Source organism: Orussus abietinus, unplaced genomic scaffold, assembly GCF_000612105.2.
Source record: "Orussus abietinus isolate OABI.00-Male unplaced genomic scaffold, Oabi_2.0 scaffold196, whole genome shotgun sequence".
Lineage (NCBI taxonomy): Eukaryota > Metazoa > Arthropoda > Insecta > Hymenoptera > Orussidae > Orussus > Orussus abietinus.
In genome coordinates, this window is record NW_019394398.1 from 1 (window position 1) to 57,396 (window position 57,396).

The 57,396-nt window shown below is 50.2% G+C and overlaps 2 protein-coding genes across 2 annotated transcripts; both read left to right on the plus strand.

The window, feature by feature from the left end:
- Positions 1–291: 291 nt before the first annotated feature.
- On the plus strand, positions 292–1,820 carry LOC105700090 (protein DPCD). The gene is made up of 4 exons (XM_012425675.2): positions 292–471; positions 652–857; positions 932–1,165; positions 1,243–1,820. The coding sequence occupies exons 1-4, from the start codon at positions 408–410 to the stop codon at positions 1,345–1,347; spliced, it is 609 nt and encodes a 202-aa protein (XP_012281098.1). The 5' UTR covers positions 292–407; the 3' UTR covers positions 1,348–1,820.
- Positions 1,821–2,085: 265 nt separating this feature from the next.
- On the plus strand, positions 2,086–46,339 carry LOC105700088 (arp2/3 complex-activating protein rickA). Its single transcript, XM_012425673.1, has 9 exons — positions 2,086–2,214; positions 2,978–3,053; positions 22,466–22,497; positions 23,118–23,205; positions 25,308–25,387; positions 39,154–39,197; positions 44,200–44,260; positions 44,434–44,480; positions 45,270–46,339. The coding sequence occupies exons 1-9, from the start codon at positions 2,192–2,194 to the stop codon at positions 46,091–46,093; spliced, it is 1,275 nt and encodes a 424-aa protein (XP_012281096.1). The 5' UTR covers positions 2,086–2,191; the 3' UTR covers positions 46,094–46,339.
- The last annotated feature ends 11,057 nt before the right edge of the window (positions 46,340–57,396 follow it).

Genomic DNA, 57,396 nt, shown 5'->3' on the forward strand with positions numbered 1-57,396 from the left:
GTAACAGGTGGCAAGTGCATTAGCCGTCTGCATCCTCCACCGGTGGTAGAACAGGACGCGGTCGCTCGATCCTTCCCGTGAATCTCTCAACTCATCTCTGATTTGGCAGAGATGAGTTAGGAGATTGCCATAATGGTAAGCTACCACCGTCACCTGCTGCGTGGTATTACCATCACGAATACGTGAGCCGCCAACGGCAACTGGTAGATGGCACAGCCATCGTGATTGCGCGAGCCCCTACCAGAAATTCGTTGCGCCGCCCTTGGGGGCAAAAAACGGTGAAAGCTAACGTACGAAATCAGAGGGCAGCACACGGTGCGATCGCGCGACCCTGCACGTGAGCAATCTCCCAACTCATCTCTGGTGTGTACACCTCGTTGCTGAGGATGAAGTAACTTTATTTACAAATGGCGGCCGAACAGTGGATGGAGGTTATTAAGGATGCTAAAAAGACAGTACTCGTTCAAGATGGTACGTTGATCGACTTGGTTTAATTATTTCTTCAGCTTGAAGTGACCTTTGTCTTTGAATTATTCTATTTGTCAAATGACACTTTTTTGGTGATATTTAACTTTGTCACGCGACACGTTAACCTGCAATGCTTGATCGATACCATCGACTGCTGTAAAATAGTTTGCATATAATTAACAGGTAAAAAGAAAGTCCATTATTTATTGGAGGATGGGAGGGAAATGGTTGAAGAATATCTTTTAGACACAATGGTATTGACAAAAAGAGCATGGAAGGAGAAGGGAAAGCTGGGACAAGATATAGGATGGTCGGTCGAAGTTGGAGATCCTGAATTGAAACAGCCGGACAATCTGGAAATTAGTGGGATCAGGGAAAGCTCAAACGCGGTAAGAATTACGATCGCATCTGAACGTTTCAAGCTCGAGATAAACCCTGAGACTAAAGTATGAATTTTATCCAGCCCTTTATTACTAGAAGAAACACAAAGACTGCCTTAGAATGGAGAATTAGAAATCTACCATATCCGGAAAATGTGTACTCGGTAACGACTGAAGACGACGGTGCAATAGTTGTGCGGACTAGTAACAAGAAATATTTCAAAAGGATAAGAGTACCGGATTTGGAACGTGTTGGTTTAAAGCCAGATCAAGGACGCCTTTCTTTCACGCATAAATACAATACGCTTGTTATAACGGTATGTCTATCTGCTTACAAAACAATAACGAAAACCAAGCAATCGATACCACTAACGAAATGCTTAAATTATTCCAGTACAAAAAGCCACCCGTACTTCTAGATTTTGAAAAAAAGGTTCTCGACGAATTATCAAAATTGAAGCCTATGAAAGAAGGAGACGTTCAGTGCCCTACAAATTAATAAAACCATTTCGTCAACCTTTTAACCTGACATTCTTAATTTTTGACTCTACAGTTCGTGTTTATTATCATGCTTGGCATTAATCAGTCTAAAGAATACGACTCGTACAATTCAACTTCCTATTTATTTGATCTCATTCGTTACTGACATTCGGACATTGAAATAAAAACAACTACATCGTCGAGTCAATTGTACAACATTCGAGAAGTCTACTTCCATCGAGGAATAAAATTTCAAATCGGAGAATCTAACCGGTCGATTCCAGAAGATCCAGCCAACGGTGGCCATTCCCTAACCTTATTCCAGGGATCGAGTCGAGCACATTCCATTTATTTATAGTTTTCCTACAGGCGTATACAAATTTATGTGAAACCTTTGTGCCTGATAACCTCAAACTATTTTCAATCTGCCACGTACCTTTTCATTCTGGAGCCGAGACATTTCAGATGTTTGAAATATATATTCGTGACCTATTGGGGATTGTTTTCCGTTCTTGACTTCTCGCGCTATTTAGGCAGAAGCCGCTTCGATTATTTTTCCGCGGCATTTCTGAAGCTCGGAGAGAGGTTTTAAGAGAGGTTAGAAGCCGCAGGTGGCTCGCTTAGCGTTCGGCTTGATGCGCGCGAAAATCGAGAGATCGATCGATCGTTCCGCGTTACAGGTCGCAGCCCGGCGGAAGGAAGGCAGGGAGCGCGTCCCGCGCGTCACGACTTAGTGTGGGTGTCGTCCATGTGAACGCGCGTCTATAACCCGCGTGTAGTGTGTGCCGGACTGTTGGTGGTAGTGTTGCGACTCGGTGTTATGCTTTCGGCTTCGAGCGGGATCTGAATGTGAAACGGGAGAAATGGCGAAATCCGTGCCGGACAGGTGAGTGGTAAGAAGGTGCGATGCGCGCCGAGAGGCCGCCACGACGCCCGGGCCGCTCGCCGCTTGTTTACAGCGAGAAAATGGAGGTCACATTGCGTGGAGGTTATGTCGCCCCTAGTGTCCGACCGCGTCCGAATTCTAGCCTCCGGCTTTCACAACTCGTCGAGGGTTTGGGAACGGACGGCTTGTCATGATTCGTCGGCCGAGTGTCAAGGAATTGTGTTTTTAAGTGCATTTATCGGATATCCTCGCATTCATGTAATCGGCGTATGCCGCCATGAGGCCCGCTCCTCGCTTGGCGTTTTTTCCGTCGCGCGCAGTGTGGATCGTCGACCGGGTTCGCCGCGTGTCGCACAGATGGCGCCTCGGGAAACTTCGCGTCGAGATTGAACAGTGGAAATTGAGGGTTTACAGTGGATAACTCGCATTTAGAATTACAGTGCGCCGGAAGAGTCCTTGTTATTACATTTAATTGTGATTGGGGTTTCGAATTATATATCTTGCGAGGGAGGCGTAGTCGATTCGAGTTCACGGCTCCTCCTACCGATGGCGCCACGGCGGCGTTTGCGTCGCGTCTTGGTGTTTTCATAAATTTCTATTCTTTTTCCGTAATAGTATCCCAGTAGTTCGGTAATTAAGCATATTTTGGGAGTAGTTGCGTGTTTTGGTGAGTCTATTGTAGTTGGATGAGGTTATTTGAGCGATAAGGTCACTCAATGTTGTTCATTATCCGGTGTGGTATTAACCTCAAATCTTGTTGCAGGTGGTTGGAGTACAAAGCGTTTGGCAAGGTGATCAAAGGCACGAAGATAGTGGCGTTCAAAGTACCCCTGAAGGAGGTTAGTGTCGACTATAAATAAATAAATAATGCCATTACGATGCCAAAAATATGCCAGCCAGTCGGAAGGGAACGCTCTTGCTCGTCGATTCACCGGTCCGAGGCGGCTTCTTTCACTCGGGGCCCCCGCGGTGAGGCGCGCCAGCCCACGATTTGACCAATCGTAAACTGAAAACTGCATTAACGTTGTCACGTGCATGAAAATTTACACGGTCCCTATTAGAGAGACCGTCTCCTCTCTTTCCGCCTCTTTCTTAAAGGCATTCATCTTTAGGCCGAGGTGAGACGAATTTTGACACCATCCTAGCATGCAGATCTTTCCCTCCTGCGACGAACCTGACTTCTCGACTCGTCCTTACCAGGGGAAGGGCTCGGGGCTCTCGGAGGTCCCAGGATTTCCGATGTGGCACCGAAAATGCAATAACGGCCTCGATACGAGCGCACTGCGTTACGCCTGGCGAAGGTAGTCAAGAGGAGCTAGAGTGATTTATGCGAACATAAATCAGCAGTTTGGCGGCAGTGCTGACAGCACGTACCGTGGCCGTCTCGCCGATTCCCGACTAACTACTTCGCCACCAGGTTCTCCGGCCATCTCTCCTCTATGTCTTATCGTTTCGAGAGAACCGACAGGGAGAATGAGGAATAAGAAAAATTAAAGGGTACTCCCACTCCGAGGGGGCTCCATGGGAAAGAGGCTGGCCCGTGCCTGCGATGGCCCGAGGCGTTTTTAACCTCTTTGGGCGAAAACTAATGCTCGGAACACTGTAAGCGGTATCGTGTAAATTAGGCAAATATTTCAACATTTGTTGGGACAACGTCCTAGGGACCCCACGCACGCGGGGAACCAAATGTAAACGAGGCGATTCAAGTGCTTTCCGAGCGCCGAGCTTTTATATACGGGGTGGCGGGATTTATCGGGATTTCGCGTGCACGGGTCTCGAGGGGGGAACCCGGGAGAGGTGCCGAGTCCCGTGGGAGAACCTGGGTAAAGGACGCCGCGAGCGGGAGGGTGCATTAGCATAGACACAATGCGACTCGCGTGCATATTTTCGCGCGATTCGCAGACACCCATATTCCCCTCTCGGTACATTCGAAGCGCGGCATCGATAACGTCGATGTGAATATTAAGGCGCCGAGAAATTATTAATCGACGCCGATAAAAATGATATTCATCTACCCTCCTCTCGGGATGTGACGTCGTCTTGGATCTTCAAGGGATAACGTAAACTGGCCGTGTTACCGCAATATATACGTACGTCGATGTCATTTCCCCTCTATATCGAGAATTATACGAAACTAGGTATTCCATTTGTCATTTCGGTGTAATGATTATGTAGAGATCGAGAATATTTTCATATTTAATGTTTTGCTTTCGCTCGTGACGCCGCTACAAATTCATTTGCTATTTTTCTTTTCTTTTGCGTGTATATATATGTGCCCATAATTATGAAAGTGGCCTGAGTCATATATTTTTTGTTTCGAAATTACATTGAGTTAATTTCGTTTGAAATAATATGGCGTAGAATAACTGATAAACTCATTTTTTTTTTTAATTTTGACTTAGACCACTTTCATAATTATGGGCACATATATGAGCCGCTCAGTGCACACATTGATTAACCCCATAAAACAAAAAGTTGAGAAATGCGATGAAGTAATGTAGATTCTTTTTTAAAATTCCTATTATAATATAACCTCAAATATATAATGTAGAATACATAAATACAGTTATAGTTTTCATCTAACGGTATATAAAATTAATAAGAAAGAATAGCCAAAAAATAATCGTCTGCATTTTATATCGACAAATGTTTTTGCAGGTGTTAAATTTCCTCCCCTATTCCTGTATGCCAAACCTTTTGTTCCGTTATGCTTTTGTAAATTTCGTGCCCATTTATCAGGATTACGACTTCTTTTCCTCCCAATCGATGGGTTTCTTAGGGAATTTGTACCGTTGCAATCGGATGAATCCGAGAAACACGATAAACGTCTTCTAGCCCCAGACTTTCTGCTGATAAATCGTATCGAAGAATCATCCCTGCTTTCCACATCCACATTGTTATTAGTTTCACTCATCTCGATTATAACGGTATAATATTTAGTTCTTTAAAAACAATCAGGGAGTAATGTTGAAAAGACGAAAAAATATGTATTCCGTGTAATATTGGTGAAGTATACGGTAACATTCAGCGTGAGAGATCACCGTTATACCAAATACCGTCTGCATTGCGCTTCTTTCTATCCGTTTGCTGATGCGATTTTATTCCTCATATTGTTGAAAGGGGGAAAGCATCTTCGGCTGTTTAAAAAAAAAAAAAAAGCGTCGATGTACGGCCGCAACAGATAATCCAAAAATACTATACTGCCAGGTATTCGTCTACGATTTACATTAGAGTATGGAGTCAATCAAAATGGCTTCTGAAATAAATTACTTATTATTCAATGCCCAAAAAAATGTTGCCGTTCAATGGTGTTAATCTCTATTAATCAGGAAAGATATTATAAATATAAAAAGTTATGACTATACCAAGTGCTTTGACCCCTAAATTTAAGATTTTTCAAAAAGTGGAGTTAGTCGATGTGTGCACTGAGCGGCTCATATATTAATTATACCCCGTTAATTATACCTTTGTAAATGACTAGAGTATACTTTAGTAAGTATTCCCGGCGTTGTTGGGATTATTCCTCGCATTAAGAGGGAAACGTTATCCGCGCGATGGGGTCCTTTGCCGAAAGTGGAAATATCTTTTTCTCCTTTATCGCGGGTGGTGGATGGCCCTCCTGCACGCGTGCGTATATTTTTAGAGGCGCACGCGCGTCCGTATAGGGCCCTATGCCGGGGCCTTACACCAGGCCCCTCCTTGGAACCGTAAAAGCGGCTCTCCACGGAGAAACGAGCTTGTAGTCCCGGACGGGAGATCTGGTATCGGCGAGAGCAACCGGCCAAATTGCTGTATTGTTGCGGGAGGTGCTCCCTCCGCCTTTAAGGCGGATATAAACAAGCTTGATATATGCGCGCTCCTCCGCCGACAATGACCGGCGTGCAGCCCCGGATGGCACCGGGGCCCGATTGGGCCCCGCTCCGCGGAACGGGCCCCGCGCACCCACTGATCTATGGATCTACGGATCTACGTGGATACCGCGGGGCCCATGCTGCGAGGCCCCCGGGCCTTTATTGAAAACGAAGAAACGGGGCCCAAGACTCGATGGAGGAAGTCGGGCCCCCGACGCTTCGGGGATACCGCGATCATAATGGGCCCGTAACTCGAGACGGTCGGTTTCTTTGTTAGCGCCGTGACGCAACCGGGAACGATTTTAATAAATAAGGCCCCGGCAGCGCGGGGAGGAAAGGGCCCCGGGTCGAAGGACCGAAATTCCGGTTGGTTTTAACTGGACCGGATCGTGACTCGAGCTCGAGGAGGTGTTTCTCTTAATCGTTATCGCCGCGTGAAAATGGGACCCACCGGGCCCAAGGCCCGGGGTCACTCTTAGCCAGAAGTGTATTTAGGATGCGATGGGCACATTCGCTGGCGAAGAGGGTACCGCGAGTCGAATTTAGGAGGGAAAGAAACTCGAGTTCGTTCGGCCGGCTTTGAATATGTTGATGTCGGGGCCTCTGCGGGGCCCTAATTGATGGGACCGCGGCGTCGAGTTTCGCGGGGCATAAACCATTTTTCTCTCTCTTTTCTTTTCTTTTTTTCTTTTCTTCTTCTCTCCCCGGTTTGCTCGTTTTTCCTCCTCCTCCCTACCTTCTTGCCTTCGCGCCGCGGATGGCGCTCGCCTCGTTAAAATTCCCATTCATGCCTACTAATTGTGAGCGCGAAAAGACGACTTGTCCGTCCGCGTTGGCCTTCCTCTCACATCGGTAAATTGCATTCCTTTCTTTTCTTCGGGCCCGAGGTCTCCTGCCGGGCCTCATCCCCTCTTTCTCTTCCTCCTCTCTCTCTCTCTCTCTCTCTCTCTCTCTCTCTCCGTCTATTCCGAAGTCATTGGCTAGGTCTAAAACCGTCTCGATAGGAGAGAAATGGAAATTAATTCCACCTTGAGATGCACTTCCTTCGATCCAGGATCAAAGATCGATCGTTTGCTCTTCCTCTTTTTTTTCTTTATTTTTATTCCTTTTTACGAGCAGTCGACGTCGCGACTCACTTTTGGGACCGTGTCTTAAGTTTCGATGCGATTTACAAGGTTTTCAGCGAAACTCTTCTCCGGGGGGAATTTCTGCGGTTGATTCCAAGATCGAAGCCGGTGCACGGGGCCCCGAGGTCGGGCCCGAAACTGGTACCGGGGCCCAGCATGCCCCGGGTCGGGCCCGCCGCCGCAGCGACGGGGGTCCCACGTTAATAAGGCCCTGAAAGGTCCTCGTGCCACCGGCCATTCTTGCCTCTGGGAAACCGAGGCGATACCTTTCTTCCACTAATATTCCACTAAATGGCCCCGAAAAGGGGCCCAATTTGTACGGAAGTCGGGCACTTTGGGACCGACTTTTCTCCCTGGGAGAATTAAGAAGTCGAGAGATTCCGTGGAAGGATTCCTCCTCGATCGCGGGTCCGTTCGGCCGGTTCGATGGCGAGGATCGGGCCCCGACTCTCTAATCCGGCGATTTGTCAGTTTCCTAACGAGGATTATGATAATAATCAATTCGATCCACGCCGACCATTCGTCTTCGGCGTTTCGTGAACCGTAGGGGTTTCTGGGGAAGAATAAGAAGAAAAAAAAAGGGAAAACGGAGAGATGTCGTTTACATCTCGTCACGGTCCTCGTATCGAATTGGGCCCGGACGCGTTAGTTTCCTTTCCGTGGGGACCTTTCTGGGACTATTGGCGGGACACTTCCAGGACGCTAACGCCGATTTCGCGTTTTCCCACGAGGATGCGCATGCCCGTCGATGTGGGACTCTTTGGGCCCGGAGGGGAGGGGCGGTCCCCGAGAGGGCCCGACATGCCTCGCGTGCCGTGGGCCTCTTCGGGCTCGTAACTCGCCGTTTAATTAATAACGAGAACGGTGATGATAAGTCTTTATCGGCATTAAAGCGCCGCGTACATGGGGGGTGGAGGCGCCGTTATGGCGAAACCATGAACGAGGGCCCGTCCGGACATAATTTCTCCGACGATCGGGGGGACCCCTTTCCGAGAAGTCGGGCCCAAATCCGAATCCCTCAGGACTGAGGACCAACCTCCTCTATCGGGCCCTTATTAACGCGATGGGAATGGCGTCGAGGAGTCGCATCGACGTCGGTAAATGAGAAGTCCCACGTGTCGTTGACGTTCGCATAATCGAAACGACGCGCCAAATTATATCGATATTTATTAAGCGATACATTCTTTCACTCTGTCAATTGTGGTAATTTCCTTCGTTAGAATGTTTTTTTTGGTCCTTTGTTATTTGTTAACCAAAACGACGCGCCAAATTATCGATATTTATCAAGCGATACATTCTTTCACTCTGTCAATTGTGGTAATTTCCTTCGTTAGTATGTTTTTTTTGGTCCTTTGTTATTTTTTGTTTTTTGTTAACCGAAACGACGCGCCAAATTATTGATATTTATCAAGCGATACATTCTTTCACTCTATCAATTGTAGTAATTTCCTTCGTTAAAATGTTTTTTTTGGTCCTTTGTTATTTTTTGTTTTTTGTTAACCGAAACGACGCGCCAAATTATCGATATTTATCAAGCGATACATTCTTTCACTCTGTATCAATTGTGGTAATTTCCTTAGAATGTTTTTTTTTGGTCCTTTGTTATTTTTTGTTTTTTGTTAACCGAAACGACGCGCCAAATTATCGATATTTATCAAGCGATACATTCTTTCACTCTGTCAATTGTGGTAATTTCCTTCGTTAGAATGTTTTTTTGGTCCTTTGTTATTTTTTCTTTTTTTTTTCTTTTTGGATAGCGTTGTCGAAGAGTCCTTTAAGCTCTTGCGTTTTTCCGCAGTCGCGTGGCAGAGGCTAGTCGGGCAAGTAGCCAGCTTCAATTACGAGCTTGGAGGAAACTCGGGGGGTTTTCCCACCCCGAGTCGCGTTTTTCCTCCCGAAGGAGTTTCCATGTTCTTGGGACACCCTCGTTGCCCGGGCCCTCATTTTAATTATACACCTCCGGTCGAGCCGAATTGAATTATTCGATGAAAATCGTCGATTTCAATTGAAAAGTAAGGATTACGATTAAAAACGTCGATTTCAATTGAAAAGTAAGGATTACGATTAAAATCGTTGATTTCAATTGAAAAGTAAGGATTACGATTAAAATCGATTTCAATTGTAAAGTAAGGATTACGATTAAAATCGTCGATTTCAATTGAAAAGTAAGGATTACGGTTAAAATCATCGTTTTTAATTATGCGGTAAAAGTTGTGGTTGTTTTAGGGGGTGACCAAGTTTTTATTTCTTTTCCCCAAAGAAATCATGATTTTCATCAGTCCCGATTGGACGTATCGGTCGATAAATCATAGTGGCGCGGATGTTGCGGGGGTACGAGCAAAGGGCGACCTGTCGAATAGGGCCCAGGGGGGTCCTGGCCGGTAATTATACCTCCGAGGACGCAGGGCAGGGCCCGGCGTTGCGCCCTTGCCATTAAATCGCGAGTAAGGACCCCGGGGACTTATCTTAAGGGGTTACACCACTTTGACCCACCCGAAAATTACGGTTTATCAAGAATTTTTTTTCAAGAATTAAAACGTTTTTATCCAAATTGAAGTACAGTAAGGTATTATATTACTATTAAACAATAAAATATTTTGTTGTATTTTTTTTATTTACAAAAATGGCGGCGTGAAAGGCGATTTACCGGAGCGCTGCGAAAATCGATGATCGTGCGGTGGGCACGATAACTCAGTCCAGGTTTAAGTTAGAACAATAAACGAAAGAGAATTAGTTTCCGTAGCCCAAAAGCTAGCGAAATACGTGGCCGTTTTCAAAAATATGCATTCTTCACAAAATGGCATCGATTTGAAAGGAACGATACGTATTTTGCCCTAAATCTCGTTAATTAATGTTGCATAAAAAAACGCGAATATCAATACATTGGAAAAAAAAACCATACGCATCTCGCTAGATAATCATATCACGAATAAAATAATAAAAAAAAAAAGAATCAGTGAAAATTGGCGGAGCTAGAGTGCCCACCGATTTTTAAAATGCAGTTTTAAGAAAAACGCGTTTAAAGTATAAACGCGTAAAATGAAGGCGTAAACATTTTTGGGATTTTTTGACAATCTCAAAGTGGTATATAACCACTTAAGGGCTCACGTGGGAGCAAAGCCCGAGTGTCGGACTTCTCCTTTGCGGGGGAGTTGATAAAGATCCCGACTCCTCGGAGAGAATAGGAAACGGCTGATTGGAAAGATCGCCGATTTTCCCTTAATATCTCAATTATTCGAATGCGCTCCTCGTTCGAAGGGCAAGGTTAAATCGAGAATTTTTCTGCCAAAAAATTCTCTGCCATAATTTTTTCACACAATGCGAGAACATACGAGTGGCGATTCGATGATCGTCCTCATTGTGCGTCACATCGTCCGCAGAGAAGTACAGAGAATTGTTATCCTCGTGTCGAGTCGTTCGTGAAATTATTCAGGTACGTCAAGCTAGCACGGCAACATCCCAATTCACGATTTCTGAATACAGAGGAATTATGTGCTGAATTAATTAATTTTGTACCCCCGCCATTTTTCCGAAATTTGACATTTCAGTGTGGCCGTGCTAGCTTGACGTCAAGCCAGCACGTTCCCATCTCAAACAAGACAGAAGGTTAAAAACAAGTACACCAAATTGAAGGGGAAATTATGCGCTAATTTTGTGCTATAATCGTTTTTTCTTTACACCGACCATTTCATCCAAAAACTCGATTTTCGTTCCGAGCATGATGGCTCGGCGTCAAGCTAGCACGTTCCCTCCTTAAACATTATAAAACGTTAAAAAAAAAATGCACCAAATTGAAGGGGAAATTATGTGCTAATTCAAAAATCGTGAATTGGGATGTTGCCGTGCTAGCTTGACGCACCTAAATTATTCTGGATTATTCCAAGTCGTCTCAAATTTGCCCATAATTATGAGTGGTCTAAGTCAAAATTAAAAAAAAAAAATGAGTTTATCAGCTATTTCACGCCACATTATTTTAAACTAAATTAATTCAATGTAATTTCGAAACAAAAAATATATGACTTAGACCACTTTCATAATTATGGGCACAAATCGTGTAAAGGTTTTTCTCGTCATTTTCACCGAACGGCTTTAAGTCTTCGGACCGTGTATTACTCCGGTGGAAAACAAATCCTTGCAATTTTCAACGGGGGGGAGAGGTAATCGAGCGGAGGTTATCGGATTAGCCGTTCCTTTCTTCCCGCTTCGAGGGTCCGGGAGGGGGAGGGTGAAAAAGGGAAGATAAAGGAGGGTAAGGAATTAATTCCCTCGGCGGAGTCTCCCGTTTCTGCACGGTGTGAATATTAATGCGAGGGGGAGGTCCATACACCATGCCACCCCGTAATGGATCGCCCTCTACGTGGGTGACATCTGTATCTCAGACCCCGTGAAAAGCCCCGACACCTCGTGATCCTTATCGCCCCCTGAACCACCCCCTCCGACCTCTCGGGGAGGGTGTCAAAAATAAAGTAAAGTCGTCCCTAACCGGGAAAGGTGTCCACCCTTCGTGATTTGCATACTCCCGGGTCCCTCTTTCCACCCCCGTAGGGGGGGAGGGAAGGGCTCGGGCGGAATTCCGGGGCGGAAAAATTCGGCATTTTTTCTCTCTCTCTCGTTTTTCTTTTGTTTTCTTCTCCCGTTTCTTGTCTTTTCCGTCGACCGGCCTTACTCGGATTTCCAGGGGGGGGGTTTCCCGAAAAACGCGGCTTTATTAATGGCTCCTTTCCAGGGGCCCGGGCCCCGACATTAACTACGATCTCTGGGCCCACCTCGCGGGTGCCACACGCGTCGCCTTCCGGGGGTGGACGCGTCTATCGCCGGAATCGTCCCGATCAATTTAACCCTGGACTTCTTTCTTTCTTTCTTTTTTTTTTTTAACCCTCTACTGGCCGCCTCTTAACTCGGAATGTCTTCCCGCGTGTCCTGTTTCCACGGGAGGAAACGATCGATTTATTCACTTCTTTTTTCTTTTTCCACCTGGAATACGGTCATTACTTCGAGGCGTCTGATTGAAATCGGGATTAAGACAATCGAGTTTAATCGACGGTTTTTTTATTTTTATTTATTTTTTTTTATTTTATTTATTTTTTTTTTTGAGAAGGAACGAGAATAAGTTCTCTCTTTCTCCCTCGAAATTGGTACTCCCGATTACGATAGTTATCCAGTAACGTTGGTATTGCCTAATCTTTAAACCGAGGCTTTTGTCTGAATAACGAAGAAATAATTGTTAAAGATCGTGATTTTTTTTCTTTTCCTTCTTCCTTGAGGTATCTTGCTTCTTTTTTTTCTTTCCTTCGTTTTTAAAGAAATCATGACTTTTTATTAACCCTTGCGGAGGTTTCCGGCAAAGCGCGACTCCCCGTGTTTTCTCACCGCCCTCGTGGCCGGACTCGTTATTTATGCCGGGGGAGGAACTTCGATGACTTCGTGAAATATCGCCGATCCCCGATTACGTCGATACCGATCTGCGGCGTCGCGCCCTCCCATTTCTGCCCTGGCGCCTCCACCGCGCTCGTGCGTCACTCTGGGGTTGAAGGAAGAGAGAGAGAGGGAGAGGGAAAGAGCGAACGGGACCGAAGAGGAGGGAAAAAGACGGGCGAAGTTTCCGAACGAGTTCCGAAGTCTCACCCGCGTCCGTCAACCCTGTCCCCGAAATAGGAATAGGGCGAACCCGATCGATTTTTACCCCCTTCGGCCATTTATTTCCGGACTTCCGGTCCCGCTCTACGGGATGGAACGAGGACCCGACTTTGCGTCCGTTTTCTTTTTTTTCACTTCCTATTATTTTATTTAATTCAGTCGACGGGGATTCCTCCGCTGGCCGTGGATACTATCTGACGGAAGTTTCGTCCACGCACCTTTCCCGAGGGCGAGAGATCCTCCTCGTCGAATCTCACCTCTGGTACGCCCTGGGAAAGACCCCCTTTAGGTGTCGCCCTGGGTGCGGTTTCCGAGGTTTTCCCTTATCCCCCTTTTTCCTCCTTTTCTCTCTCGACCCCGAAGACGCCACCCTCGAGACTCCCGCAGACTCTCAGACCGGCTGGAAACGAGAGTCGCCCTTGAATCCGGCCGAATCTTTGATGTCACCATCTTGAGATCGTCCTCGGGCTCCTCGTCGAGGTCTGTCGGGGTTTCCTCGGGTCCTTGCCTCGTCGTTACCTGGACCCGGAGGGTCCTCGCGAGTCCTCGTCCCCTGCCGAAGTGGGAACTTCCCTGCAGAGCTCGTCTTCGCGATGCCTTCCCTCCGAAATTCGTATAAATGTAGGTTTTCTTTTTCTTTTTTTACTTTTTCTCTCTCCCCCGGGATTCAAAAGGGAATCTTTCCCTAGAATCCTCCCTAGGGAGTTCCCAGGTGCGACTGCCTACCTAGGGAGCGACTTCCGTCGAGGTTCGGCCCCTCTCCCTCCCACTGTTATCTTGGTCCAGATGAGACGACCCAGCATCCCGCTTTCTCTCGGTCCCTCACTTTCCGGGAAGCCTGTCGGGGGTGGAGACGTCTTTCTCTCGCTTTTCCTCTCTCTCTTTCTCTCGCGGTAGCTACCCTTATCTGGGGGTCCAATCGTGTACCGGGTCCTCGTTCGCATCTCTCCTCGAAAGGTGTCCAGGGTGCGTAATCACGCACTAGAGGAAAGAAAGAAAAGGAGAAAGCTCCTTTATTCATTAATATTGCTAGATGCTACTGGTCACAGGAGAAAAATTGTTTTCCCCTTCAATGAAATTATTTTAACGGGGTTAAAACTGTCTAACCATGAAATCAATGAAATACAGTCTTTCCTAAAAAATATAAGTGCTGAATGTTTAACTCCGTTAATTTGCATCGATCGAATACATCGTATAGTTACGGTGATAATGTAAGAAATTGAAATCACGTCTCATTTCTTTAACTCCCTTCAAGGAAGTTTTTTTTTTTTTCAAATCAAGGACAATTTCCTTTTTTTTTCTCAGCGTATCGGCATTATCGATCACCTGAGAATTCCGCCACCTGATACGTTGGAGCGCCGCCCGGGAGGGGGGCGAATCCCCGAAATGGGGTTGGACCGAGTCAAAAAAAAAAAAAGAAAAAATTGAAAAACCGAAAAATGCCTCGAAAACACGACATGCCAGAGGTCGATTGTCCCGGTCGAATTAGCGAAATGGAACGCGAGTAACTTATTGGGCGGAAGGGGGGAAGGGGGTTAAGTTATCGAACGGTGTACTTCCGGGGGGACTTGTACCCCATATGTTCCGTTGGAAATTAGGACTGCCGTCCGACGGATGAAATTGAATTTTTCCACTGGTTTTTATCGTATAATAGGCCACGTGTTTATTAAATAAACGTTATGTTTAGGTTAGGTTTGAGGATGACGGAGTATGTAATGATAGTTATTTTTAGAGGTTAAAAGACATTCGAACGGCCGGTTTATTATGGTAGTGCCATGGCCCCTTGTATCGCGTCGCCACTGGGCCCCTGGGGGTGGAGGAGGAGAAGAAAAGGGAGCGAAAGGGAGAGAAAGGGCATTTGTGGATTCGGCGGTTTTGGGGTTGGTACGGAGAAGCCGAGACGGCCGCTCTTCGGTGGCTTTATGCTTCTGGTACATAAATTCTCGCTGAATGGCGCGAGTACGAGCCGCGGCGCCCACCTGCCCCCTCCGTGTCACATAACTTCTTGGCCCCCCCCCCCCCCCCCGGGACTTGGTACACCACGCAAAACCAACCAGGGGCCCCATACAGGCCCCCTTTCTCCCGGGCTTTCCGTCCTTTCTCTGTTTACCAAGGGGGGTCAGCCGGGGGCTCGGCGACACGCGGAAAAATTGCGAGATTTATACCGCGGGCCTCCCCCCCCCCCCTTTTTGGGCCTTGTGGGCCCCTGGACCGAGGCCGATCGGATAAAGGGCCCGGCGGAAACGGTCAGGCCCAGGGCGTGTCGCGTAAGGCCCGGAATCGAAACGTGGGCCTTCCGGATGGCCACCGGCATGGTGAGAAAGGGGGGCCCTTCACTTCCTGGGTGGGTGGGGCCCAATTTCTCGGTTCTCTCGGGATTTAAATCGGGAAAGGCCCTTTCTACCGAGCCGGGGAATGCCTTTCTGTGGAAGGTTCCAGGGAATTGGGACCGTTGGTCGCCGATTCCCGTTCCCGGGCGCCAGGAGTGGGCGTGCTTCCGGGGCCTGATGGCGCCTTCGGGACCCCGGGCCCAGCGGAGGGGGCAAGATGCAAACCTTCGGTCAAACGGGCCCCGACAACGTCACGGTCGTGAATACCTCGTGGTCGTTAATCTTCCCTTTGGGGGCCCTCGTTAATATATAATGTATTCTCACCCCCGCGGCCGAAACAATCGACGCTCCGGGGTCAAAGTCGGGGGCCCGACTCGGAATTCGAAAACCGATCGGGCCCCGAAATCCTCGCCCCGCCAGGCCCGCTTTAATTACCCCGGGTCCCGGAATCCGCGAAGAGATATATAAATGATCCTTCGGGGAAGTCCCGGAACCGCTCCGGGGCCTTGTTCTTGCCCCCCAGGCCCTGGGCCCCGAATTTAGACCCGCTCGGCTATCCCGACTTTCCTGACACGCTCTAATCATCGCCGCGGTCCGGGATTAATCCTTCTTCCCCTAAATGCTATTTTTGCGACCGTTTTAATTTAGAACCCGAAATTAATATCCCGGGGCCTGACGGGGCCCGCTGTATGGGCGCGGCATTAAGTCGATGCAAATTTAAACCAGGAGGGGGGCCAGGAAATCGTCGCCGTTTCGGATTCCGTCGATCGTAACACTTTCTCTCTCTCTCTCTCTCTCCCTCTCTCTTCCCCTCTTTTTTCTACTCCCTTCTTTTTATCTGCATCATATGGGGCCTTATGGGAGTGTTTTGGATCGATTTGCGCGATCGCCTTAGGGGCCCTGCCCACACGTGTCGCGTTCACGCCTCTGTGAGGGGACACCTTGTAATCTTCGTGTTCTGCACGCGTGTCGAAGTGTCGGGCCCCGCGGGGCCCTATGCCATCCACGTCTCGCGTCGTGTCGCGACCGTGTCGCGGGATGTCGCGAGATGTCGCGCGATGCCATCGTACCGGCCGACGTCGGATTTTTCGTCTTGGGCCCGATGTCGTCGGGCCCCGTCCGATATATCTGTACGCGGATATAAATATATGCACGTGGACGCCGCAATTTCATGCACGGAGAACGTCGTCGTCGCACCCGGACCGTGGGACCAACGTCTCGTATAATTTTTCCTTTTTATCCCCCCCCCCTTTTTTTTTTTTTCCACGCGGCTTTTCCTTCTTTTAATCCTCTCCCTTCTCGTTCGTTGATCTTCATACGAGGACTCGACACTCGAGGACGAATTTCGGAAATTTCTGTCCGGAGTTTCGCAAATTGGCAGTCGGTTTAAGTCGGTAAATTTGAAACGCGGTGTTTTCTTTTCTTTTTTATGTTTTTTTTTTTATTTTGGGCCCGTTCGTCGAATCGATGCGACGCGCACTCGTGGTCCCTTTCTCGGTTTCCGTCTCGGTGCGTAAAACTACGGCGGAACGGATTGGGTCTTACCAAATCGTGACGAATCCAGCGGCGGGGCCCGATGGGCCCGACAACGCGGTAAATGGAGCCGCCGCGAATCGCGACTGCCATTCCGAATCGCCGGGGACTGTTCCCACCCTCCCCGTCGTGAATTATCGCGCGATATTAGCGAGCAGTTTGCGGGATATTAACGAGGGCCCGGAGGAAACGGGGCCCGTCACCTTGGGACCGATCGGGGTCCTCCTCGGACATCGGCAGGTCTATTAAAAATGGGGAAACGTACGAGGAGGGGGGGGGAGATAAATGGAGATGAAAGAAAAAAGTGGGCCCGCAAAACGGAGAGCCTAGGCGAGGATAAGGCCTGGAGAGGTCGTCGGCGGGTCCCAGGAGGACGTCCTCCCTCGGAGGCGGGCGGAGGGTCGGCGGCGCCGGACCCCCCGGGGCCCGGCGCGGGCCCCCACGGGATATTTCTCATTTTATTGCCGCCTGTAATATGGAAATCCCGCGGGCGCGTTATTAGGTGTGAATTGAATTATAGCGACCGGTGGCCCCGTTATTTATACCGGGCCGCAACACGAATCGGGCCAGTTCATGTTTATTCAGGGCCCGAAGGTGCACTTGGCGTGCCGCCACCTCTCGACGGGTCCCCCGGGATTCCGGGGACCCGTCGGATTTCGGGAATGGTAGGCGGAATCGAGGCGAACCGATTGAATTAAAACGGCGCCTATTTCGATTAGCCTCGCCCTTGGTGGCGGGCCCGGTCTCGGGGCCCGGTTCTCGGGGCCCGTTTGCGCTTCGCGAACGCGATTCCCATTAGTCAGTAGATGTCGGCCGCATTAATCATCCCGGATTGTTTTAAACGATCCTAAACGCGGGAACTTTCCAGGGAACGGTGGAGGCCCGTTTGGGCCCGTTTGGGCCCGTTTTCCGAAAGGGAAAGAGCGCCCTTTAATTGCCGCCCCCTCCCCTCCCCTATCGGCGGCCGGATCACGACAGAAGGCTGACATAAATTAGGGAAGAAACCGGGCAAAGCCTCGTGGGTTCCCCGCGGCTACCGGCACCATTACCGGCCAGAGGGCGCGGCGCTATGCCGCGAGAAAAGGGCCCCCGATGAGGCCCAATGAGGCCCTCCGAGGTCCGGGGAACACGGGCCCCGGTATAACGGCAGGGCCAGCCACCTCGGAGGCAATAAACTCGTTCTGGGCCTGATGATATCTTCGGAAACGCTTAATGGCCAATTCGGGAACACAATGGGGCCCCACCGGGCGCTTCTCGCCGGCGGTGATCGACGGGTTATTGATTTCCCTGAAAAGGGCCCCGGGTAGATTGGCCAAATGGGCCTTAGGTCCCACTCACGAGGCGGCGCGCCTCCCCGGCAACCGTTTTTCCCGCCTGTCTCGGACTAATGACTCGGAATGTCGATTTTGGGACCGTCGGGCCCTCCCGCGATCCGAGATGGATGGATCCTGGTAGATCCCGCGGGAAAGACGGGAGACTCGCTGGCGGAATCGATGCCGGGAGCCCTCTCGCGATCTCGAGATCCCGGCTGATCCCGCAGGAAAAACGGGACGGCGGAATCGATGTATCCGGCTCGCGTCTCTTGGAGTGACCCATTTTAAATCGCCCCGAGTCTTCTGCCAAACGAGGAAGTAAGTGAGATACGGATAACGTCGGGCATGCATCACCTCGCGGCGGCCATATAGCAGTCTATATGGGATTCTGTATGGCGGCGCATAACCGTTGGCCGCGATCGTGCGGCGAAATCGGGCCCCTTCTTGCGGCCCCGCCCTTTCATCTTCCCAGAGCTTTCCGGTACTCCCGACGCCCGTAATGGCGCCACTATCCGCGGGGACTTAGCCATGGGATTCGGAATAGTTTCCGCTTTCCGTCGATTGATGGGGATTTCGGTCGAACGCGATTGCCGAGCCGAGACTCGGCTGGATATATGATAACGGGTCACGTGGAAGAGGGGACGCGAAATCGGGCCCTGTGCAACGGATTCCCACGGTGGGGCCCGTTTTTGCGAGGGAGTGGGAGTACGGGCGCGGGGCCCGAACCGACTGTGAGAACGACGCTCGCGCCGCCTCTCGGCCTCCCGGCGAACGACCGTCGTCGGCCGTGTCGGCGTCGTTTGAGGCCTCTTGGGCATTACGGCCCACTCGGGCTCAGGGAAGCACGAATGCCCACCCCTCATAAATATTCCCAATAAATACCGTCGATACCTTCCGTTGGACGACGCCTACGTCCTCGCGAGAGCGACGCCCCGCGTCGCGCGCGAGTACGAGCAAGACCTATCCAAGGAATTTGGGCCTTATGCCGGTCGAGTGCGCGAATAATGCCTCCGTGAACTCGGACAGGCGTGAGGCAAAGCGTGATTTAACGCGCTGCTCGGATTTTATTTTCTTTCTTTCGGCCGCGCCCAGGCCTCCGTTTTGGGCCCGAGGATCTTAACAAATCACGGCCTTAATGCCCAAAGTCCTTCCGGTGTGCGGTACTCCCTGTATTCCGCGAGTCGTCGGGGAGGGGACCGAACGGGACCTTCGGGGCCCTAAGGATTTTTTTTAGAGATCGCCGCGACGCTCGCGGGGGGCCTCGGATGGACGGGCCCTGGCCAGGAATTCCGATTTGGGCCTGGTAATATTTTAGGCCCCAGGATCGCGAAATTGAGGGACGGGATCGCGGCCGAGATCTCGCCCTTCGCCGGGCCTTGGGCCCCGGGGAAAATAAACTGCCCCTGGGGCTCGGTCGAGTTAGTAAATTTCGCAGGTGGGCCCGGGGCCTTACGCGGCCCCCGTCGGTCCTTCTTCGTCCCGGGAGGAGACCGACTCGATCCTTTCCCGAAGGAGCATCGTAAATCTTCGTATTTGCTTCTCGCCATAGGTGTCTCCCTCTCGCTCTGGCGGGCGCAAATACGTAAATCTCTCCTCGTCATTTTGGGCCCCCCCCCTCTCGGGCCCTTTGCTCCGATGGACGGGCCCCGAAAGGAGTTCGCCGCGAATTCCGCAGCTCGGCCGCTTCCTTCGCACGGGACGCTCTTCGCTCCTCGAGTTACTTGACGTTCGCGGTTAAACCCCTTTTTTAACTTTGGTTTGCAATTTTACACGACGAAACGTTTATGCCCTCTTTTCAAAGCGCGTCGAAAATGGGCCCGAACGCCGTGCGTCGGGCCCGACGCGTCTTTCTTCTTTCTGTCCTCTCTCTCTCTCTCCTTCTTTCTCCCTTTAACATAGAGGGTTAACGAAAAATTGATTTCATCTCGATCGATCGGAATGCACCCCCGCAGTTTCTCTCTCCCGGGGTCCTCCCAGGGGCCTGATCCCTCCCACGCGAGCTCGCGTATTTTTAGAAGGCCCAAAACCACGGCCGATCGGTAAATTCGGATTTGTCGTTGGCCGATCCGCCGTCGGATCGTTTCAGGGACCTCAAAGGGCGCCGAGATTGGAAACGCGACCCGCCATATTTCTTTTTTCTTTTTTTTCTTCGACGCCTCTATAAGTCGCCGATGAGGCCCCGATTTTACGCGAGGGATTTCGGCGCAGCCCTAGTTTGGGCCCGCGATCGGAATTTCGCATCGTTACCTTCTCTCATTTTTAGCTCCCTTTTCGCTACTTTGTACGACTGCTTAACCTCCCCGAGTTTACGGGCCCGATGACGGGCCCACGGGCGGGGCCCGTCCAAGAAACTAGGTATTCGCCGGTGCCGAAAAGGCCTCCGGTAGATACAAAGTGTCGTTCGGCTAATGCGAGTAAATCGGCCCTGTCTCTCTCCCGAGGGGGGCCTTAAAGGCTTTCGCTAAAAATAAGGCCCGAAATTTCAAGAAAGGCCGCCCTACCGCCAAATAAAGTATGTCGACGGCCTTGCGTTTATTTTCCGGCACGAGCCGAGGGCCCTTTTGCGGACTCCCGCGCGGCCTATAAATATCTGCGCGCCTTTTTTTGGGGGCCCATTTTCGTTTTTTTTTTCTTTTTTTTCTCCGGGGCCCCGAAACACTTTTAGATGACGAAACGGAGAGGGAAGAGGGAGTGGGGCATCGAAACTGCATGATACATCGGTTGGGGCCGGGGGCAGGCCTAATCGAAGGCTTAATTCGGTTAATTTCCGAGGCGATTTCGGTTGCCGATTCGGGAGCGTGACCAGCGCGGCACCCTCTCGTATAAATCGACATCGAGCCTAGACATCGATACCTTTCGATCTCTCTCTCTTTTTTTTTTTTTTACCTTTGGTCGACTTCACGTTTTTGAGGTTAGGTCCTAATCGCTCGATGCACGCTCCGACACTCGATCGCGATACCGATCGCGCCCGCCCAAATAATTTCGGATCTCCCTTCTATCTCTTTCCCTTCTCTATGCCCGTAATTGCCGCTAGACCACCCGCGAGGGAAACTCATGGGGGACCATCGAACATGTCCACTTCCCATGGTGGATGCGCACTACCGAAAATCAGGACTTTAATCTTTGGTAGCGATTTTTAGTTCACTTGTTTTTTATGAGAGCCTATATAATTTTGGATGTACGTTTTCTAAGGCGTTAATTGTTTATAAACCACCTGTAAGGGAAACTCACGGGAGACCATCGATAATGTCCACTTCCCATGGTGGATGCGCACTACCGAAAATCAGGACTTTAATCTTTGGTAGCGATTTTTAGTTCCATTGTTTTTTATGAGAGCCTATATAATTTTGGATACCACATGTAAGGGAAACTCATGGGGAACCATCGAACATGTCCACTTCCCAGGGTGGATGCGCACTACCGAAAATCAGGACTTTAATCTTTGGTAGCGATTTTTAGTTCATTGTTTTTTATGAGAGCCTATATAATTTTGGATACCACATGTAAGGGAAACTCATGGGGGACCATCGAACATGTCCACTTCCCAGGGTGGATGCGCACTACCGAAAATCAGGACTTTAATCTTTGGTAGCGATTTTTAGTTCCATTATTTTTTATGAGAACTCGTCGCGGGCGATTCGAAGCTGGGGCCGTTCGTCATGGGGCCCCATCGATAACTGGGCCCGATCCAATCGATCACTCTCATGCCAGGATGCAGTTCCTTGCATCCAAGAGTGCATCCCCGAGTCTCGCGTACTCGGCGCTCATAATCGCGCTAATAATTAATAATAACGCTAGGAGGTGGAGGGAAAGAGCAGGGAGCCGGTTCCATTCCACATTTCTTTCGGCAGGAACGCGGTAACACCGATCCCATGAATTATGGGTGTACTTTTCCCGAAAAAGGAGAAGAAAAGAAAAAATAAATAAATTGAAATGTCCTCCGAGCAAAGGACAACATTGCTATTAAAATTCAGGCTCTCTCTGCGATAATCATTTCGCCAACAGCAAGAGAGTCTAGAATTACATGAAACGTAGATGTAAACGCCGTAGAGCTTTCTCTAGAAAAAATGCCAACCCAAATCGGTAAATAAATTTGTAAGAACAAGCAAAGAAAATTCTCATTAATCGGCAGAATATGCGGTATATATATATATATCTTTTTTTTTTCTTTTATCGTCATCAGGATTGAATACCGCAACCGTGGATGTATTTTCTGTTATTTCAATTAATAGTCCTTTTGCCGTCGGTACAGCAAAGTCCTGTCTGCAAAAGGACCTTTTCCAGCCTATTTCCAAGTGTTCACGTTCGGTGAGCGTGCAGATTTTTCAATTATGACCGGATCATTATCTCCGCGCGTAATGTCCGGCGGTAATGTCTCTCTTTGACGGGGTAGACGTGACGGAACGCCGACTTGAATTAATTACCTGTGGTTTCACCGAATCATTCCGTTTATGTTTCAGACCCTGGTTAAGGATCTGCCGCCTGACCAACGGTGAGTCGCATTTTCTTCCCCCGAAGGAGCGAGGAAAAAAAAAAGGGAAAAAGAAAAAAAAAAGAGGAGGAAAGAATCCGCTTTACATCCTAATCAACGATCCTGTGCACCTGTCGAGGCGCCTGTCGACAGGTGCAGGGCCTCGTCCTTCGATTTAGGGCCTAGAATGATAATAAATTAATATCGGAACTCGAGGCGCCCTTAAGGTGATGTGAAAGTGACGAAGGATCGATCCTTCGTGAAACATTTCTCCAAACTGGGTGTACTTCTCTTAAAAGACAATTTTTACCTAAAAGTCTTAAGAGGCAATCTTTAAAGATTTTACAATGTGAATATGGAGGCTATGAGGAAGGTCCTGCCCCCCACGAAATTTCATATTTTCTAATAAATTTGTTTAAAGAGTGTAAAGGATGCACCTTAAGGATGCACAACCCCTGCAACATTAAGGGCGCCTTCGGCAGGGTTTCGAGGATTCCTCGGGGATCCGGTACTCCGGGCACCTCCTGGCCGACTTTTACGATCGCCCTCGACGTAAAGTGAATTCTTTACGATAATCGATCGGTCCCCGGTACGACCGGAGGCCGATATTAAAAATTGGGCGTCTTCCTCCCCTGTTCCAGATTCACGACTGCGACGTTGCTGAAAACATTTCCGCGGCTCAAGCACATCGTCGACCTGACGAACACCTTTCGGTATTACGACCAGAAGGTAAGCAGACGTGGCGTTTCGTCCTTTATTTCGACTTCCCCTCTACCCTCCTCCGTGTCCTTATTAAGGCAAAGTGAAATCCATCGAGACATTCACTCGACGTCGGTAAAAAAAGAAGAAAGGTCCCTTTAACTACAGAACCTTCAAGATTTGCACTCCGATCGAGATACGAGAGATTAATGCCATTTTGGTCCTCGTTCAGGCTAAGTCAAGAGTTATTACCATTCTTTCGGAAATCCAAATGTTCATAGTGTCGCCAGATCTCTCAGATGCCCACGAGCCACGTGGCAAAGTTTACGAGGATTCGGCGCGATGCTTTTCAAGAAAAGTGACTTATTCGAGTCGACTGGCTCGAGGAGGAGGTTTCGTCTCGCCTTAAGGTGAAGTGAAACGCGTCGAGGAACTTGATCGACGTCGATAAAGAGGATTTTTCTAAATGCCTACGTTGCCGACGTTGGTTTTTATATCGACAGCTGTGTCGAATTGTATTGGGTATTGTACCAAATGGCATACTCTGCCTGTCGTTTTCGTACAATAATTATAAAGAAATCGGAGTAAAACTCCAGAAATCCTCTGGATTCGTGCTTTCTGGGGCCCTAATTGATTGCAGAGACCCCCTGCGCCATCTGTAATTTCCAGGCCAATTAAATTTTCACTCCGAGACCTCGTATTCCCATCGTTTTGGCATACAAGCGCATACAACACTTTTTTTTGCCTTTATCCCGTTCAAATGCGAGTTTATCGATTACCAGAGTGGTCTAAATTCTCGTAAAATTGTCCTGACCCTTTCGATTCTCATATCAGAGCCTCTCGATCGAAATATGAGAGCTCGACGTCATTTTGGTTCTGGTCTGGGCTAAGTTGAACAATTTTTTCGAAAAGTCCAAATTTCGAATGTGTCAGGACAATTCTTAGATGATCAGGAGTAATGTGTCAAAGTTTCGGACGGTTTGGTCTAATACCCTGAAAAAAAAGTGTTGTATTCGAATCGACCGATTTGAAAGGGGTTTCACTTCACCTTAATGCCGTAACAGGACCCGAAACCGGGGCCGCAATGCCCCGGGATTAATCCCTATCGATGGGTCTTACCCCGGGCCCTAATTGGCCGATAATCGCCCGGAGAGAGAAAAGCCATCCCTCCTCGTCAATGTCTCGGGGTGTCTCACAATGGGCCCGACTGGGCCCGTCGAGATGGGGCCTATTCTCGAGGCGGAATAAGCCGGAGATCGTATCGGCGGCAGGACGCACTCGGAATGGGTCCATCTCGCTTAATGAGCCACTTTTCGTCGGGCCCTGGGTCCTGAGGCCCACTAGAGTCCCGGAAAGTTCAACCCTTCCGTCGTGCCCTCCACCCCCGAGGCGGAAGATCGAGGGTCCGGCGGGCCCAAAACGGGCCCCGCAGATCGATCATCGAGAGGAATTCGAAGAAAGGCCGCCCTGGTCCCCGACGTCCGACACCGACATTGATTGGGCCCTTCTCCCACCCCCCGGGACGGGGACTATTTATTTCCTCGCCCTTCCCGTCGATTTCATTTTCCTCCCGACGTGTGGACCTTGTCTTTGGGGGTTCCTCTGTGTCCTCCTTCTCGTTTTTATTTTATTCCATTTGTCTGACGGAGACGAGAACCGCGACTCGTCGCTCTCGACGGTCCTTCCTTATCGAGATGGATTTTCCCCCTTGGGAAATAAATTAGGGGAGGTTTATTTAATTATTTATTTCTCCTTTTTAATTCTATGGATATACTGGGGGAGGGGGACGCAAAAACGGGGACTTGCCGGGATTTTCCACGGTGTGGGTGGACTTAGAGGGTAGAAAAGGAAGGCGATGACTCTCCGGGACACGGCAACCTGTGGCCGGGCGTAAGAAAGAGAAGGAGCGATCGACCCAAAGACGTATTGGAGAGAGACGAGAGGTCATCTACAGGTTGCACCGTTGGAAAGAACTCTCGCTCCTCTCCTATTCTTTTCTCCTCTTGATTCTTTTAACGCGACGCGATCGATATCCTCCCGATTTTTCTCCCTCTATTTCTTCTTCTTTCCTTTTTTTCCGCCACGTGGTTGTTAATTACGCAGTAGGAATCTTATTCTCCTGTCGATTTTAGGAGTTCACCGCTGCCGGACTCCGCTATGACAAGATCATGGTCCCGGGGGCGCTCATCCCTCGCATGGACGTCATTAAAAAGTGAGTTTGCTCCTCTCGATATATATATATTGTCCCGCTCAAGGTGATGTTAAAGGCACGTGTTATAATTTCAGACTTATTTTCCTTTTTAACGTCTACTCGTTCAAGATCGCCTTTCACGTCGCCTTAACGTGCCGCATCGATATCGCTTCTCTCTTCTTGTATACCGTGATAGCGCAAATCGGTGAGAAAAAAAGAGGAAAAAATATGAAAAAAAAAAAGAAGAAGAAGAAAAAACAATGCGGCCGGTAAAAAAAAATCGCCGAGTGAGGTACCTAGATTCGCATTAGCATGCACTTGCACTTTGCGCTTGCATTTCGCCGCTCTCGGGCGTCATTAGCCTAAGCGCGCGTGCCCCCGCCTACTCACGCGTTTCATCTTCGCCGATGGCTCGTGACGCACGGCGCGGCTACTTACGCTACTTACGCTACTTGCCGAGGCGGTATTACGGCCAAGGTGGGAATAGAAGGCGAGTGTGCGTACTCGCGCGAGAGTGGGCGGCTGACGCGAGTCGCGCGCGACTCTTGTACCGAGCCCGTGTAAACCGCCTTTATCTAGCGTAATGCCGATCGTAATTCACCCTTTACCCGGCGGCCTGACCCGCCACCGCCTGGGAATCCGCGGTTCGCCAATCGAGAGATACCTCGCCTAGAAGTTTACGCACTCTTGGAGACGCACCTCAAGGTGATGTGGAACTTGGTCGACGTCGGTAAAGAAGATTTTTCTAAATGCCTACGATGCCGACGTTCGTTTTAATGTCGACAGCTGGGTCGAATTGTATTGGGTGTTGCACGAAATGGCATACTCCACCTGTCGTTTTCGTACAGTAATTATAAAGAAATCGAAGTAAAACTCCAGAAATCCTCTGGATTCATGCCTTCCGGGGCCCTAATTGACTGCGGAGGGACCCCCTGCGCCATCTATGATTTCCAGGTCAATTAAATGTTCTCTCCGAAACCTCGAATTACCATCGTTTTAGCATACAAGCGCATACAACACTTTTTTTGCTTTTATCCCGTTCAAATGCGAGTTTATCGACTATCAGAGTGTTCTAAATTCTCGTAAAATTGTCCTCACCATTTCGATTCTCATATCATAGCCTTCGATAATTATCGATATTGATCGAAATATGAGTGCTCGATGCCATTTTGGTTCTGGTCTGGGGTGAGTTAAAAGCTTTTTTTGAAAAATCCGAATTTTGAACGTGTCGGGACAATTCTTAGATGATCAGGAGTGATGTGTCAAAGTTTCGGACAGTTTGGTCTTTTACCCTTAAAAAAAAGTGTTGTATTCGAATCGACTGATTTGAAGGGGGTTTCACTTCACCTTAACACGTTGACTGCCACGCGCATTTTATTTGACTGCTACGTCACCCGAATATGGGCGACGTAGCAGTCAACGTGTTAAAAAAGAAGCCCCGATTAAGGTGGGCCGAAAGTGGGCGTCAGAGGGATCAATCGTTTATAGTACTTTTCCCCGAAGTGGGTGTACGGAATCATTTGAAATTTGACAAGGTCAATACGGAGGCTGTGAGGCAGGTCCCGGCACTCGTGAGATTTCAATTTTTACTTTAAATTGGCCTATATGACACTTTCAAGAATTTTGTGTATATAGTAAATGAAGTTTCCGGAGACAGGGATTAGGCCTCGTATGCGAAGTTAAGGCCGTTCTTTACCCTGGATGGCATGCCCGACCGCAGTTTGTAGCGTTATCATTTGTAAGGTCTTTCCTTATTTCCCTAGTCGTATGTCAAGTCCTTTTTAGGGACTGGCGCCTATCTCTCGCGACTACTTCTTCGACGGCCCACGGGAGAGGAGAAAGCGGGCCGGCGACTGCGTTCCGCGCCAAGTACTCCTGGGTACCCACACTCGCGCATCTATACGCGCGCGGACCCCTCATGCAAATCAGGCCCGCGGACCGGCCGCGGCCGGCTAATTAACTGTAATAAACGTCGGATGATTTACCGAACGACGGGCGTCGCTGCGAAGGTTCGTCGGGGCCCGATCCAATACAATCCCGGGCCTTGCCTCTCTTTTCCATATTTCCTCGGAAAAAAAAGAAAAAGAAATGTCTCCCCCCTCGTTCATTTTTTCACAATTTATTAGTTTCATCTCCGCGCGCTTGTCTCCTTCCTCTTCTTTTTTTACCTTTTTCCGCCTTAATCGCGATAACGGAATTCGCGTTTAATTTGCGGGAGGAATGCGGTCGGGTGGAGGCGCGATTTCCCGTGACGTCCGTCGAGATGGCGCACAGTAGTCCAGTCCGACGTGCGTCCCGGCACGGGTGACGCATATGGGATGAGGCCCCGATGAGGCCCCGGCATGTATATACGCCTCCCAGAGGTCCGGGTCGTGGTTTCAAACGTTAACTGCGGGGACTTTAACGGCCCCGTCACTGTCGCCTCGGCTTTGCGTTTCTGCCGTTAACGCGCCGCGGGTCCCCGGCCTCTCGCGTTTCCCGCTTGCGGTCTTCATTCCGCGGCCTTTTCCGCCTGCCTCCCGGGAAAAGGGCCCGCGCGAACATTCCTGGGCCCACCCTATAAGACTTCACTTGGAACCATTTCTCTGGGAACATTTGAAATGATTTCATACGTGAAATTTCAGGGGCGTTGGGACCTTCCCCAGCGCCTCCACGTTCAGGCGGGAGAATTTCGAACGATTCGGAAGCTAGTAGACGCCGCTTTCCTGTCCCCTTAAGGAGTTCAGGAGTCGAGGATTAAAAGGGACGGTTAGAGGGGGGAGCGGGATTTTTCCGGGGGAAAGGATCTTCCGGGACTTCCGGGAGTCCGCAGAGAGCACGGGGGATCCTGACAGAGGGGTCCCGAAGGACTTCCATGCCGCTCGTCGGGTCAAAGGACGACCGGTGGACAGTCCCTCTTCCTGGCGCACAAAGGACGGGCCATCCTCGGCGGCGGCGCGTTAAATCGAGGATAAATCGGTGATAAATCGGTGATTCACTTTGTTGGCTTAACGGCCTCGCGGAATGCCGCACCTTCCTCGGGGACGGGGACACGGCCTCTTTGTCGATTCCCCGAGGTGGCCGCTTTTCGCGTCCCTCCTCGTCTCCCTCCTTCCGACGTCGAGTCCTTTGTTTTTGTGCGTCCTCTCGGTCCTTTATTTGCGCGGTCGCGTAACATATATCACGCTTAACTGGAACCGGCAATTAAGCGCCTATCCTTGATGAGCGCGGATCGTTTACCGAAAGACGAGGAACGGAGTCAGAGGTGAAACTAGGCGCCACTTAATAAACTAGATATCCTTGAACCGGGAGAGAGAGACTTGATCTCGAACCGCAATCCTTGCTATCTCCCTCCTCCTTCGAGGATTCCCAAGAATGGGGACTTATCCACCTCACTGAGATCCATTTTACATTTTTTAGTAACCCTTTCTTCATCCACTGGGTGTACATTGGTATAGATAAGAAGTGCCGACGGGTATTCTGTATCGAAGAAGGTAGATAGAAAATTTACTTGGTTTATCCCTAGCTGACAGTTTCCCGTCAAGTGCACGTTTCCTTCTCTGGAGGCGGTCGGCCGGTCGGCGGTTTTCATATCGGACGCCCCTTTATATTACAGTGATCAGAAATTAATTTAAAAAATGATCTCCTCGTTACCAAAAATACTTTGTATCGAGGAAGCATCCGTATTTATTCGTATCGATTCATCTCTACCGGACTTAGCTTTGCGCCAAGTCCACGTTTCCTTCTCTGGAGGCGGTCGGCCGGTCGGCGGTCTTTCAATTACTGGAACGTGGGACCGACAAATCGACGACATCGGGCCCCAGGGTCGCGTATCACGGTAGACCGGCTCCCACGGGACAAATTCGGCCGATCCTCCCGTGGGACGTCACCTTCCCAGCGGTCTTCACTCCTGGCGATGGATATCGCTGATTAATGCCGAACCCGCCGAGCCGTCTCGACGGCGCACGTACCGGGGGACGTGCACGAGCGACGACGTGTGCAGTCGACGTGGAACCCTCGCCGGCGATCATCGCGCCGATAGAGCCTCCTCGTTAGCCGCTAGAACACGGATTAAGCAATTCCGCGCGGAACGCCATGTTAATTGAAACATAAACACCGGGACGAGCGGCGTAGAGGAGCGGAATTCCCGGACGGAACATCGCGCCCTCTTTCTCCTCGACAATGAGTAATTGTCAACCGAGCCTCGGTACCCCACCCCCTTTAAAGTAACTCGTTAATTACTTCCTCCGTACCTAATTCCTTACATTTAATCGAGTCGTGCACCTTTTTTTGCACCTCCATTTTTTTCCAATTTCTCCTTGGGAATGCTCCGAGGGAAAGAAAGTCCCCTCCAGAAAAACCGGCATTATGGCATCCAGCTGATCTTTGGCTACTGTCGAGAAAATAAGAGTACCCGACATATGTGCCCATAATTATGAAAGTGGTCTAAGTCATATATTTTTTGTTTCGAAATTACATTGAATTAATTTCGTTTGAAATAATATGGCGTGAAATAACTGATAAACTCATTTTTTTTTTTTTTTAATTTTGACTTAGACCACTTTCATAATTATGGGCACATATGACATTACTCTTTCATTAACATCCTCGTTAGTTGAGGCGAATCTTTTTCATTCATTTCAGGAGATATCACCTCCACTTGATATCAATTCACCAGCGTCTGGGTTTCGTTATCTTGATAATTGAAAAATGATTTTATCGGGCTTGGAAATTTTCTTCGGCGAGGAGTAATTTCTCCTAGAAAGTACATTTCTCACCCGGGGCGGTTTGGGGTGTCGCCTTTGTTTTTTTTTGTTTTTTTTTTATTCGCGCGAGTGCAGGCGAGCGCACGAGCGTGTCGGGCGAGCTGGCGTGGGCGTCCTGGCGCCTCATCGAGGGCGACGTCTTTATTCGCCTGGACGTCGAACATAGGTTTTCGCGTGTAGCACGTCGTGTACCGGCGAGACAATGCCCCCATGCATCGGGTGCATCCCATGCATCCCATGCATCCCGTGCACGGCGGCCTATTCGCTGTACGTCCTGCGCTCGCCATACATCCCGAGGGAACGTAAGGGGATACCCTGGTCGATTGAGATCGCAAGTCTCGACTTACCGACTTCAGAGAAAGGGGAGAGAGAGAGCCGAGGGGATCTCTTTCTCTCTCGTTTGGGGCATCGCCGGACGTTTTAACGTCGCGATAATTGGCGATCTTCGGTCTGCATCGAGGTGGGACCTTTTCCGCGATTATTTGGGCCCGACGAAAGCGGCGCTCCCTGGGTCCACCCACGAGTTCGGCGAATCGCGGGCGAGTCGGCCTCTCTTTCCTCTCGAGAGGGGACCCATCTCAAATATTGTGACGGGAGGGCCTAAGGCCCAAAGAAGCGACCGGGCCCCGGGGAGCCCATTGTGGGTGGCGAGGCGTCGCGAATTTTCGGGCCCTTTCTCGCCACTTCTCGCCTTCCATTAACCCTAGGCCCCGTGTATCGTTTTTTTTATCCTCCAGCTCGTGGCTCGGGTCCACCCTTAATAAATGAATATCGACCCTGCCTGATGCCCTTCGGGTAAACGTTTCCTCTCAGGGGTACAGGGAAATAGCCGAATCTCATCACCTTAAGGGGTAGGTTCAATAAATGTGCTATAAAATCCCGCCTCCGTTTTCGATTGAAAAAATGCATTTTAGTTATGAAGAAAAAAAAATTTCTCCAGCTCGTAGCTCAGGTCCACCCTTAATAAATGAATATCCACCCTGTCTGATGCCCTTTGGCTAAATGTTTTCTCTCAGGGGTACAGGGAAATAGCCGAATCTCATCACCTTAAGGGGTAGGTTCAATAAATGTGCTATGAAATCTCGCCTCCGTTTTCGATTAAAAAAATGCATTTTAGTTATGAAAAAAAAAAAAAATTCCTGACAACTGCATATAACCCCTAAAGGTGAGGGGAAATTTTGTGGAAAAAAATTTGTTTTTCGTACACATTTTGGGCAGTTTCAAAGAGAACGAAACGCCCGGAATTTCTGTGCTGGACCGACGGAGACCCTGAAGAAAGCACGAATGCACGGGATTATTCACGGGCCCCGTTCGTGCGTGGGTCATCGATTGAGAAACAGTCGAGTCCACGAGTGTTTGCCCGGTACTTCGGCTCGAGGCATCCCCTCTCCGTTTCACTCTTAACTCTTGGGCCCGAGTTCCTATGGGCCCTCTCGGGCCCATGGTCGTGCAAACAAGGGACCGTTCACCTTCCTACGGTGTTCCGGCCGGGTCGCATGCATTAAACATCCTCAAACACGGGGAGGTGGCTCGGGGTCATCTCGCTTTTGGGACTGCTCCCAAAACTGCGCAACCGCGTGCCCAGATTCTAAGCTTATTTGCACTTTCTAGGTATTTTCCTTTTTTAGTCCTTTTATTTGCTCTTTTTATATCGGAGGGTCTTTGTAGTTCGTTTCGAAATTGCTCCTTTGGATGGACCGAGAGGAGCCGGGAGGAAGGTTGCTCGGCTTCTTCGAGGTGTTACATCTGGAAGAGAGTTGAGATGACTCCGTAATTTCATGACTCCACCAACCGGCGAGGGATCGATGAGAATAGGGATTTCTTTAAGGTTAAAATCCACTAGGATCGATGATTTTAACCGATCGTTTATGACACTTCTCTCGGGACCGAGGGCACCGATTCGTTTCGAACTCTGCAACGCGAATACGAAGACCTTAAGATAGGCCTTGATATCTTTTCTTTTTGTATGAGGAAATCTTTAAATTATTAATCAGGATGGATTTTAAAAAGTTGAAATTTCCTCCGGCCCAGGACTTTCCTCGGAGTCACTGTATTCACGTGGTGAAGTTTCAAACGACTCGGTTCACCTTCTTCGGAGGAAGTTTTCATGAACGATCGACCCCTCGGATGGCACTTTTACGTCCCCTTAACGGGGGTCATCGCGTACCCTGAGGATCTTCTGTCCTCCCCTGGTGACTCGGGTCATCCTCGGTGCTTCGCGTCTGCCGGCGGGTCTGATCTGCCTAGGGAGGCAAGGTTGCCTCGGAGGTGCTGCACAGGGTGGTGGTCTAGGTTCGCAAGGTGCCTGGTACCTGGAGGTCGACGCTGGATCGCAGGGTGCCTGGTATCTGGCCTGTTCTGGTTGGCAGCAAGCCGGCATCCTGGTCCTCGTGGTCTCTATCGTCGAGCCGAGATGGATGTTTAATTTCAAAGAGGACGACAAAAGCGATTTCTCGAAGAGCCGACTCACCGTACTGGTCCTCCTGGTCCTCGTCTTCCAGATCCGAGACGTCGTCGTCTGCGGAAGGAACGATTGTCATGAAAGGGGGGGGGGAAATAGGGACTTTTTTAGCGGTCGGGGACGATTTGGGCAGTTTGCTTAAAATGACGAAGGCGACCATTTCCTTGAGATGATCCGACCGCTGGGAAAATACCTGGAAAATTGAACACCCTGCCGACGAAGCGTCCTGATTTTCCAGGATTTCACTGGTTCCGCGAGGGGCGATCTCCAGAGGCCGAGAGGAGCCGATATCACGGGCCGATGATAACGGGAGAAATCGGAAGGAAATGGGAGGAAATTGATGAAAATCGGAGAAGAGATTCTCCCGAGTCTGCACGGGGCGGGACCAAGATGGCGCCGTAACCGGCGCGAATTACGGCCATAGCGGGCGAAGAGATTGTTTCCTGCGGGGATAAATATCGGTAGGCGAGACCTGGGGCACCCTAGCCGAGGGGAACGTCCCCTGGACCCCTTCTAGACGGCCTGAGAAACCCTTCCATGGGGAACCGGGTCCCTCTTCTTGCCGGACGCCGCGGCCGAGGCGTAGGTGCTCGCGTTATAAGGCGCTTCCTTGCGCGTTATAAAAGGGGCCCCTTCGCGCGGGATCCCCGCAAGATTGTATTATGCAAATGCCGGGCGATAAAGATGACAGAGTCCCGGGAGAAAATCCCCGGGCCTGGCTCGCTAAGCCAGAGCATAAACCGCGTTTAAGGAAGGCGGCGACCTCGAGCGGGCTCGGCCATGGGGGGCGCGGTTTTATGCACCCTAACGCGCGAATTCAATCTTTTCTTCTTTTTTTTTTTATTTCTCATTTCTTTTCATCCCCCCTCCACCGATAGTCCGACTTTCAGTGCCTGTCGAGGTGTGGCGAAAGTTGCCCGTGTTTCGTGATACGTCACACTTTACCTCCCGAGGGAGGAAAGTGGTCACTTTCCGCCCTCAAGATAGTGGAGCCCAGAAAACCCTCGTCCGTAATCGCCCAATTTTCTCCCAGGTTACGTGACGTACTATTTTCGTTTTTTCTTCGTATCTATGCCCTGAGAAAATGAAGGATCTGGGGACTGAAGGAAATATCTTTGCTAGAATCATATATAATTGCAAGAAACGAGGATTTCGTCGTTTTTTTTCCCTATGTCGCTGATTCAAACGAATTTTCCTTTACTCCGATATTTCCTTCGGTGTGTTCGATCGCGGGATTTTGTCGTGGCGATATGCATGTTTCTTTGAGTCAACAGTTTTATCCTGTCCCCGATATATGCCCTGGGAAAATAAAAGATCGGTTAACTGAAGGAAATATCGTTGCTAGAATCATATATAATTGCAAGAAACGAGGATTTCGTCGTTTTTTTTTTCCTATGTCGCTGATTCAAACGAATTTTCCTTTACTCCGATATTTCCTTCGGCGTGTTCGATCGCAGGATTTTGTCGTGGCGATATGCATATTTCTTTGAGTCAACAGTTTTGTCTCTCTCGGGGCATGAGTCCTTCCTTTCTGACTCCTTTTTCTCGCCGATTTGGGCAATTGTCGGCGACTCACAAACCAACCGTCGTCGCACTATGGACACTCCCGTGATGTCGGCCAGGTCGGGCCTTCGGCCCACTCCTCGGATGGGCCCTATGGGCCTGGCGTTCTCCGGGAAGGGCCTACGAGAGAAGATGGAACCTCGGATGTCCCGAGGGAACTTCAACGACATCGGGATGTACTCGTCCTCCTCGTCGTAGACCAGTCTTCTCCGAGCACTACCTCCGTAGTCCTCCAACACCGGCCTACCCCTTCTTCCCCCTTGCGGGGGGGATCTGAGAGGACATCGGGTCCCTTTATTGTGGTTCCACGGAATGATAAACGTGCATCGAGCGAAACAATGAATTTCTAGGAAAATCAAACCTCTTGTCTCTGGTCTTTTGGGGAGACTGTCTACGAGACGCGGTCTAATTTCATTTTCAAGCAACGCAAGTTACGACCAATATTGGATTTCCTCAAGCTCGTAATATTAACGACAAGCTCGGAATTTAGTACATAAAATTCGTTTAGCAAAGTCATGACGTCAAGTCATCGTAATTTGGGTTGCGAAATCGATGAGCCTTATGAGATCAATTTGGAGAGACCATCGACGAGACGCGGTCCCATTTCATTTTCAAGCAACGCAAGTTACGACCAACACTGGATTTCTTTAAGCTCGAAATCTTAACGTTAAGCTCTAAATTTTGTACGTAAACTTCTTTTAGAAAAGTCATGGCATTAAGTCATCGTAATTTGAGTTGCGAAATCGATGAGCTTTATGAGATCAATTTGGAGAGACCATCGACGAGACACGGTCCAATTTCATTTTCAAGCAACGCAAGTTACGACCAATATTGGATTTCCTCAAGCTCGTAATATTAACGACAAGCTCGGAATTTAGTACATAAAATTCGTTTAGCAAAGTCATGACGTCAAGTCATCGTAATTTGGGTTGCGAAATCGATGAGCCTTATGAGATCAATTTGAAGGGAACCGAGACATTTCTTTGGCAAGGGGTTGGATCGCCGCGAGTATTTAATTTCTCCTAGAAAGTACATTTTTTCGCTCGGAGTGAAGAAGTTTAATAGCTTTTCCCATGGAGGGGTAATTTATGGGCTAATTAAATCGCGACATGGTTGGGTTAGGGTTATACGCACATTTCATACTGCGAGTACGGCACGTAGGGGTCAGGCTCTGGATCGTCACTTCCGCAGTTGCACATGACGTCCGGATGGACTTGAGAATTTTGTAATTTTAGGATTTCCGAATTTCCGAATTTTGCAGTTTCGGCCGAAAGGGTTTCTTTTTTTGGTGGGAAGGGATGTCAGGTCACGTTGACATTTTTTTTTTCAATTTGGCTGTCATGACGGGAAGAGCGAGGGCTCTTGGAGATCTTCGCAGCCTCCTCTGATTCTGCTCGTTGGATTCGATATATCGATCGAATTTCAGTCGGTTGCCGATTTTGCCCAATTTCGATCAACGTCTTTCTTCTAATGTTTGGGCACGCGACGCGCACGCGCGATGCGCACGTTGCATACTTGTAATTCACGCGCTTTACGCGAAATGCACGCGCTATGTGCTTACTTGAAATTCACACGTTTTATGCGAAATGCTTGCGCTATATACTTGCAGTTCGCACAGTTTACACCAAATACACGTGCTATGTACTTGCAATTCATGCGCTTTACACAAAATGCACGCGCTGTGTACTTGCAATTCAAGCACTTTACGCGAAATACACGCGCTATATACTTGCAATTCATGCGCTTTACACGGAATGCACGCGATATATACTTACCTTTCACACACTTTGCGCGAAATACATGCGCTATATACTCGCAATTCATGCGCTTTACGCGAAATGCGCGCGCTATATATTTGCAATTCACGCGGTTTACGTGAAATGCATGCGCTATATACTTACCTTTCACGCGCTTTACGCGAAATGCATGCGCTATATATTTGCAATTCAAGCACTTTCCGCGAGATACATGCGCTATATGCTTGCAATTCATGTGCTTTACGCGAAATGCACGCGCTATATACTCATCTTTCACGCGCTTTACCCAATATGCGTGCGGTATATACTTGCAATACACACACTTTACGCGAAATGCACGCGCTATATACTTACCTTTTTCGCGCTTTACGCGAAATACATGCGCTATATGTTTGCAATTCATGTGCTTTACGCGAAATGCACGCGCTATATACTCATCTTTCACACACTTTACGCGAAATGCACGCGCTATATACTTGCAATTCACGCGATTTACGTGAAATGCATGCGCTATATACTTACCTTTTATGCGCTTTACGCGAAATGCATGCGCTATGTACTTGCAATTCACACACTTTGCGCGAAATACTCGCGCTATATACTTGCAATTCATGTGCTTTACGCGAAATACCCGCGCTATATACTTGCAATTCATGTGCTTTACGCGAAATGTACGCGCTATATACTTGCTTTTCACGCGCTTTACGCGAAATGCATGCGCTATATACTTGCAATACACCCACTTTACGCGAAATACCCGCGCTATATACTTGCAATTCACCCACTTTACGCGAAATACCCGCGCTATATACTTGCAATTCATGCGCTTTACGTGAAATGCATGCGCCATATAGTTTCAATTCATGCGCTGCACGCGACATGCACGCGCATTGTACGCTTTGCACGCGTCCGTCCGGGCGGGCGCGTGCGCTCGGCCACACACGCCGCGATATTCAAATGAGGCCCCTCGGTGCATCCGACTATCGCACGGCTATAAACGCCATCCGATGCACCGAGATGCGCCGATGCACCGGGGTACAAGCGCGATATGCGTGACCGCTTGTTTTATGCGCGACTCCGCGACGCACACCCCAGGATGCCCGACCTGGTGAACAATCGATTCTTGAATAGTAATTAACCCCCCCCCTCGGGCTTAATGACACACCTCTTCGTGCACGCCGGTTTCTTTGCCCTCTTTCTCCGGACTTCGGCTCGATGAAAAATGTTGCACCGGCAAAAAAGACCGGAGCAGATTTTTTTCCCCCTTACGCCACAATGTCGGGAAACTACGATTTTCCATTTTTATCCATTTATATTATAGATAAGCCGATACGAAAGGGTCCTGTTTATGAAATTTCTCTCCGAAAGGGGGTGACGAATCGTTTTAAACTTCCCCACGTGAATGTGGAGGCCCTAAAGAAGGTCTGAGCACTCCTGAGATTTTAATTATTTTTTTGTTTAGTTTATAAACATTGTTTTTAATTGAAATTTTACGGACATCGGGAGCTTCCCTGGGGCCTCCATACTCACCTGGTGGAATTTCAGATGATACGTTATCAAGCTGTTAGGAGGGAAGCGTCATTGATGTTCCGAGATGTCACTTTCGTACCGCCTTAAGCATGGTTAATTTCTCCTGATAAGAGTGATAACGCCGATTTGTCGGAGAAATGGGCTTGATTTGGGCGGCGCAACGGAGATCGGGAGAGAATCCGTGATTCGAGTCGAGGTCGAAATTAATTTGACTGGCGTCATTTTTCATTTGGGGCCTTAGGCCCTGTCCGGGGGCCTTAAGCCAAAATGGCGCCCGGAGGCACGCCGCCTCTTCGTCCCCTCGGCCAGTCTTCTGATTGATAACCTCACATTTATCCCCGCTTTGTTCGGCCGAGATGCGACGTTTCTATCCGTCGTGTGATAAAAGCAAGAGGTGTCAGCCCTGAACCCGGACGAATCGATTCGCCCCTTTGATCCTCCTCGGCGTGTAGCTCGTCTCTGTAAGGCCCAATTTTCCGGCCCCGAAAACATTCCGTCGATCGAGAAGTCTCAGGAGAAATGCACTGGTACTATTTCCACAGGGATAGACTGTCTTAATATATGTATATTTTTCTAACCGTGCGAAACCGCCGCCGTGAAAAATTGGGCCCACTTTGCCCGGAGGCCCCAATTCCGAAGAGTGGGGCCCGATCGCCGAGTGAGTTGGCGGTGTTATAATCGGGTTAGACTAATCGGCGCCGTGTTAGGGGGTGCCCGGAAGATGAAAGGGAACGCGGGCGCTAAAGGGGCCCTATTAAGAGGCCCAGGGCCGTATAATCGCCAGCCCTCGCCTACTTAGGGCCCAAAAGAGACCGCGCTCCCGCCAGAAACCAATCGCTCCGAGGGGGAGCCTCCAAGAGGGCCCAGGGACGATTTCGCGTCAATCAAGATGTATCTGGGCCCTAATGCCCAGACGGGGAAACGACAGAAATAATCGAGGATGAACGCGACGAAACGGTCGGCTCCACCTCTGGGCCCTATAAGGCCCCGGAGATAAAATCGCCTCTGACTTGGTTTTCCTAATTTCTACCTTGAAAAAAAGATTGCTCATTCAACCGGAGGGATACTTCATAAGTCCCAAGTTTTTTTTTTTTTTTTTTTTAAATAAAATTAAACGGTATCGAATTGGAATAAGTATGCAAATTACTCAATTCAGGGGGTCGGGGGGAGTTTGTCCCTTTTTCCCTGGGTCATTGTCGGAGTTTAAAAATCGTGGGGCGCATTTGTGGTCCCCAGGAGGGGAGGATGCATTCCGGGGCCCGAGGTCCTCCGGGCGCGTGCTCTGCTGGGCCTGACGGGCCCCACCCGCGGGAAGATGGATGCGAGTCGCGAGCGAGATCGGCATGCGCGGAATTCGCCGCAGCGGATCCCGCGGCACCCACGGCCCGGTCGGTCCCGGGGGAATAATTTATCGAGTAGTCGCGGGCCTTAATTCGTTAATAAGCGGGCCCCCTCGGGGCCTTATGGCGGGGGAGGCGGCGCACCTCGGGGAGGATCGACGATGCGCGATGAGGCACGGCCTGCGTCCCCGTGAATTATCGCCAGCGGACCCTGGCTTTCGATCCTAGAAATCCTCCCTGGGCCCTAGGGCCCAGAACGGGACGACCCCCTTCTCGAGGAGGAGCGATCGCCGAGGAACTCCGAATTCCTCCTCCCCCGTCTCCGCCCGAAATGCACTTCGTTCTTCGAGTTGCGCTTTTTTTCCTGAACGTTCTCTCTCTTCGGTTGCAGGTTCTTCAAATCGATGGACGACTTCTCCTCGACGAGCGGCGACGGTGAGTCTCTTTTTATTTATTCCACGTACGTTATTAGCCCTTTTAGTGCCGGGCAACGATGCATCCTCGTATTACAAATGCCGCAGATTTCGGCACTTGTTAATGAATTCGGCACTAAAGGGGTTAATTATCGCGACTCCAAAGAGGTGGCGATCGGAAAATAGCGAGACCGCCCTGTTACTTGTTAAGAAAATCGTTGCATTTCCCGAGGGAAAACGTATTAAAAGAGACGATTCACTTCGTGAAACATTCGGATTGACGCGAGTAATCGATTTCGCCCGGTAAGCAGGGTTGACAAAAATCAAGATTTCTTGTACAGAAATAAAAAATCCCAGACTTTTTATTCCATCTTGACTGAAATTACCTTTTTTCCTTGTGCGATTTTAATTATTTAAATGAACTTTTAATTATTTATGTGATTTTATTTTAATTAATTTAATCGGCTCCACTCTGCTGGAAAGTGCATTTTTCGCTCGGTGCATCCTTGGCTCTTCTTGTCCCTTGCAGCTTGCGTGTCGCTTCGGCACTTTGGCAGCTACTCAGCGTGCTGCACACGCATTTGCACGCACGCAGAAGGCGTGCGCAGCTTCCGTGCGCGAGCCGGTATTCCGCTCCGTTTTTCCGCCTCTGTTCGTCCTTCGCCCGACGTCCATGTCGGCTCCCAGTCTTTCCGGTTCCCTCGTTCCTCCGGCCATCTCTGGTTCGTTCTCGAGGTTCGAGGGAGCGAAGGATCGCCCACGCACGGCCGCGTTTGCCGGCCGTTGTTAATTATCTGCCGCCGTTTATCAACCGGCCGGGAAGAAAGTTCCCTCGAGCGAGAGCGTTCCCCTCTTCCCCTTTCCTTGATCTCCTCGACCACGTGTGTCGTTCTCCGATTCCGTCCTTCGCCTTCCACGTCCTCTTCGACTTCATCTTCAGGGTCCTCCTTTAAATTCGAACGAACCAGGCCCTTGCGAATTTGTAGGGTTTACGTGGGGGGATGGAGAGATCCGGCACTCGAAGTGGAATTTTGGGCCCTACGGCCCGATTTTGTTGTATCGCTATGGTGCAGTTGACGCGGGTCCCGATTCCGTTCTTCGCCTTCCTCGTCCTCTTCGACTTCATCTTTAGGGTCCTCCTTTAATTTCGAACGAACCAGGCCCTTGCGAATTGGTAGGGTTTACGTGGGGGGATGGAGAGATCCAGCACTCGACGTGGAATTTTGGGCCCTACGGCCCGATTTTGTTGTATCGCTATGGCGAAGTTGACGCGGGGCCCGATTCCGTCCTTCGCCTTCTTCGCCCTCTTCGACTTCATCTTCAGGGTCCTCCTTTAAATTCGAACGAACCAGGCCCTTGCGAATTTGTAGGGTTTACGTAGGGGGATGGAGAGATCCAGCATTCGACGTGGAATTTTGGGCCCCACGGCCCGATTTTGTTGTATCGCTATAGCGCAGTTAACGGTGCAGTTGACACCGTCCCCGGAATTCGTCGCGGACAGGCCCCGGTTCCCACGTGGGAAACGTCGCGGCGCGCGCGACGCTCGTGGGCGAGGACGGGCTCGGGCCGTCGCGGCGCCGCGCAAGGCCGGGGCCCTAGGGCCCACGGAATTCCGAGGCGGGCGGGGCTGCTTCGGGTGCCACTTAGCATTTATCAATTCCACGGGGCCCGGGCCCGGTTGTCCGGAGCGACGTCCGGCATATCGGGCCGGTATCGGGGGCCCTGGCTCGGATGCCGGACACGAGCCGGGCTCCAATGACGGGGCCCGAGGACCCACCGGGAGAGGGCCCCGCGTCCAGCCCCGCGATGAAGAAATCACCCGGCCTGGACCGCTCGAGATCGATCTCCGGGATAGGGAAGACGAAGTGCCCCGGGAGGAGCGCGGACGGTATCGTTCATCGGGCCCCCGGGAGGGGCCCGATTCGGGCCCGTAATCGCGGCCCCGCGGAAACCAGCTGACGAAACGTCGCGAAGAAGTCACCGTTCCCGGGGGAATGGGCCTTTTTACGTGGGCGAGAACCGGGTATAACTAGGTCACCATGTATCCGGCCCGTTTCGAGGGCCCAGAATTTAGCGTCGGCCGCCGATCTGCATCAAGGAGGCCCCCACCACCGGGAGGGCCCGGCGATCCACCGGGGGCTATTTGAGGCCCTCCTTGCGTACATCATATCGCCACGTTATGCAAGTCCCTTCGGGGTTAGGGCCCGGACTACTCCAGTAGTCCTAAAACCGAGCTCCCGCACTTGCCGGGAGTGGCGAGGCCCTAAGGCCCTCGAGAGGCCAAGGCCTATCTGGGCCTGAATCACGCTCGAATTGCCCTGAACGAAAAGAATCACTTTTCATGAAAGAAAATTCCGATCGATTTATGAGACCAGTACGTCATTCCATCCAAAGTGTGGGATCACATTCATTAATTGCGATGTAACTTTAATTAATGCCCCATCAATTTCATTTATATTCTCAATACTTGAGACCAATTGTTCGTGGGCCAGATCGGACAAACCGCAGCTGAACCGCACGCCGTCCTTGGGGAGTCCGCCCCGGGTCCAGAGTCGATCCGTTTCTTGACATACAGCTCCAAGGCCGATCCCTGACGAGGTCATCGGATCACCGGATCAAGAGATCACGAGATCTGGGTCTCGAAACCGCAGGATCGCTGTCCGGCGCCGTCGATCCTGCGACGCACTCGATCCTGGCGTTCTCCAGGACGAGATCTCTTGTTCTTTTCTTTTTTTTTTTTATCGACCTAACAAAACTGCAGCGACGAATCGATGGCAACGAAATAGCCGCGATATATCGCTGGCATTGAAATGGCAGCGACGAATCTACGGCGACATATCGGCAGCGATGAATCGACGGCGCCAAATCGACGATGAAACGTCTTGGACCGATCGATCTCGGGCCCACGGGGAGGACGTTTTTTTAAGACGATTCACTGCAAGTCGAGATGCATTCCTGGGCCTTACGGGGTATCCGGCCCACCAGGAGGTGCGCTCCAGATTCGCATTAGATGGCGACGTGGTCCGAGGGTATCCTCGGGTCCCTCGTGTAACTTACACGGCGCGCAAGAGCCGCGGTGAGATGACCTCGGGTCTGATAAACCGGGAGGAATGAGCTGACGTTTACTCGGTCCGAGCTGAACGAGCAAACGAGAGCAACTCTCGGATTACCTCTGCATTTTTAGACCCGACCTTAACGGCCGGGGCGGGATCCTGAAGAGCCTTGGATGTCCTTCGGGGGAGGACCTCTCCGCTGGGCGCGGTGGTGACAAAGAATCCTATTTCGTTCATGGAAACTTATAGGGGGCTTAAGGTGGTTCGAAAGGCGCCGAGAAATTCATCCGTCAGGTTTAGCAAGAAGTTTTAGACATATCTCGAACAGGCCACTTTTGTGTCACCTTAATGTAATCGTGGTTTTAAGGTGACGTGAAAGTGGCGTCAAATAGGTTTTGTTTATAAAACTTTTCTCCCAACTCGGTATACCGAATAGTTTGAAACTTTACAACGTGAATAGGAAGACTGTAAGGAAGGTCCCGAAAGTCATGAAATTTCAATTCTTTTCAAATTTGTTTATAGGTATTTTAAAAATAGTTTGTAAAAAATGATATTTCCCGAGTTTCAGGACCTACCTTAGGGTCGCCATATTCACGTTTTAAAGTATGAAACGATTTGAGACACCCACTTTGTGGAAAAGTTTTATGAACGATTGACCTTCCGGTTGCCACTTTCACATCCCCTTAACAGGGGTCGAAGAATTCGATGAAAATCCCCCCCTGTTCCTGGATTCCGTGAGCGTGTCGCGAGACGTCCCGCGGGCTGCTCGTTTTAAGGCCCAAAGGGCCCTCTCGGGTTACGCCCTAGGGTCCCGGGGCCCTATCTGCGCCATCGGCGAGTTCCCGTTTTACGTTTTACGTTTTACGTTTTACATTTTACATCTCGCATCCTGCGAGTCCTACGTTCTATACGTGTATCTCGTCCTGGACGCGGGCCCGGGAGGCGCCGGGTCCCTCTCGGGTATCTCCTGGGGGGACTTAACCCCCGGGGTGAGGCCCCGAGCAGTCCCGGTGATATTTTCGCGGAGTTATCGCGATAACACGGCCCGGAGCCCGGCCGATCGCTCCGCGTTTCCAGGGATCGATCGAGAGTCGGATTTCTCGCCGGTTTTGCGGGCCCGATGGGCCTCAAGGCCCCGCCGATAACTCGCCGAGGTGTACGGACACGTATCGGGGGATATGCCGCTCCATTACCGGGACTTAACCCTTATTAAAGCGAACACCTCGCCGAATCGAGAGGCCCGGTCCCCGAGGTCGCGTCGCGCGGGCCCCGACTGCTCCGTAGGGCCCCTGCCAATTTGCGGCAATATTATAATACGACGATTTTGTTATATCGTAATCTCGCGATCCGAGGCCGCTTTGCTCGAGTGTTCTCGGGGCCCGGGGCTAAATTGATGACCCCTCCGAGATCTGCCACTTAGGGCCCGATTTCTGCCCCTCCCTCCGCGTTGGGCCCCGCCGGATGACCTCGCTTGCACAAACGGAGAAAGTATCTCACGACCCCCGGACCTTTCCGAATTTCCTCGGGATCGCTCAAGAGAAGAAAAGCTCCGACACCGGTCCCAACGGATTCTGGGCCCGATTTCTATTTCCAGGGCCCAGAAAGCCGCGGCCCGCCTTTGGAGCGTCCCCCCTCTTTTCCTCTCGGTACACGTTGGGCCCTGTGCACGACTTGTAACGCGGGGATGGATACAAATCACTATCGATCGGTTGCCAAATTAACCAGGTGATCGATCACGGTCCCGCGTGAAAGTGGGCCCTTTCACGGGAATTGGGGCCCCCGGGTCCCTCCCTTGGAATTTCCCTGAAGAGAAGTGCCTTCCTCTGCCTCTCCTGGAAATGTACAACTCCCGTGCTGAGAAATATATGTAATAAGTATATATAATGTAATAAGTAAATGTATGTAATAAGGCCCGAAAAATTCCTCGATGGGACCCAAGTGCATTTATCTCTTCTCGTGTGTGTGTTTCAGATGATTTGGTAGGTGTCCACTGTACCCATGGAGTGAACCGCACCGGGTACCTCATCTGCAGGTACGCTGAGAATTATTAACAGACTTTAAGTTGGGCCTTCCCTCTAATTAGTCGACTCGTACTCAAGCGAGGGTCCGAAAGGCCCTCTCTGTGAATTCGGGCCCCTTCCCCTTGGCCCCGCAACTGCCCAGGCGTGCGGCATACTGACCCTTCCCTTCTTTTTCTCGTTGCAGGTACCTCGTGCAGCAATTGGGCTGGGAATGTCAAGACTCGATAAAAGGTATAATCTTCCTGGATATCGTTAACTCGGCGAGATATATCGCGGGTATCCGTAAGGGTAGACGTTGCTCCTCTTCGCGGCGTCCTCATGGGCCGCCATCTTGGAAATTCGCGCGTCCACTTCCAGCATTGATACGTAAACCATCGATTAGAAACAAATTGCGAATCCCGTGAAATGATTCGATCGTGGCTTAGATATCGTTATCAAATTCTAAGGTTAAGGGAGAATTTAGGAAACGCGACGTATGCGTATCGGTGACCTAGAGTTTGGATTTTTTAAATGAAGAGTGGAGTCGCGTTCCAGTTCGGGTTCGGTGGAGGATTTCCAATATGGCGGCGCCAAGGACTCGCAGTCCCAGGGATCGGCAGGAAAGGTGGCCGTTTAGCGTCGCAGGGGTCCGTAAATCGGGTCTCGGGTCCCGGCGACGCGACGCGAGGTACGGCGTCGGCGGGACGATGGGTTACGTCTTCCTTCCCCGGCGTCGCCGCCGTAACGCGACCCGACGCCCACCGGAATTACGACGCGACGCCACCTTGGACCGAGATAGGGACCTTGGCCGAGGCCACGAAGTAGCGCAAGAAAGCTCCCACTCTAAGTTTTCGGGGAAAATTCTAACCCCAGGTGTCCTTCGAGTCGGTAGCGACCCTGGCGACTCTAGCGACTTAGTGGCCCTAGTGATCTTAGTGATCCTAGTGACCCTAGCAATCCTAGCGATCCTAGCGACTCTCGCAGAGGAGGTGGAGGATCTTGGCAAGACGAGTAGCGTGGACATTCCGGCTTGTGTTTCAGCGTTCGAGGAGGCGCGCGGCCACACGTTTGACCGGGAGATCTTCGTGAACGACCTGAAGAAGGTGCCGAAGGGGGAGAAGATCGACACGAGCAAGGTGACGAGGTCGCAGCCAGTCCCGATGCGCAAGATGTTGCTGAAGGATCATACGCTGAAGCGATTCGGCCGGCACCACCTGATGGGCCCACCGGGCCCCCCAGGATTCGTTCCGCCACCAGGACGTCGAGGTTTCGCGGCAAACGGGGCCCCGTATCCACAGCCCTTCGGTTTCAGGCCCCCAGGAGGGTTCGGGCCCATGGGTCCGCCGCCAGGTCCCATGCCGCCTCCGCCGCCGGGCCCCATGTTCGGGCCCCCTCGGGCTCTGAGGCCCTCGCGGCCGCCGCCCCCCAGGTTCGGCCTGCCGCCTCACCCGATGCGGCCGCCGCTGCCGCCACCCGGGCCCGGAGGCATGCCGCCTCGGCCGGGTTTCCACCCGATGCGCATGCCCGTGCCTCCCAGGATGCCCCCGGGACCCCCCCGACTACCGCCGTGCCCGCCGCCCCGGATCCCCGGCCCCCAGATGCCGCCACCCCCGCCGCCGGTGGTCGCGAAACGCCTGCAGACTCCTAAGAAGAAGGTCCGCCGCGACGTGCCGACTGCCCCAGGACCCCGGAGCTCTGCCCTCCACCAGGTCAGCCGCCTGCGGCCCAGGAACCTTGGCGGACCCAAGCCTCCGGCAAAGGAGCAGGACTTCACCGTGGACACCTTCGAGGAGAACCTCGCGAGCACCAGGCCCACCCCTGGGCCCGTGCGCCGGCCCAAGACCCGCTTCGGACTGCCCAAGTGACGAATGCCACCCCTAGGGAGGCGAACTGTCTAACCCTCGACCCCGCGACCGACTCGACTCTCTCTCTGTATGATACGCCCGCGCCGCAGCCCGGGGCCCGCTTGTACCCCCCGGGCCCCGCTCTGCGGCCCTCCAAGACGTCGTCGCGGATTCATCCTGTCCTTTTTATTACGGAGCGTTCACTTTTAACGACGGCGCTTACGCCGGTGACCGCGCGTCTCCGATTTGACTAAATAAAGTGCACCTTGTCGGTACGAAGGGAGTAGGTCGAATTGGAGGCACCCCGGGACCGTAGGGTCCATCGGGACGACCTCGGCTAGGACGTGGCGAGTCCCGTTCCCGAAGTTAACCCAACCTTCGTTGCATAGACACCCCGGGTATCCTAGACGGTGCCGACCTGCTGGGGCTCCGCGCTCTGCAGCCGAGTCGCCTGGGCGGAGGTGGAGGCGCGACGCGCGACCAATTGGTGACCTCGCAAGAGGGTCCGTCCGATTAAGGCGATTCAATATTCGGCCCATATCTCGTCCTCGTCGCGAAGGTTGGAGGTCGTAGGTCGGCCGCGTAGGTGGTACACGTCCCTCGACGCGGCCCGGCCGTACATCACGCGGAGCCGCCGGGCCGCGCGTGGAATAATTCCGGCGCGGAATCGCCCGCGAGGGCGCAGGCGTCGCGACGCGGGCCCGCCTTTTGGGCCTATCGCCTTGAAACATTGAGATCGGTATCCCGGAGGGGGCCCGCTATCTCTCGACAACCGGAGGACGGCCGTTATATCCCCGAAGATATTATCCCCCTCGGCGATTCTTTCCTTTTTTTTTTTTCTTTTCTTTCATTTCTTCTCTTTATCCAAATTTATCTTCCCGGAGGAAAATTAGGCGCGAAATGTCCGCCCGGTGATTTGTCGATGCCGAGGAGACGCCACTCGATAGCCTTATACACCTCTCACCTCGTCCTGGGGCATTGCTCCGAATTGAAAATCGGTTTCCAAATTGAGGATCTGAAAATTCGACCCACCTCGTAATCGCGCTATCGGTTCTTACCGTTTTTTTTTTTACGAGATACTCGAATTTACGGTCGCCTCGAGGCTTCCATTTCCCGGATTTTAATTACGCGCGTAATTGCTCGGGTTTCTTCCTCCCTCCGTATCTGCGGATCTGGGCCCAACGGGCCCTAGGGCCCCGGATCGGCGCGCCGCGATACGCCAGGGCGACCCCGCGTTCCCCGGGTCCCGGAAAGACAACCGGGGAAAGAAATGAGCGGATCACCCACGATCTCTCCCGGGGGAGACGGGAGGGAGCTCTCTTTTTCTTTCGCGAAATTAAGATAAGATCGGCCCGTCTCGTACTGGGCCCTCCCGTCATCGTTGCAACGCGATACACCTGGGCCTTACCTCTTGGAGTTACGTTTGCGCGAGTACAATAATATCGACTGGTTTAAGGGGACCCCTGGGCCCCACGTCTCGGCAATAAACCGGAGGTTTCGGCAATTCGCGTTATCCCCACCGATTTAGGGACCTGGTTGGGCCCTGGCCCCACTTTCATCCTTTTTTCTTCGACTCCTTGGGACTTTCCAAATTAACCCTTCGGCTACTAAGAGCGCTTATAGGCGCTCGACGTTTGGCCCAATATTGCCTGCACGGTAGGACGAATTTCGCCCGTATGTCGAAATGGATCCATGTTCGAAGGGTTAATCTACGCGGATTTTTTGACAAGTAGAATCTTATCGGTGGATCGTCTTATTGGGAAGAGGTGGGCCTTGGTTCTTTGATTAAAATGATCTGCGGACGAATTTCCGAGATCGCGGTCATGTTGATCAACATTGTCGCGTCGACGAGCTCTGCGGATTTTTCGAAACTACTGGTGGGGAGGCCTTCGCGTCCTCGGGTGTTTTCGGGTGTTTTCGGGTGTCTTCGGGCGCCTTTTGGCGAGCTCGACAAATCTCTCGCCTCCATTTGGGCCCTATTAAATTAGAACGCAATTGGGCCGAGGAGCGGACGAGTTGCGGCGCGTTTAGTTGTAAGGCGGAATGCCACTCGGTCGGGTGTCCCGAAGGACGCGGATCTTCGGGAATTTCGGGAGTGTAGGATATTATTATAGGAACTCCAGACTTTGAGGATCGACGAGAAGAGATGTGGACGAGGTAAACCCCGATGCTGCGACCCAGGGGAGAGGCCGAAGGAGCCATGAAGACGACCTCCAGGAGTCCCGGGGGATCTCTTCGAGATGCGCATTTTGGAATGCGAGGTTAGTGAACTTGGGACACTTGGAGAGGTACTAGGTGAATATGATCGACCGAAATCCATGATCACGGATTGTTTTCCCACGTGGGGGATTTACGCCCTTTTTTCAGAACTAACCCATTTTCACGGTTACATAAGTGCCGACCGAGACAATTTTCTTTATTATTATTCTGCGTGGGGGATTTACGTCCCTTTTTTCAGGACTAATCCATTTTCGTGTTTGCATATGTGCCGACCGAGGGAAATTTCTTTATTACGATGGGATTATTTTCCCACGTGGGAGATTTATGTCGATTTTTTAGGACTAACGTGTTTTTTCGTTTTCATAAATGCCGAGCGAAATTTATTTATTACGACAGGTTTTATTTCCCACGTGGGAGATTTATGTCGATTTTTCAGGGCTAACGCATTTTCATGTTTGCATAAGTGCCGACCGAAGGAAATTTCTTTATCATGACGGGATTAATTTCCCATGTGGGAGATTTACGTAGATTTTTCAGGGCTAACGCATTTGCACGTTTGCATATGTGTCGACTGAGAGAAATTTCTTTATTATGGCGGGATTAATTTCCCACGTGGGAGATTTATGTCGATTTTTCAGGACTAACGTATCTTCACGTTTGCATAAATGCCGAGCGAAATTTATTTATTACGACGGGACTATTTTCCCACGTGGGAGATTTATGTCGATTTTTCAGGGCTATCGCATTTTCATGTTTGCATATGTGTCGACCGAGAGAAATTCCTTTATTATGACGGGATTAATTTCCCACGTGGGAGATTTACGTTGATTTTTCAGGGCTAACGCATTTTCATGTTTGCATATGTGTCGACTGAGAGAAATTTCTTTATTATGACGGGATTAATTTCCCACGTGGGAGATTTACGTAGATTTTTCAGGGCTAACGCATTTTCATGTTTGCATATGTGTCGACCGAGAGAAATTCCTTTATCATGACGGGATTAATTTCCCATGTAGGAGATTTACGTAGATTTTTCAGAGCTAACGCGTTTGCACGTTTGCATAAGTGCCGAGCGAAATTTCTTTATTACGATTGGATTATTTTCCCACGTGGGAGATTTACGTCGATTTTTCATAGTTATTTTCTAAGTATTCATAGATTTTAAGCGACAAAATTATATTTTCCATATCTACGGATTATTTCTCTGCGCATGAGATGATTTCCGTCAATTTGTCCGAGCTTACCTATTACCAAGTATTCGTATTTTTTAAGCGAGCGAATTTTGATCCAATGCGGATTATTTCCCCGCGTGCAGGGAGATTCACGTCGATCTTCCTGGGGCATTCCTCCCCGACGGTCCCGCGGGATTCCGCCCAGGGTGGGGGTGCGTTCTCGCGGAACTAAACGTTTGTTTATCCGAAATAAGCATCCGGATGCCGGCGAAGGGGTCGCGAAAAGTTCTGGACGTCGAGGGTAACGGATCGCGGGTGCGGATTCCGCGAAGACAATCCCGAAGTTGGCCCGCGAACTCGGCGGGCTCTGGGTCGTCCCTGGGGGGGGGCAACTCCCCCCGGGGGCGACCACCGCCGATCTCGTCTTAGATTTATCGGCATATTTTCCCAGTCCCTCGGGAGAATCGGGGGGTGATTTTATTTACTTTTACGCGAGGTACCTCCGGGATATTTCGCGAACAGAAGGACGGGGATAAATCCAGGGAAATGGCGGAATCCCCCCGATATACCCGCGACTTACGCAGATTTTGTTCACCCTGCGGGGGGGGGGGTAGTTTTATTTCCACTATCGGTTTTTGCGGTGTCCTTAGGTATCAGCGTTTTCCCCGAGGGATGCTCTCGAAGAGAGGTTTCCTCGGGGATCTTGGCGCGAGGCTCGATGAATCTCCCCCGCAAAATCCAAATTTCATCCCCTAACCCTCCCCCCAACCCCCGACGTCGACGTATCGCCGAGACTCGCGGCCGATGGGGATCGAACTTTGCGAATAATTCCCGAAAAAGCCACGCGGGGACAAACAAGTCTATAAACTCCTCCCTGCGGCGGCCACCCACCCACCCACCCCCACAGGGGGAAAGTTTTGCATTTAGCCCGATTTCGCGAATCGCGCCCCCCCCCCCCCNCGAAAGTGCGAGAAAAATCGGGGAAAATTGCTCGGCTCCTCCCCCATTTCCCCCCCCCCCAATTTTCAACCCTTTAGGGGACGTGAATAATTGTCCGGCAGTCGTAGACCTTTCTTTTCCCAATTCGAAATTCTCGTTTACGGGAGTTTAAAACATATTTCGCCGAAATTGGGCCTACTTAGCGGGGCAGCTTGATTATCGCGGGGTGATTAATAGGCCCCCCCCCCCCCTTGTGCCAACCCCCGCCGATTTCGGAGATCTAATCGGGAGATATTTATTACGGGGCCCGTCGGGCCCGTTTTGCGCGTTTTTTCCCATCCGGGGCCCGGGTTCGCCTGCCAGACTTCATAATCGGCACTAGGCCAGTTTTATCGCTTCTGCCTACCGGGAAGACACTGCGCCCGATCGGGGCCTTAAGGCCCCGCGGACTTCGATACATCGTTACCCCCTCGCGAGTGTTAATCTTCGCTCCCGTAAACGTCAGTCGAATCTCATGCGGATGGAATGGCTGCTGTAAACCGTATGCGTTACGGGGGAGGGGGACTTTCGGGCCCTTTTTAAGGGCGGCTTTCTAGGGCCCGCGGATGAATCATTGCGGGGGGTTATGCTAATCGGTGGGGATTTTCGGGGGGGCCGTTTCTTCGTATCGTTAAATGCACGAGAGGGTGCATCTCTCGTTCTGGGACTGGCCGATTGTTCCCGGGTTCTTATCACGATGTTCTCCTTGTCGCGACGTGTCCTTTTCACGTTTTCTTTTCATCGTTCGCCATTTTGACGGCGCAGTGCGCTTTTATCCCAACCTGTCCTTATCGCGATGTTTCTTTATCACGATGTATCCTTATCGCGACGTGTCCTTTTCACGTTTTCTTTTCATCGTTCGCCATTTTCACGGCGCAATGCCCTTTTATATCCCAACCTGTCCTTATCGCGATGTTCCCTTATCACGATGTATCCTTATCGCGACGTGTCCTTTTCACGTTTTTTTTTTCATCGTTCGCCATTTTGACGGCGCAGTGCGCTTTTATCCCAACCTGTCCTTATCGCGATGTTCCCTTATCACGATATTCCCTTATCGCGACGTGTCCTTTTCACGTATTCTTTTCATGGTTCACCTTCTCCACGATGCAATTCGCTCTTGTACCAACATGTCCTTGTTGCGATATGTCCTAATCGCGATATTCCCTTGTCACGATGTATCCTTATCGCGACGTGTCCTTTTCACGTATTCTTTTCAAGATTCACCCTTTTCACGGCGCAATGCGCTCTTATCCCAGCATGTCCTTATTGCGATATGTCCTAATCGCGACATTCCCTTATCACGATGTATCCTTATCGCGACGTGTCCTTTTCACGTATTCTTTCTTTTCACGGCGCAATGCGCTTTTATCCCAACATGTCCTTATCGCGATATTCCCTTATCACGATGTTGTCCTTTTCACGTATTCTTTTCAAGATTCACCCTTTTCACGGCGCAATGCCCTCTTATCCCAACATGTCCTTACCGCGATATTCCTCTTATCACGATATGTCCTTATCGTGGGGGATCATAATTCCTGGGATATCTTTAGCGGCGCGTTTACGTAAGATCCAGGATGATTCGGACGTGCGTCCGAAACCTCCGACGGGGTTTGTTTTGTTCGGGATAAATCCGGGATAAATCCAGGATAAATCCGGGAACGATGCCGCGTTAGCGTCCCGGGCAGACGTATCGTCCGTCGTTATCCCGTCCCCCGTTGCTTACGTGTTGCGTCAGCGTTACGTTGGCGCCGCATTCGTCTCGAAAGGGAGACCAAAGCCCGAGTCAACACGCTGAAAGGAAAACTTTCCTCCGGCTACTCCCGTCTCGCTTTACTTTTCGATTTACGCGATCGCTCGCCTTTCCTCCAAATTCGAAGTCCCCTCCCCGGGATGGCGATTTTCATTTTGTCAATCCCCCGCTATCCGTCTCTCTTTCCTGGGTCTCCTTTAAGAGGATAAGGAAGCCGCTATGGAAATTTAATCGACGTTAATAAAGTGAAATTCATCTGTACCCTTTTTGGTGGCAATATCGTTTTGAATACTCATGTGGGAACGTCCCTTTACCGAGGTTCATATCTACGTTCAAGTCTTTTACAGTCTACATTGTGAATTATACTAACTGAAGCCTTCTAATAGAAGAATATTCTGATAATAGAAAAAAAAAAAAAGAAGAAGTTACTCGTCGATTTTATGTCTCTTCAATCTTTCATATTCAATGTGACTCGAAAAATGTGCACCTGCGTAAAAAGTATTGATAATAAATGAAAATAACTCGGGAATGGATTATTAGGTGATTTCTAGTCATTTATTGGGACGATTGCTATTTTCATCTCCCTGGGGAGGAGGAGAAAAAAAAATAGGAAGGAAGAGGGAGAGGCGAAGAAACTTTAGTAGAGAGGCACGAAGAAAAATGTGCACCTGCGTAAAAAGTATTGATAATAAATGAAAATAACTCGGGAATGGATTATTAGGTGATTTCTAGTCATTTATTGGGACGATTGCTATTTTCATCTCCCTGGGGAGGAGGAGGAAAAAAAATAGGAAGGAAGAGGGAGAGGCGAAGAAACTTTAGTAGAGAGGCAGCCGAGCGGGGAGTCTCCCTTTCGTGAGTACTCCCGATTAATGCCTCTCGATATCGATAACGATCCGATTTTATCGGCGATACGAGAAGGCGCCTGGGCTTGGATAAACTCGGGTGGTATAGCGTTACACAAAGCATTTGATGTATGACGTGGGGTCGTCGGTTGACGTAGGGAGGCCCCAAGGAGGAGGCCCGGCATTTTGTGCTCCTCGATATCAAGATCCGCCGAAACCCTGCACCCAGCCGAGTGCATAATTGAAACGATTTCTGCGGCGCCGGGAGGATGCACCGTGCACGCGAGGCCAGGGATTAATATCGATTTCGCCCCTGTCCGGAGCCACTGAGAAATAAATATCTAGCGATGTTTATCCCTTAACGCGTACCCTCCGATCCGATCCGATCGAGCAATCCCCTAGGCGAGGTGAAGAAAAATAAATAAGTACAGAAAAAAAAAAAAGAAATGGCGCACCACCGAAGTGCATCCCTGGTCGAGCGGAGGAGGGAGTCCCTTAAACAAACCGCGATTTCCGGATGAACCGAGGACAATGGGAGGAAACCTCTCGGACAAAAGTTGTCCGAAACGATCCGGGGAAGAGGTTTTGCTCGGGGTACTTTTCGATATCGGGCGCCGGTGCGTCTCGAAATCCGGGGGGACGGGGGCGGGCGCGCAGCTAAATTTTTTCCCGGCTCGAAGCCACTTCCCGCGTTAACCGCCGGAGATACGGAGATACGTCCCCGATGAAAGTTCTCGAGGAGGGTCTGGGGGAGAGGTTTCGTTAGGGGGGTTTCTTCCTCCGAGGAGGCGCTCGGCCGCGAATCGACGGTTTTCGCGAGTGGGCGGCCGAGGTATTTTGGAAAGGAGGCGGGGGGCGCGCATCCATGGGTAGCCCGCGGTCGAGGAGGATGATTAATAAATCAGAGGTGGCGTTGAGAGAACAGTTTAACCTCCGACCCGGGGCCGATGCATCGCGGCACTCGCCTCGACTCGCTTACGCTCGCTCGTACTCGCTCGCACTCGCCCGGACCTCTCGGAGAGGATTTCCGTTCCCTCGGTCCTGAGGCGAGCCGGCTCGATACAGATACCGCGGCGGGACTGTGGGAACAGGCCGAGTCTGAATGTTAATTGTTGTTTAAATTTATGACAGACCTCCCCCGCTACCGCGACCCCTCCCGGTCGCAAGAAAACGCCTAAATAACCGCGGCTATTCATTTAGTTTGGCCGGCCCGGCCGGGAATGATTAGCCATTCGAGAAGTCGGCGCTCAAGGGGATAAAAGGGACCTGGACCTTCGAGGAGGGAAGACGAGAACTACGTTAAAAAAAAAAAAAAGAAAAAAAGACAATTCCACTTTTAGCTTAGGACGTTTCTAATAAAGCCTTTTGCCGTTCCTGTAGTAATGATATGCATTGTGTATACAGTTCCCTTGTCCATACAGGAAAAACCTGATCGAAGGAAAGACGCAATATTCGTTACGCAATTTTCACGTTTTTATTGTGGCATTTTTTTTTTAATTATTATTATTACATTATTTACGATTCTCTACGAGGAGAAAAAGAAAGAGATTGCCAGGTCGTTCTTAAATTTCGCCGTTTTGGGGAGAAATTCAGGGTTGCGCGGGAGGGATAGAGCGGAAATGTGTCTTAGATTGAAGATTTCTGGAGTCAGGACGAAGGGAGCCATGGTTTGCACTTAATAGAGGACGCCGAATGTCCTGCCAGGATTAACATATGAATTGGTGGGTCCTGAAAGGATCCTGACCAGGCCTCGTCCTGGAGGACATCTCGCGGTCCGCTTTCTGCGCCTCCGCGGAGATCCCTCCCGGCATTGTCGGCCGATACGCCGCGGAACGTCCGCCCCTGTCATCGGCTGTCACTTGTCAATAGCTAGTCGTTACTCTTGACGAGCCATCGGTCGTTCCATCTCCGACTCCGTACCTCGGAAACATTCGCCCATAATATGAAGGCCGGCGCTTCGAGACGCGATTTTTACCTCGACCCTTGCCACGACGTTTTCGGTCAAATCAATGTTAACTTTGAAAATGAAAAATGTTTAGGAAGTCATTCATTCGCTTGGGTTGTGCACTCGGGAAATCGTGGATTTTAATGCTCGAAGCCACGTGGGAATCATTGGAAATCACCCAATGTTATTATCGCAATTTTAAGGCCGAACGTCACTTGTTACGGAATCGCATTGTTTGTCATATAAAGTCAAAGGCAATCGGCTGTCAGAGAAGAAAATCATGGATTTTGATGCTGGAAGTCACGTGAAAAACAGCTGGAAATAATTGAAAATGTAGTTGAAATTTTAAAGCCGAACGTCACTTGTTACGGAATCGCATTGTTTGTCATATAAAGTCGAAGGCAATCGGCTATCGAAGAAGGGAATCATGGATTTTGATACTGGAAGTCACGTGAAAAACAACTGGAAATAATTGAAAACAGTTGAAAATTTAAGGCCGAACGTCATTTGTTACGGAATTACATTGTTTGTCATATAAAGTCAAAGGCAATCGGCTCTCAGAGAAGAAAATCATGGATATTGATGCTGGAAGTCACGTGAAAAACAACTGGAAATAATTGAAAACGAGGTCGAAAATTTAAGGCCGAACGTCACTTGTTACGGAATCGCATTGTTTGTTATATAAAGTCAAAGGCAATCGGCTCTCAGAGAAGAAAATCATGGATATTGATGCTCGAAATCATGTGAAAGACAGCTGGAAATAATTGAAAACATAGTTGAAATTTTAAAGCCGAACGTCACTTGTTACGGAATCGCATTGTTTGTCACATAAAATCAAAGGCAATCGGCTCTGAAGGAAGGAAATTGTTTTCACCGATTTCCAAGTGAAATAATTCCTCGGTTTGGCCTCTGGAAATTTTGTGGATTTTTAATTCTTGTTTCATTGTTTACTTTCTTTTTTTTTCCTTTCTTTCTATAAGAAGAGGCCAAGTAGAGGTAGTCGCGGTATCCTTCATTTTTTTTCTTTTCTTTTCTTTTCTTTTCCATAAATCGGCCTCGCGCAAAGAGGGATAAATCTCGGCGGCGTTAAACGGACGGGAAGGAGGACTAGCCCCTGGCTCGTCACGGGAGTTTCACGGCGAGTTTGCACGCACGGCCGGGCCTCGCCTTCGGTTTTGCCGTGCCATTTAATGAAAACGAACGAGCCGGTACACACCCCCTTGTACTCGTCGAGCGCGGTTTACGTGCAAAAGCGAGGCGACAGTACCGAGAATCGCCGGCCATTCCCGCCTCCGGGAAATGGCCTAAACAATTGGATGGACTCCGCCCGAGAATCGCATTTACTCGACGATCGGATTCTTCTTCTTTTTTCCACGACCTTAAGGGGATGCGAAAGCGACATCCGAGGGGGGTCAGTCGTTCGCGAAACGTTCCTGCGAACTGAACCTACCGAGTCGTTTGAAACTTTTTCAATTTCAATTTTTCTTTTGTATTTGTTTGTAGACATCTTTTAACATTTTGTACATGTGGAGAGTCCATGTTCACGTTGCAATTTCAAACGATTAGGTACACCCAGTTCGGGGAAAAGTATCATGAACGATTGATCTCTCGGATGGTACTTTCGTATCACCTTAATCGGCTCTTTGGCGAGGTTTTGGAGGCTAGTTTCGGTTAGATTTCCGAAAAATCCAGGACCTAAACAATTGGACGACTCCGCCTGAGAATCGCATTTACTCGACGATCGGATTCTTCTTCTTTTTTCCCCGACCTTAAGGGGATGCGAAAGCGACATCCGAGGGGGGTCAGTCGTTCGCGAAACGTTCCTGCGAACTGAACCTACCGAGTCCTTTCGAACCTTTTCAATTTTCATATTTTTTTCTTTATAGATATTTTTTAAATTTTGTATATGTGAGATTTCACGTTCACGTTGAAATTTGAAACGATTAGGTACACCCGGTTCGGGGAAAGGTTCATGAAAGCGCCGATTAAGGTGATACTAAAGTACCATCCGAGGGATGATACTTTCGTATCACCTTAATCGGCTCTTTGGCGAGGTTTTGGAGGTTAGTTTCGGTCATATTTCCGAAAAATCCAGGACCTAAACAATTGGACGACTCCGCCTGAGAATCGCATTTACTCGACGATCGGATTCTTCTTCTTTTTTCCCCGACCTTAAGGGGATGCGAAAGCGACATCCGAGGGGGGTCAGTCGTTCGCGAAACGTTCCTGCGAACTGAACCTACCGAGTCCTTTCAAACCTTTTCAGTTTTCATATTTTTTCTTTATAGATATTTTTTAAATTTTGTATATGTCAGATTTCACGTTCACGTTGCAATTTGAAACGATTAAAGTACCATCCGAGGGATGGTACTTTCGTATCACCTTAATCGGCTCTTTGGCGGGGTTTTGGAGGT

Excerpts from the sequence above, each read along its gene's own strand:
- LOC105700090 (XM_012425675.2), top strand. The coding sequence starts at position 408 with ATGGCGGCCGAACAGTGGATGGAGGTTATTAAGGATGCTAAAAAGACA. Across the intron at positions 472-651 it reads GACAGTACTCGTTCAAGATG|GTAAAAAGAAAGTCCATTAT; the intron begins GTACGTTGATCG and ends TATAATTAACAG. Across the intron at positions 858-931 it reads TCAGGGAAAGCTCAAACGCG|CCCTTTATTACTAGAAGAAA; the intron begins GTAAGAATTACG and ends AATTTTATCCAG.
- LOC105700088 (XM_012425673.1), top strand. The coding sequence starts at position 2,192 with ATGGCGAAATCCGTGCCGGACAG. Across the intron at positions 25,388-39,153 it reads CGCATGGACGTCATTAAAAA|GTTCTTCAAATCGATGGACG; the intron begins GTGAGTTTGCTC and ends CTTCGGTTGCAG. Across the intron at positions 39,198-44,199 it reads CTCCTCGACGAGCGGCGACG|ATGATTTGGTAGGTGTCCAC; the intron begins GTGAGTCTCTTT and ends TGTGTGTTTCAG.